Source organism: Salvelinus namaycush, unplaced genomic scaffold, assembly GCF_016432855.1.
Source record: "Salvelinus namaycush isolate Seneca unplaced genomic scaffold, SaNama_1.0 Scaffold267, whole genome shotgun sequence".
Lineage (NCBI taxonomy): Eukaryota > Metazoa > Chordata > Actinopteri > Salmoniformes > Salmonidae > Salvelinus > Salvelinus namaycush.
Window position 1 is genome coordinate 13,567 of NW_024059530.1, and position 71,074 is coordinate 84,640.

At 44.6% G+C, this 71,074-nt stretch overlaps 2 protein-coding genes across 3 annotated transcripts; one reads left to right on the forward strand and one right to left on the reverse strand.

Moving 5' to 3' along the window:
* Positions 1–25,078: 25,078 nt before the first annotated feature.
* Positions 25,079–26,937, reverse strand: LOC120039368 (rho-related GTP-binding protein RhoV-like). The gene is made up of 3 exons (XM_038984796.1): positions 26,760–26,937; positions 26,486–26,544; positions 25,079–26,094 (listed from the first exon to the last, which is right to left on the reverse strand). The coding sequence occupies exons 1-3, from the start codon at positions 26,935–26,937 to the stop codon at positions 25,648–25,650; spliced, it is 684 nt and encodes a 227-aa protein (XP_038840724.1). The 3' UTR covers positions 25,079–25,647.
* A 1,687-nt stretch (positions 26,938–28,624) lies between these two features.
* Positions 28,625–53,387, forward strand: LOC120039370 (vacuolar protein sorting-associated protein 18 homolog). 2 transcript variants are annotated; one of them, XM_038984798.1, is made up of 16 exons: positions 28,625–28,962; positions 29,181–29,322; positions 29,727–29,818; positions 35,036–35,286; positions 35,867–36,046; positions 36,225–36,398; positions 36,832–36,957; positions 39,972–40,078; positions 41,246–41,528; positions 41,759–42,004; positions 48,415–48,549; positions 48,784–49,011; positions 49,288–49,428; positions 51,566–51,775; positions 52,039–52,278; positions 52,650–53,387. In XM_038984798.1, exons 1-16 carry the CDS (start codon positions 28,869–28,871, stop codon positions 52,950–52,952), a joined length of 2,952 nt encoding a protein of 983 aa, XP_038840726.1. In that variant the 5' UTR covers positions 28,625–28,868; the 3' UTR covers positions 52,953–53,387. The 2 variants fall into 2 exon arrangements, with proteins under 2 accessions (XP_038840726.1, XP_038840727.1); XM_038984799.1 differs by having other exon boundaries at positions 52,039–52,282; positions 52,650–52,805.
* The last annotated feature ends 17,687 nt before the right edge of the window (positions 53,388–71,074 follow it).

A 71,074-nucleotide genomic window follows, 5' to 3' on the forward strand; every position in this document is an offset into this window, starting at 1 on the left:
ATACAGTATTTTTATTTACATTTTTTATTTCCCCTTTATTTAACCAGGTAGGTTAGTTGAGAACAAGTTCTCATTTACAACTGCGACCTGGCCAAGATAAAGCAAAGCAGTGCGACACAAAGAACAACAGAGTTACATGGAGTAAACAAGCATACAGTCAATAATACAGTAGAAAAAAAAGAAAGTCTATATATAGTGTGTGCAAATGGCGTGAGGAGGTAAGGCAATAAATAGGCCATAGTAGTGAAATAATTACAATTTAGCAGATTAACACTGGAGTGATAGATGAGCAGATGACGATGAGCAAAGTACGCCCTGATGAGGGCTGCGGCAGCTGAGACCTTGTCTGTGTATTGTGATGCAGGTTCAGCTGAGACCTTGTCTGTGTATTGTGATGCAGGTTCATTGATCACAACACGTAATAGCAGCATATACAACGCCGTGAAAAAGTCCTTTTCTAATTTTCTCTATTTTTGCATATTTTTTTGATACTAAATGTTTTCAGATCTTCAACCAAAAACTAATATTAGATAAAGAGAACCTGAGTGAACAAATAACACAACATTTCGACCTGTGTGAAAAAGTAATTGCCCCGTTACACTCAATAACTGGTTGTGCCAAACTTTAGCTACAATGACTCCAACCAAACACTTCCTGTAGTTGTTGATTAGTCTCTCACATCGCTGTGGAGGAATTCTGGCCCACTCTTCAATGCAGAACTGCTGAAACTCAGCGACATTTGTGGGTTTTCAAGCATGAACTGCTCGTTTCAAGTCCTGCCACAACATCTCGATAGGCCATTCCAAAACCTCAAATGTGTATGCCTTTCTTCATTTCGTTCTTAATTTAATTTATTTCTTTATTCCCTGAACGATGTCTCTCACAGCAGCCTGTCTGATGGTCGAGATAATTTGTGCTGTTTGTGTGATGATTGTGTGTGTGTGTGTGTGTGTGTGTGTGTGTGTGTGTGCGTGTGCGTGTGCGTGTGCGTGTGCGTGTGCGTGCGTGTGCGTGCGTGTGCGTGTGTGCGTGTGTGCGTGTGTGCGTGTGCGTGTGTGTGTGTGTGATGAGTAGTGAAGTGTGTGTGTGTGTGCGTGCGTGCGTGCGTGTGTGTGTGCGTGCGTGCGTGCGTGTGTGTGTGTGTGTGTGATGAGTCGTGAAGTGTGTGTGTGCGTGCGTGCGTGCGTGCGTGCGTGCGTGCGTGCGTGTGTGTGTGTGATGAGTCGTGAAGTGCTGATAACAGCCTGAGTCTGGGGTCAGCGTAATGACTCTCTGATTGGTTGTTTGAAGTGGTAATCAGCTCATCAGTATCTGAGTGTTAAATGTCAAGTAGCCTACTACAGCCTGGCTGGCATACTAATAATTCCACTAGCACAACTCTGTTAAATGGTCATGTATATAGCCTGGGTTGTGTATTTATTTATTTATTTATTTATTTTTATTTTTTTATTTTTTGGGGGGTGGATCAGCTTAATATTGCGGAAAGAATGTTGCTTCCAATGTAATTGTCTGCATCATTTCCAATCCCCCATATTTTTTTGGGTAAATATATATATCCATTCACGTATGCATACATATACACATATATACATACACATACCTACATAGACATACATACTTTTTTAAAGAGTATACCTTTATTATTATTCCCCGCAAACCCTACCACCGATCCCCCAATTGGAGTAAACTGATAAACATTTCTGTTTTTACCTTCAATTTATACATCTTATACACATTTTACAGACACAGTCTACTTTATAATAGTTCTCTCTTGTTTGTTCTTAGTCCTTCCTCTATTTCTGTTGTCCATCCAGTTTGATTTCCACTTGTAACTGTGCTATTTCACAATAGCTCCGCACCTATACACATTTCACAGATCCCGTATGCCCTACATTGTTTATCTTGTTATTAGTCCCACCCTTCAGCTCCACTCAACCTTTCCCATCTATCTTCCAACATCATCCATTTCGGATTTTTATTTGCCATATATTTTTCAACTGTGCTGTGATGCTTCACAAAAGATTTGAATCTTCCTATTCTCATAGCTTCCACGGATTGTAAATTAAAAATAAACATTTTTGCTAAAATAATTATTATATTATTGATTGATTGACTATGGCTTTTCAAATCCCCCAGTATTGCTATCTGTAGCGTTAGTTCTACGCAAATGTTGCAATTCTTCAACCATTCCTGGACCTGTGACCAAAAACGAGCTACATGCGGACAATACCAAAATAAATGGTCTAATGACTCTGCCTCCTCACAGCAGAATCTACAGAGCTGGGAAGATTGTATCCCCCATATATATAACATTCTATTAGTTGCAAGAATTTTGTACAATAATTTAAATTGAAAAATTCGAAGTTTTGAATCCGGCGTTGTTTTGCGTATCAATTCATAAACCATGTGCCATGGAATGGGTACATCGAAAATCTCTTCCCAACTATTTTGCGATTTATATGGCACAGCTGTAAGTTTTTTGGTCCTTAAATGAAATTGGTATATGTTTTTATTTATCACACTTTTCTTTAACCATTTATGTTCTTTAATATAAGGCCGACATACAAGTTCCTTACTTTTATCCCCTTCCACCTGCCTGGGTTGTGTATTACAGTAAAGCACTCTACCATGATGTTGATGGGCAGAGTTTGATGGACAGAGTTTGATGGACAGAGTGCTTGATGGTCATTTCCAAGTGGCTCTATATCTTTCACTATCATTCACTATTCATGTGGGATGACGAAACAGAGAGTAAACACACTACAATTCATGCTTGACTTTTTCCTTTTCCTATTAACCTTGTGTATCACCGTTTCAGAGTTACTGTGTTCGTCATCGATGGGTCGTGTCATGAATATAGCACAAAATTATTACCACACCACCCTCTGTGGAAACTGGGATTCTATCCTTGAGAGAGAGAGAGAGAGAGAGAGAGAGAGAGAGAGAGAGAGAGAGAGAGAGAGAGAGAGAGAGAGAGAGAGAGAGAGAGAGAGAGAGAGAGAGAGAGAGAGAGAGAGAGAGAGAGAGAGAGAGAGAGAGAGAGAGAGAGAGAGAGAGAGAGAGAGAGAGAGAGAGAGAGAGAGAGAGAGAGAGAGAGAGAGAGAGAGAGAGAGAGAGAGAGAGAGAGAGAGAGAGAGAGAGAGAGTAAACTGACGGTTTACTGTTTACAATAGGGAGGATAGGGGTTAAATTTCAACCTGCTAGTACAATAGATACGACTGACAGGTTGGCTTGTTTTGTGGCTTCTTTAGTTTTTTCTTTAGTTAATTGGCAAATTCCTTTTCAATCGCCCAAAAAGGGGTAAAATACCACCAGCCTCCCCTCTCAAAAAGAAACAAACTAGCCTCATATTCCCATTGTCACATAACTCAATTAGAACATCACAGCATCTGTTGGTTCAATGTCTCTCTGTGTATGAGAAAGTGACATTAGGTGACATCAGTGCCAAGTCAAGTCATAACAGTGCCTTGGGGCATAACTGTAACAGTGGATTTGAATGACCAGGAAGTGGATGGGTAATAGGTATTAGCCAATCGTCTGAAGACATTGCTAGATATACCTCTTGTTACACCTGTTGTCTAGCAGGTCCCTGGCAGACGATGACTGGAGTGAAACTGGAGTATCGCAAGCACACATGTACGTACATGCACACACACACACACATGCGCTGGCAAGCACACGAGTGAAACTGGCGCATGGCCAGAGGAGTTGCTTGGGGCGAGGATCCCTGGGAAAAAGAAAGAGGGGGGTGAGTAGTGAGAGGGGTGGCCTTCCTTGTGGGAGAGGAGAAGAACAAAGGGATGACTAACTGTGAGAGATGACTGTGAGAGAGAGAAAGAGAGACGGAGAGGAGAGAGAGTGAGAGAGAGAGAGAGAGAGAGAGAGAAAGAGAGAGAGAGAGAAAGGGAGAGAGAGAGAGAGAAAGAGAGAGGGAGAAAGAGAGAGAGAGAGAGAACTCTAAACTCTACAACATAAACCAATCGTACAGATGGGCTCCAAACAGTGCAGAGAGATTCATTGAAACATTGAACTCAAATTAAATGATGAACTCTATACAGTTTTTCAATAACTCACAATACCAAAACAGTAAAGATGGTGTCAATTCGGCTACTCTAAACATCAACTGCATATTCCAAAAAGCAGCATCGAAAGCAAATTTGAGAAAACCAAAGAAATGCAACATCAGAAACAAAAAACAAAATGTTTCTGACAAATGGTTTGATAATGAATGTAAAACAATTAGAAAACACCTAAGACAAATGTCAAACAAAAAACATAAGCAGCAAAACAACCCAGAGCTACGATATGAATACTTTGAAACTCTGAAACAGTATAAACATACACTGAAACGCAAGAAACTGAATTATACCAACAAGACACTTGATGAAATTGAAAACGCAATTGACCAAAATCAGTTCTGGGACATGTGGAACAATTTAAGCACAACAAAGCCACAAGAATTAGCCATACAAGATGTAGGAATTTGGAAAACTTATTTTGATAATCTATACAAAAACATCCCACAAAAATACTTAAAACAGAACCAATTAGAAATTAAAGAAAAATTGAACATCCTTGAATCAGTCATTAAAAACAACCAAAATCCATTAGATTACCCAATAACCCAACAAGAACTAAATGAAAAGCTCAAATCTATTAAATCAAAGAAGGCTTGTGGTCTAGACAACATCAGAAATGAAATGCTGAAAAACAGCACACCTGAGTTGCAAAATGCTGTGCTTAAATTGTTCAACATGGTTTTAACTTCTGGCTGCTTCCCTGATGTCTGGAACCAGGGGCTCATCTCCCCTATCCACAAAAGTGGAGACAAATCAGACCCCAATAACTACAGGGGAATTTGTGTAAACAGTAACTTGGGAAAGGTTTTCTGTAGCATTTTGAATTCAAGAATTCAAACCTTTCTTCAAGAAAAAAATGTAATAACTAAATGTCAAATTGGCTTTCTCCCTAACCATCGCACTACTGACCATATATACACCTTACACACACTAATTAATAAACACGTCCACCAAAAAAAAGAGGGCAAAATCTTTGCTTGCTTTATTGACTTTAAAAAAGCATTTGATTCTATTTGGCACGAAGGGCTATTCTACAAAATTCTACAAAGTGGGCTTGGTGGTAAGGTGTATGACTTAATAAAATGTATGTACACAGAAAACAAGTGTGCAATAAAAATCAGAAACCAAAGAATATAATTATTTTCACAATGTCGAGGTGTGAGACAAGGCTGTAGTTTGAGTCCAAATCTTTTCAACATTTATATCAATGAATTAGCAGACATGTTGGACCATTCTCCAGCCCCAGGACTCACACTATTTGACACAGAGGTGAAATACCTGCTATATGCTGATGACTTGGTACTTCTATCACCAACCGAAGAAGGTCTTCAACAGAACATTAATATTCTAGAGCAATATTGCCATAATTGGGCCCTGGCAGTAAATTTTCAAAAAACTAAAATCATGATTTTCCAAAAAAAAACAGATGTCAGAAACACAAATATAAATTCACCCTGAACAACACCATAATTGAACACACAAAAAATTACACCTACCTTGGTCTGACCATATCTGCATCGGGAAACTTTAATATGGCAGTGAATGCACTCAAAGAAAAAGCCCGCAGAGCATTGTATGCAATAAAAATTAAATTATTCAAAATCAACATCCCAATTAGAATTTGGACCAAAATATTTGACAGTGTAATCCTACCAATAGCTCTTTACGGAAGTGAGGTTTGGGGACCACTCAATAAACTGGACTTTAAAATGTGGGACAAACATCCAATTGAAGCCCTACATGCAGAATTCTGTCGGAAAATCCTACAAGTCCAGAGAAATACACCAACTAATGCATGTAGGGCAGAATTGGGCCGCTTTCCAGTAATAATGAAAATACAGAAAAGATCATTAAAATTTTGGCTACATCTGAAATCAAGTCCGAATTCGAGTCTGCAATTTAAAGCACTTCAAACCCAAGAGCTGAGCCCAGAAACGAGCCCTCTCAGTCAGCTGGTGTTGGACCTAACCAACCAAGCTGACACCAGCACTGCTTCAAAAGAAAGAATTCCAATTAACAAAATCATGAACCAATCAAAGGACTCATATTTACAACATTGGAAAAACGAAACAAAATCCCAAAGCCGACTAAATTGCTATCTGACCCTGAACAGAGAATATGAATTGGCTGATTATCTCTACTCTGTCAGAGATACGAAGCAGAGACAGATCCTTACCAAGTACAGGCTGAGTGACCACCGATTGGCAATAGAAACCGGCAGACATAAAAAGACATGGCTACCCAAAGAGGAGCGTGTATGTGGTCACTGCACGACAGGGGAGGTAGAAACAGAGATGCACTTTCTCCTTTACTGTGATAAATATTCCTCAGCAAGAGATTCATTATTCACAGAAATGATTACATTTATTCCAAATTTTAACTTATTAAACCCAGAGGAAAAACTAAAAATACTCATGGGCGAAGGAGCAATGGCTCCTCTTGCAGCCAAATATGTATTTGCCTGCCATAGCCTGAGGGACACTGAATAATAACATCTGCATAGTAAGCAGTAACTTACTTATTATGACTGTTTTTGTTATTACTGTTATTGTTATTAGTATTATTATTGTTGTTTATCATTCCAAATAGTAGTGGTATGGGTGGTAATGGTAATGATAGCAGTTTAATGATGGTGGTGGTGGTAGTAGTGATAATGATGATAGTAGTTGTAGTACCGATGTAATGGTGAAGATGACCGTTATTTAGTTATAAGTTAGTTATAGTTTCATTATTTTAATTTAAAAAAAATATTTATTACATTACATTCGATTATTGACTGTTACCATTTATTGTTACTATTTTAATATTTAATTTTGTATTATTATTTACTGCCATTCTATATTATTATTTGTCATTGTTTAGAATTGTATTACAATGTATATTGTATACATTGTTGCTTTGGCAATATCGACACAATGTTTTTCATGCCAATAAAGCAGCTTGAATTTTGAATTTTTGAATTTTGAGAGAGAGAAGGGAAGAGAGAGAGGAAGAGAGAGAGAGAGAGAGAGAAAGAAAGAAAGAGAGTGAGAGAGAGAGAAAGAGAGAGAAAGAGAAAGAGAAAGAGAAAGAGAGAGAGAGAGAGAGAGAGAGAGAGAGAGAGAGAGAGAGAGAGAGAGAGAGAGAGAGAGAGAGAGAGAGAGAGCTCATGGGAACCTAAAACCTGTTCGACTTGGCCTTGATTGCTCAATGCGAGTGTGTGTGGGAATCCCTTTGTATGTGTGTGTGAGAATAATGGTGTCATGGCTGTCAATATTAAATTACATGATTATTGTTATTATTAGTGGCCATATCTTCTTGGTAAAACTGTTAATGTATGTTAGGATAATGTTGCATGTGTGTATACTTGAGCCTTTGCCTACTTGTGGAAGTGCGCCATGTATTAGCTGGGCCTTGCAGGTGTGGTCCACTCTCTCATGGCCTCTGTGAGTCAGGGTTAAGAACCTTTAGAGGTGTCACGTTCTGACTTTAGTTCTTTTTTTATGTCTTTGTGTTAGGTTGGTCAGGGCGTAAGTTGGGGTGGGTAGTCTATGTTCTTTTTTCTATGTTGTTATATTTCTATGTGTTTGGCCTAGTATGGTTCTCAATCAGAGGCAGGTGTCGATCGTTGTCTCTGATTGAGAATCATACTTAGGTAGCCTGTTTTCCCCATTTTGGTTGTGGGTGTTTATTTTCTGTGTAGTGTCTGTTCACCTTGCAGAACTGTTTCGTTTTCTCATCGTTGTTATTTTGTGTAGTGTTCAGTTTTAAATTAAAATATGACGAACACTTACCACGCTGCATTTTGGTCCTCTTCTCCTTCACTAGACGAGAATCGTTACAAGAGGGGTTAAGAACCTTTAGAGGGGTTAAGAACCTTTAGAGGGGTTAAGAACTCCCTCTGACCTGCCCTCGCTCTCTGTAGCCTACATCTCCAGGTGTTTATAATGGGCATATCAAACAGCGTTTTCTATTTTCAATAAAACACTGTGGGCATTTGCCTTTCTAAAGGAAACATGTTGATATGAACCACAGTGAGAGAATAGAATTCCTACATATGTTTGATTCAAACTTGAAGAGTCCTACTAGTGGTGGTCCGCTTTAAGGCTGTCTGCTTTAGGGCTGTCTGCTTTAGGGCTGTCTGCTTTAGGGCAGTCTGCTTTAGGGCTGTCTGCTTTAAGGCTGTCTGCTTTAGGGCTGTCTGCTTTAAGGCTGTCTGCTTTAAGGCTGTCTGCTTTAAGGCTGTCTGCTTTAAGGCTGTCTGCTTTAAGGCTGTCTGCTATAAGGCTGTCTGCTTTAGGGCTGTCTGCTATAAGGCTGTCTGCTTTAAGGCTGTCTGCTTTAGGGCTGTCTGCTTTAGGGCGGTCTGCTTTAAGGCTGTCTGCTTTAAGGCTGTCTGCTTTAGGGCTGTCTGCTTTAGGGCTGTCTGCTATAAGGCTGTCTGCTATAAGGCTGTCTGCTTTAAGGCTGTCTGCTATAAGGCTGTCTGCTATAAGGCTGTCTGCTATAAGGCTGTCTGCTATAAGGCTGTCTGCTTTAGGGCGGTCTGCTTTAGGGCGGTCTGCTTTAGGGCTGTCTGCTTTAGGGCTGTCTGCTTTAAGGCTGTCTGCTATAAGGCTGTCTGCTATAAGGCTGTCTGCTATAAGGCTGTCTGCTATAAGACTGTCTGCTATAAGGCTGTCTGCTATAAGGCTGTCTGCTATAAGGCTGTCTGCTTTAGGGCTGTCTGCTATAAGGCTGTCTGCTTTAAGGCGGTCTGCTATAAGGCTGTCTGCTTTAAGGCTGTCTGCTTTAGGGCTGTCTGCTTTATGGCGGTCTGCTTTAGGGCTGTCTGCTATAAGGCTGTCTGCTTTAAGGCTGTCTGCTTTAGGGATGTCTGCTATAAGGCTGTCTGCTATAAGGCTGTCTGCTTTAAGGCTGTCTGCTTTATGGCGGTCTGCTTTAAGGCGGTCTGCTATAAGGCTGTCTGCTTTAAGGCTGTCTGCTTTAGGGCTGTCTGCTATAAGGCTGTCTGCTATAAGGCTGTCTGCTTTAGGGCTGTCTGCTATAAGGCTGTCTGCTTTAAGGCTGTCTGCTTTAGGGCTGTCTGCTTTAAGGCTGTCTGCTATAAGGCTGTCTGCTATAAGGCTGTCTGCTATAAGGCTGTCTGCTTTAGGGCTGTCTGCTTTAGGGCTGTCTGCTTTAAGGCTGTCTGCTTTAGGGCTGTCTGCTTTAGGGCGGTCTGCTTTAAGGCTGTCTGCTTTAGGGCTGTCTGCTTTAAGGCTGTCTGCTTTAAGGCTGTCTGCTATAAGGCTGTCTGCTTTAAGGCTGTCTGCTATAAGGCTGTCTGCTATAAGGCTGTCTGCTATAAGGCTGTCTGCTTTAAGGCTGTCTGCTATAAGGCTGTCTGCTATAAGACTGTCTGCTTTAAGGCTGTCTGCTTTAGGGCTGTCTGCTTTAGGGCTGTCTGCTATAAGGCTGTCTGCTTTAGGGCTGTCTGCTTTAAGGCTGTCTGCTTTAAGGCTGTCTGCTTTAGGGCTGTCTGCTATAAGGCTGTCTGCTTTAGGGCTGTCTGCTTTAAGGCTGTCTGCTTTAAGGCTGTCTGCTTTAAGGCGGTCTGCTTTAGGGCGGTCTGCTTTAGGGCTGTCTGCTATAAGGCTGTCTGCTTTAAGGCTGTCTGCTTTAAGGCGGTCTGCTTTAGGGCGGTCTGCTTTAGGGCTGTCTGCTTTAGGGCTGTCTGCTTTAAGGCTGTCTGCTATAAGGCTGTCTGCTATAAGGCTGTCTGCTATAAGGCTGTCTGCTTTAGGGCTGTCTGCTTTAAGGCTGTCTGCTATAAGACTGTCTGCTATAAGGCTGTCTGCTATAAGGCTGTCTGCTTTAGGGCTGTCTGCTATAAGGCTGTCTGCTTTAGGGCTGTCTGCTTTATGGCTGTCTGCTTTAAGGCTGTCTGCTTTAGGGCTGTCTGCTATAAGGCTGTCTGCTATAAGGCTGTCTGCTTTAAGGCTGTCTGCTTTAAGGCTGTCTGCTTTAGGGCTGTCTGCTTTAGGGCTGTCTGCTATAAGGCTGTCTGCTATAAGGCTGTCTGCTTTAAGGCTGTCTGCTTTAGGGCTGTCTGCTATAAGGCTGTCTGCTTTCAGGCTGTCTGCTTTAGGGCTGTCTGCTTTAAGGCGGTCTGCTTTAAGGCCGTCTGCTTTAGGGCGGTCTGCTTTAAGGCTATCTGCTTTAAGGCTGTCTGCTTTAAGGCTGTCTGCTATAAGGCTGTCTGCTATAAGGCTGTCTGCTTTAAGGCTGTCTGCTTTAAGGCTGTCTGCTATAAGGCTGTCTGCTATAAGGCTGTCTGCTTTAAGGCTGTCTGCTATAAGGCTGTCTGCTTTAGGGCTGTCTGCTTTAAGGCTGTCTGCTTTAAGGCTGTCTGCTATAAGGCTGTCTGCTTTAAGGCCGTCTGCTTTAGGGCGGTCTGCTTTAAGGCTATCTGCTTTAAGGCTGTCTGCTTTAAGGCTGTCTGCTATAAGGCTGTCTGCTATAAGGCTGTCTGCTTTAAGGCTGTCTGCTTTAAGGCTGTCTGCTATAAGGCTGTCTGCTATAAGGCTGTCTGCTTTAAGGCTGTCTGCTATAAGGCTGTCTGCTTTAGGGCTGTCTGCTTTAAGGCTGTCTGCTTTAAGGCTGTCTGCTATAAGGCTGTCTGCTTTAGGGCGGTCTGCTATAAGGCGGTCTGCTATAAGGCGGTCTGCTATAAGGCTGTCTGCTTTAAGGCTGTCTGCTATAAGGCTGTCTGCTATAAGGCTGTCTGCTTTAAGGCGGTCTGCTTTAAGGCTGTCTGCTATAAGGCTGTCTGCTTTAATGCTGTCTGCTATAAGGCTGTCTGCTTTAAGGCTGTCTGATTTAAGGCTGTCTGCTTTAAGGCTGTCTGCTTTAAGGCTGTCTGCTTTAGGGCTGTCTGCTTTAAGGCTGTCTGCTTTAAGGCTGTCTGTTTTAAGGCTGTCTGCTTTAGGGCTGTCTGCTTTAGGGCTGTCTGCTTGAAGGCTGTCTGCTTGAAGGCTGTCTGCTTTAAGGCTGTCTGCTTTAAGGCTGTCTGCTTTAAGGCTGTCTGCTTTAAGGCTGTCTGCTATAAGGTTGTCTGCTTTAAGGCTGTCTGCTTTAAGGCTGTCTGCTATAAGGCTGTCTGCTTTAAGGCTGTCTGCTTTAGGGCTGTCTGCTTTAGGGCAGTCTGCTTTAGGGCTGTCTGCTTTAGGGCTGTCTGCTTTAGGGCTGTCTGCTTTAAGGCTGTCTGCTTTAAGGCTGTCTGCTTTAAAGCTGTCTGCTTTAAGGCTGTCTGCTTTAAGGCTGTCTGCTATAAGGCTGTCTGCTTTAGGGCTGTCTGCTATAAGGCTGTCTGCTTTAAGGCTGTCTGCTTTAGGGCTGTCTGCTTTAGGGCGGTCTGCTTTAAGGCTGTCTGCTTTAAGGCTGTCTGCTTTAGGGCTGTCTGCTTTAGGGCTGTCTGCTATAAGGCTGTCTGCTATAAGGCTGTCTGCTTTAAGGCTGTCTGCTATAAGGCTGTCTGCTATAAGGCTGTCTGCTATAAGGCTGTCTGCTATAAGGCTGTCTGCTTTAGGGCTGTCTGCTATAAGGCTGTCTGCTTTAAGGCGGTCTGCTATAAGGCTGTCTGCTTTAAGGCTGTCTGCTTTAGGGCTGTCTGCTTTATGGCGGTCTGCTTTAGGGCTGTCTGCTATAAGGCTGTCTGCTTTAAGGCTGTCTGCTTTAGGGATGTCTGCTATAAGGCTGTCTGCTATAAGGCTGTCTGCTTTAAGGCTGTCTGCTTTATGGCGGTCTGCTTTAAGGCGGTCTGCTATAAGGCTGTCTGCTTTAAGGCTGTCTGCTTTAGGGCTGTCTGCTATAAGGCTGTCTGCTATAAGGCTGTCTGCTTTAGGGCTGTCTGCTATAAGGCTGTCTGCTTTAAGGCTGTCTGCTTTAGGGCTGTCTGCTTTAAGGCTGTCTGCTATAAGGCTGTCTGCTATAAGGCTGTCTGCTATAAGGCTGTCTGCTTTAGGGCTGTCTGCTTTAGGGCTGTCTGCTTTAAGGCTGTCTGCTTTAGGGCTGTCTGCTTTAGGGCGGTCTGCTTTAAGGCTGTCTGCTTTAGGGCTGTCTGCTTTAAGGCTGTCTGCTTTAAGGCTGTCTGCTATAAGGCTGTCTGCTTTAAGGCTGTCTGCTATAAGGCTGTCTGCTATAAGGCTGTCTGCTATAAGGCTGTCTGCTTTAAGGCTGTCTGCTATAAGGCTGTCTGCTATAAGACTGTCTGCTTTAAGGCTGTCTGCTTTAGGGCTGTCTGCTTTAGGGCTGTCTGCTATAAGGCTGTCTGCTTTAGGGCTGTCTGCTTTAAGGCTGTCTGCTTTAAGGCTGTCTGCTTTAGGGCTGTCTGCTATAAGGCTGTCTGCTTTAGGGCTGTCTGCTTTAAGGCTGTCTGCTTTAAGGCTGTCTGCTTTAAGGCGGTCTGCTTTAGGGCGGTCTGCTTTAGGGCTGTCTGCTATAAGGCTGTCTGCTTTAAGGCTGTCTGCTTTAAGGCGGTCTGCTTTAGGGCGGTCTGCTTTAGGGCTGTCTGCTTTAGGGCTGTCTGCTTTAAGGCTGTCTGCTATAAGGCTGTCTGCTATAAGGCTGTCTGCTATAAGGCTGTCTGCTTTAGGGCTGTCTGCTTTAAGGCTGTCTGCTATAAGACTGTCTGCTATAAGGCTGTCTGCTATAAGGCTGTCTGCTTTAGGGCTGTCTGCTATAAGGCTGTCTGCTTTAGGGCTGTCTGCTTTATGGCTGTCTGCTTTAAGGCTGTCTGCTTTAGGGCTGTCTGCTATAAGGCTGTCTGCTATAAGGCTGTCTGCTTTAAGGCTGTCTGCTTTAAGGCTGTCTGCTTTAGGGCTGTCTGCTTTAGGGCTGTCTGCTATAAGGCTGTCTGCTATAAGGCTGTCTGCTTTAAGGCTGTCTGCTTTAGGGCTGTCTGCTATAAGGCTGTCTGCTTTCAGGCTGTCTGCTTTAGGGCTGTCTGCTTTAAGGCGGTCTGCTTTAAGGCCGTCTGCTTTAGGGCGGTCTGCTTTAAGGCTATCTGCTTTAAGGCTGTCTGCTTTAAGGCTGTCTGCTATAAGGCTGTCTGCTATAAGGCTGTCTGCTTTAAGGCTGTCTGCTTTAAGGCTGTCTGCTATAAGGCTGTCTGCTATAAGGCTGTCTGCTTTAAGGCTGTCTGCTATAAGGCTGTCTGCTTTAGGGCTGTCTGCTTTAAGGCTGTCTGCTTTAAGGCTGTCTGCTATAAGGCTGTCTGCTTTAGGGCGGTCTGCTATAAGGCGGTCTGCTATAAGGCGGTCTGCTATAAGGCTGTCTGCTTTAAGGCTGTCTGCTATAAGGCTGTCTGCTATAAGGCTGTCTGCTTTAAGGCGGTCTGCTTTAAGGCTGTCTGCTATAAGGCTGTCTGCTTTAATGCTGTCTGCTATAAGGCTGTCTGCTTTAAGGCTGTCTGATTTAAGGCTGTCTGCTTTAAGGCTGTCTGCTTTAAGGCTGTCTGCTTTAGGGCTGTCTGCTTTAGGGCTGTCTGCTATAAGGCTGTCTGCTATAAGGCTGTCTGCTTTAAGGCTGTCTGCTTTAGGGCTGTCTGCTATAAGGCTGTCTGCTTTCAGGCTGTCTGCTTTAGGGCTGTCTGCTTTAAGGCGGTCTGCTTTAAGGCCGTCTGCTTTAGGGCGGTCTGCTTTAAGGCTATCTGCTTTAAGGCTGTCTGCTTTAAGGCTGTCTGCTATAAGGCTGTCTGCTATAAGGCTGTCTGCTTTAAGGCTGTCTGCTTTAAGGCTGTCTGCTATAAGGCTGTCTGCTATAAGGCTGTCTGCTTTAAGGCTGTCTGCTATAAGGCTGTCTGCTTTAGGGCTGTCTGCTTTAAGGCTGTCTGCTTTAAGGCTGTCTGCTATAAGGCTGTCTGCTTTAGGGCGGTCTGCTATAAGGCGGTCTGCTATAAGGCGGTCTGCTATAAGGCTGTCTGCTTTAAGGCTGTCTGCTATAAGGCTGTCTGCTATAAGGCTGTCTGCTTTAAGGCGGTCTGCTTTAAGGCTGTCTGCTATAAGGCTGTCTGCTTTAATGCTGTCTGCTATAAGGCTGTCTGCTTTAAGGCTGTCTGATTTAAGGCTGTCTGCTTTAAGGCTGTCTGCTTTAAGGCTGTCTGCTTTAGGGCTGTCTGCTTTAAGGCTGTCTGCTTTAAGGCTGTCTGTTTTAAGGCTGTCTGCTTTAGGGCTGTCTGCTTTAGGGCTGTCTGCTTGAAGGCTGTCTGCTTGAAGGCTGTCTGCTTGAAGGCTGTCTGCTTTAAGGCTGTCTGCTTTAAGGCTGTCTGCTTTAAGGCTGTCTGCTTTAAGGCTGTCTGCTATAAGGTTGTCTGCTTTAAGGCTGTCTGCTTTAAGGCTGTCTGCTATAAGGCTGTCTGCTTTAAGGCTGTCTGCTTTAGGGCGGTCTGCTTTAAGGCTGTCTGCTTTAAGGCTGTCTGCTTTAGGGCTGTCTGCTTTAAGGCGGTCTGCTTTAGGGCGGTCTGCTTTAGGGCGGTCTGCTTTAGGGCGGTCTGCTTTAGGGCTGTCTGCTTTAAGGCTGTCTGCTTTAAGGCTGTCTGATTTAAGGCTGTCTGCTTTCGGGCGGTCTGCTTTAAGACTGTCTGCTTTAAGGCTGTCTGCTTTAGGGCTGTCTGCTTTAAGGCTGTCTGCTTTAGGGCGGTCTGCTTTAAGGCGGTCTGCTTTAAGGCTGTCTGATTTAAGGCTGTCTGCTTTCGGGCGGTCTGCTTTAAGACTGTCTGCTTTAAGGCTGTCTGCTTTAGGGCTGTCTGCTATAAGGCTGTCTGCTTTAGGGCGGTCTGCTTTAAGGCGGTCTGCTTTAAGGCTGTCTGCTTTAAGGCTGTCTGCTTTAAGGCTGTCTGCTTTAAGGCTGTCTGCTTTAGGGCTGTCTGCTTTAAGGCTGTCTGCTTTAGGGCGGTCTGCTTTAGGGCGGTCTGCTTTAAGGCTGTCTGCTTTAAGGCTGTCTGCTATAAGGCTGTCTGCTTTAAGGCTGTCTGCTTTAGGGCTGTCTGCTTTAAGGCTGTCTGCTATAAGGCTGTCTGCTATAAGGCTGTCTGCTTTAAGGCTGTCTGCTTTAAGGCTGTCTGCTATAAGGCTGTCTGCTATAAGGCTGTCTGCTATAAGGCTGTCTGCTATAAGGCTGTCTGCTTTAGGGCTGTCTGCTTTAAGGCTGTCTGCTATAAGGCTGTCTGCTATAAGGCTGTCTGCTATAAGGCTGTCTGCTTTAAGGCTGTCTGCTATAAGGCTGTCTGCTATAAGGCTGTCTGCTATAAGGCTGTCTGCTATAAGGCTGTCTGCTATAAGGCTGTCTGCTTTAAGGCTGTCTGCTTTAAGGCGGTCTGCTTTAAGGCGGTCTGCTTTAGGGCGGTCTGCTTTAAGGCTGTCTGCTTTGAGGCTGTCTGCTTTAGGGCTGTCTGCTTTAAGGCTGTCTGCTTTAAGGCTGTCTGCATTAGGGCGGTCTGCTTTAGGGCGGTCTGCTTTAAGGCTGTCTGCTTTGAGGCTGTCTGCTTTAGGGCTGTCTGCTTTAAGGCTATCTGCTTGAAGGCTGTCTGCTTGAAGGCTGTCTGCTTTAGGGCTGTCTGCTTTAAGGCTGTCTGCTTTAAGGCTGTCTGCTATAAGGCTGTCTGCTTTAGGGCTGTCTGCTATAAGGCTGTCAGCTATAAGGCTGTCTGCTATAAGGCTGTCTGCTATAAGGCTGTCTGCTTTAAGGCTGTCTGCTATAAGGCTGTCTGCTTTAGGGCTGTCTGCTATAAGGCTGTCTGCTATAAGGCTGTCTGCTATAAGGCTGTCTGCTATAAGGCTGTCTGATATAAGGCTGTCTGCTATAAGGCTGTCTGCTTTAGGGCTGTCTGCTATAAGGCTGTCTGCTATAAGGCTGTCTGCTTTAGGGCTGTCTGCTTTAAGGCTGTCTGCTTTTAGGCTGTCTGCTATAAGGCTGTCTGCTTTAGGGCTGTCTGCTTTAAGGCTGTCTGCTTTCGGGCGGTCTGCTTTAAGACTGTCTGCTTTAAGGCTGTCTGCTTTAGGGCTGTCTGCTTTAAGGCTGTCTGCTTTAGGGCGGTCTGCTTTAAGGCGGTCTGCTTTAAGGCTGTCTGATTTAAGGCTGTCTGCTTTCGGGCGGTCTGCTTTAAGACTGTCTGCTTTAAGGCTGTCTGCTTTAGGGCTGTCTGCTATAAGGCTGTCTGCTTTAGGGCGGTCTGCTTTAAGGCGGTCTGCTTTAAGGCTGTCTGCTTTAAGGCTGTCTGCTTTAAGGCTGTCTGCTTTAAGGCTGTCTGCTTTAGGGCTGTCTGCTTTAAGGCTGTCTGCTTTAGGGCGGTCTGCTTTAGGGCGGTCTGCTTTAAGGCTGTCTGCTTTAAGGCTGTCTGCTATAAGGCTGTCTGCTTTAAGGCTGTCTGCTTTAGGGCTGTCTGCTTTAAGGCTGTCTGCTATAAGGCTGTCTGCTATAAGGCTGTCTGCTTTAAGGCTGTCTGCTTTAAGGCTGTCTGCTATAAGGCTGTCTGCTATAAGGCTGTCTGCTATAAGGCTGTCTGCTATAAGGCTGTCTGCTTTAGGGCTGTCTGCTTTAAGGCTGTCTGCTATAAGGCTGTCTGCTATAAGGCTGTCTGCTATAAGGCTGTCTGCTTTAAGGCTGTCTGCTATAAGGCTGTCTGCTATAAGGCTGTCTGCTATAAGGCTGTCTGCTATAAGGCTGTCTGCTATAAGGCTGTCTGCTTTAAGGCTGTCTGCTTTAAGGCGGTCTGCTTTAAGGCGGTCTGCTTTAGGGCGGTCTGCTTTAAGGCTGTCTGCTTTGAGGCTGTCTGCTTTAGGGCTGTCTGCTTTAAGGCTGTCTGCTTTAAGGCTGTCTGCATTAGGGCGGTCTGCTTTAGGGCGGTCTGCTTTAAGGCTGTCTGCTTTGAGGCTGTCTGCTTTAGGGCTGTCTGCTTTAAGGCTATCTGCTTGAAGGCTGTCTGCTTGAAGGCTGTCTGCTTTAGGGCTGTCTGCTTTAAGGCTGTCTGCTTTAAGGCTGTCTGCTATAAGGCTGTCTGCTTTAGGGCTGTCTGCTATAAGGCTGTCTGCTATAAGGCTGTCTGCTATAAGGCTGTCAGCTATAAGGCTGTCTGCTATAAGGCTGTCTGCTATAAGGCTGTCTGCTTTAAGGCTGTCTGCTATAAGGCTGTCTGCTTTAGGGCTGTCTGCTATAAGGCTGTCTGCTATAAGGCTGTCTGCTATAAGGCTGTCTGCTATAAGGCTGTCTGATATAAGGCTGTCTGCTATAAGGCTGTCTGCTTTAGGGCTGTCTGCTATAAGGCTGTCTGCTATAAGGCTGTCTGCTTTAGGGCTGTCTGCTTTAAGGCTGTCTGCTTTTAGGCTGTCTGCTATAAGGCTGTCTGCTTTAGGGCTGTCTGCTTTAAGGCTGTCTGCTTTCGGGCGGTCTGCTTGAAGGCTGTCTGCTTTAGAGCGGTCTGCTTTAAGGCTGTCTGCTTTAAGGCTGTCTGCATTAGGGCTGTCTGCTTTAAGGCGGTCTGCTTTAGGGCGGTCTGCTTTAGGGCGTTCTGCTTTAGGGCGGTCTGCTTTAGGGCTGTCTGCTTTAAGGCTGTCTGCTTTAAGGCTGTCTGATTTAAGGCTGTCTGCTTTCGGGCGGTCTGCTTTAAGACTGTCTGCTTTAAGGCTGTCTGCTTTAGGGCTGTCTGCTTTAAGGCTGTCTGCTTTAGGGCTGTCTGCTTTAAGGCTGTCTGCTTTAGGGCTCTCTGCTTTAAGGCTGTCTGCTTTAGGGCTGTCTGCTTTAAGGCTGTCTGCTATAAGGCTGTCTGCTTTAGGGCGGTCTGCTTTAAGGCTGTCTGCTTTAGGGCGGTCTGCTTTAGGGCGGTCTGATTTAAGGCTGTCTGCTTTAAGGCTGTCTGCTATAAGGCTGTCTGCTTTAAGGCTGTCTGCTATAAGGTTGTCTGCTTTAAGGCTGTCTGCTTTAAGGCTGTCTGCTTTAAGGCTGTCTGCTATAAGGCTGTCTGCTATAAGGCTGTCTGCTTTAAGGCTGTCTGCTATAAGGCTGTCTGCTATAAGGCTGTCTGCTTTAAGGCTGTCTGCTTTAGGGCTGTCTGCTTTAAGGCTGTCTGCTATAAGGCGGTCTGCTTTAAGGCTGTCTGCTATAAGGCTGTCTGCTATAGGGCTGTCTGCTTTAAGGCTGTCTGCTATAAGGCTGTCTGCTATAGGGCTGTCTGCTTTAAGGCTGTCTGCTTTAAGGCTGTCTGCTTTAAGGCTGTCTGCTATAAGGCTGTCTGCTATAAGGCTGTCTGCTATAGGGCTGTCTGCTATAAGGCTGTCTGCTATAAGGCTGTCTGCTATAAGGCTGTCTGCTATAGGGCTGTCTGCTTTAAGGCTGTCTGCTATAAGGCTGTCTGCTATAAGGCTGTCTGCTTTAAGGCTGTCTGCTTTAAGGCTGTCTGCTTTAGGGCTGTCTGCTTTAAGGCTGTCTGCTTTAGGGCGGTCTGCTTTAAGGCGGTCTGCTTTAAGGCTGTCTGATTTAAGGCTGTCTGCTTTCGGGCGGTCTGCTTTAAGACTGTCTGCTTTAAGGCTGTCTGCTTTAGGGCTGTCTGCTATAAGGCTGTCTGCTTTAGGGCGGTCTGCTTTAAGGCGGTCTGCTTTAAGGCTGTCTGCTTTAAGGCTGTCTGCTTTAAGGCTGTCTGCTTTAAGGCTGTCTGCTTTAGGGCTGTCTGCTTTAAGGCTGTCTGCTTTAGGGCGGTCTGCTTTAAGGCTGTCTGCTTTAAGGCTGTCTGCTTTAAGGCTGTCTGCTATAAGGCTGTCTGCTTTAAGGCTGTCTGCTTTAGGGCTGTCTGCTTTAAGGCTGTCTGCTATAAGGCTGTCTGCTATAAGGCTGTCTGCTTTAAGGCTGTCTGCTTAAAGGCTGTCTGCTATAAGGCTGTCTGCTATAAGGCTGTCTGCTATAAGGCTGTCTGCTTTAGGGCTGTCTGCTTTAAGGCTGTCTGCTATAAGGCTGTCTGCTATAAGGCTGTCTGCTATAAGGCTGTCTGCTTTAAGGCTGTCTGCTATAAGGCTGTCTGCTTTCGGGCGGTCTGCTTGAAGGCTGTCTGCTTTAGAGCGGTCTGCTTTAAGGCTGTCTGCTTTAAGGCTGTCTGCTTTAGGGCTGTCTGCTTTAAGGCGGTCTGCTTTAGGGCGGTCTGCTTTAGGGCGGTCTGCTTTAGGGCGGTCTGCTTTAGGGCTGTCTGCTTTAAGGCTGTCTGCTTTAAGGCTGTCTGATTTAAGGCTGTCTGCTTTCGGGCGGTCTGCTTTAAGACTGTCTGCTTTAAGGCTGTCTGCTTTAGGGCTGTCTGCTTTAAGGCTGTCTGCTTTAGGGCTGTCTGCTTTAAGGCTGTCTGCTTTAGGGCTCTCTGCTTTAAGGCTGTCTGCTTTAGGGCTGTCTGCTTTAAGGCTGTCTGCTATAAGGCTGTCTGCTTTAGGGCGGTCTGCTTTAAGGCTGTCTGCTTTAGGGCGGTCTGCTTTAGGGCGGTCTGCTTTAAGGCTGTCTGCTTTAAGGCTGTCTGCTATAAGGCTGTCTGCTTTAAGGCTGTCTGCTATAAGGTTGTCTGCTTTAAGGCAGTCTGCTTTAAGGCTGTCTGCTTTAGGGCTGTCTGCTTTAAGGCTGTCTGCTTTAAGGCTGTCTGCTATAAGGCTGTCTGCTTTAAGGCTGTCTGCTATAAGGCTGTCTGCTATAAGGCTGTCTGCTTTAAGGCTGTCTGCTTTAGGGCTGTCTGCTTTAAGGCTGTCTGCTATAAGGCGGTCTGCTTTAAGGCTGTCTGCTATAAGGCTGTCTGCTATAGGGCTGTCTGCTTTAAGGCTGTCTGCTATAAGGCTGTCTGCTATAGGGCTGTCTGCTTTAAGGCTGTCTGCTATAAGGCTGTCTGCTATAAGGCTGTCTGCTTTAAGGCTGTCTGCTTTAAGGCTTTCTGCTTTAGGGCTGTCTGCTATAAGGCTGTCTGCTCTAAGGCTTTCTGCTTTAAGGCTGTCTGCTATAAGGCTGTCTGCTTTAAGGCTGTCTGCTTTCGGGTGGTCTGCTATAAGGCTGTCTGCTTTAGGGCGGTCTGCTTTAAGGCTGTCTGCTTTAGGGCGGTCTGCTTTAGGGCGGTCTGCTTTAAGGCTGTCTGCTTTAAGGCTGTCTGCTATAAGGCTGTCTGCTTTAAGGCTGTCTGCTATAAGGTTGTCTGCTTTAAGGCTGTCTGCTTTAAGGCTGTCTGCTTTAGGGCTGTCTGCTTTAAGGCTGTCTGCTATAAGGCTGTCTGCTTTAAGGCTGTCTGCTATAAGGCTGTCTGCTATAAGGCTGTCTGCTTTAAGGCTGTCTGCTTTAGGGCAGTCTGCTTTAAGGCTGTCTGCTATAAGGCGGTCTGCTTTAAGGCTGTCTGCTATAAGGCTGTCTGCTATAGGGCTGTCTGCTTTAAGGCTGTCTGCTATAAGGCTGTCTGCTATAGGGCTGTCTGCTTTAAGGCTGTCTGCTATAAGGCTGTCTGCTATAAGGCTGTCTGCTTTAAGGCTGTCTGCTTTAAGGCTTTCTGCTTTAGGGCTGTCTGCTATAAGGCTGTCTGCTCTAAGGCTTTCTGCTTTAAGGCTGTCTGCTATAAGGCTGTCTGCTTTAAGGCTGTCTGCTTTCGGGTGGTCTGCTTGAAGGCTGTCTGCTTTAGGGCGGTCTGCTTTAAGGCTGTCTGCTTTAGGGCTGTCTGCTTTAAGGCGGTCTGCTTTAGGGCGGTCTGCTTTAGGGCGGTCTGCTTTAGGGCGGTCTGCTTTAAGGCTGTCTGCTTTAAGGCTGTCTGCTTTAGGGCGGTCTGGTTTAGGGCTGTCTGCTTTAGGGCTGTCTGCTTTAGGGCTGTCTGCTTTAGGGCAGTCTGCTTTAGGGCTGTCTGCTTAGGGCTGTCTGCTTTAGGGCTGTCTGCTTTAGGGCTGTCTGCTTTAGGGCTGTCTGCTTTAGGGCGGTCTGCTTTAAGGCTGTCTGCTATAAGGCTGTCTGCTATAAGGCTGTCTGCTTTAGGGCTGTCTGCTTTAGGGCTGTCTGCTTTAGGGCTGTCTGCTTTAGGGCTGTCTGCTTTAAGGCTGTCTGCTATAAGGCTGTCTGCTATAAGGCTGTCTGCTATAAGGCTGTCTGCTTTAAGGCTGTCTGCTTTAAGGCTGTCTGCTATAAGGCTGTCTGCTATAAGGCTGTCTGCTATAAGGCTGTCTGCTATAAGGCTGTCTGCTTTAAGGCTGTCTGCTATAAGGCTGTCTGCTTTAGGGCTGTCTGCTATAAGGCTGTCTGCTATAAGGCTGTCTGCTTTAGGGCTGTCTGCTTTAAGGCTGTCTGCTATAAGGCTGTCTGCTATAAGGCTGTCTACTTTAGGGCTGTCTGCTATAAGGCTGTCTGCTATAAGGCTGTCTGCTTTAAGGCTGTCTGCTTTAGGGCTGTCTGCTATAAGGCTGTCTGCTTTAAGGCTGTCTGCTTTAGGGCGGTCTGCTTTAGGGCGGTCTGCTTTAGGGCTGTCTGTTTTAAGGCTGTCTGCTATAAGGCTGTCTGCTTTAGGGCTGTCTGCTTTAGGGCTGTCTGCTTTAAGGCTGTCTGCTATAAGGCTGTCTGCTTTAGGGCTGTCTGCTATAAGGCTGTCTGCTATAAGGCTGTCTGCTTTAGGGCTGTCTGCTATAAGGCTGTCTGCTTTAGGGCTGTCTGCTATAAGGCTGTCTGCTTTAGGGCTGTCTGCTATAAGGCTGTCTGCTATAAGGCTATCTGCTTTAAGGCTGTCTGCTTTAGGGCTGTCTGCTTTAAGGCTGTCTGCTATAAGGCTGTCTGCTTTAAGGCTGTCTGCTATAAGGCTGTCTGCTATAAGGCTGTCTGCTTTAAGGCTGTCTGCTATAAGGCTGTCTGCTTTAGGGCGGTCTGCTTTAAGGCTGTCTGCTATAAGGCTGTCTGCTATAAGGCTGTCTGCTATAAGGCTGTCTGCTTTAGGGCTGTCTGCTATAAGGCTGTCTGCTATAAGGCTGTCTGCTATAAGGCTGTCTGCTTTAGGGCTGTCTGCTATAAGGCTGTCTGCTATAAGGCTGTCTGCTATAAGGCTGTCTGCTTTAAGGCTGTCTGCTTTAGGGCGGTCTGCTTTAGGTGGGTCAGCTTTAGGGCGGTCTGCTTTAGGTGGGTCAGCTTTAGGGCGGTCTGCTTTAAGGCGGTCTGCTTTATGGCGGTCTGCTTTAGGAAAGTCAGGTAGCTCATCTATCTGTCAACAACTGGTTTGATCTCTAGCCTAGGGTCAAGCCCAGTGCAACATGTTTTCCACTGACCTCTGACCTCTCTCGATTGGCTATCTATTGGCTGTGATCTCTCTCTGTTGGGTATCCTCAGGTCATCAGCGGTCAGAGGAGGTGGAAAGGTCTGCTTTTCCCCATTGATAACTTAGCCTGGGTGCCAGTCTGTTTCTGAGTTGGCAAGAGACCAGAAACAGACTGGCACCCAGGCTACAACGATCCTTTAAACAAAACTGTGACACATTTACACCTGTTGTTCAAGATGGATTTTACACAGAAGACAGTGATGATAGCCAGATTGCAGTGATAATGTATGAGGGGTGGGTGAGTATTTTTCTCCTGTTGTATGACTCATCCCAACAGACCTTGAACCTTACACAAGGTCTGTCACATTAAGATGAATACACACACACACACGCACACGCACGCACACACACACACACACACACACACACACACACACACACACACACACACACACACACACACACACACACACACACACACACACACACACACACACACACACACACACACACACACACACACACACACACACACACACACACACACGCACCCAACCACACACGCCTAACATTTCACCACCTTACTTCTTTGAGTACAAATGCTTAACTCTCTGGACAGGAAATACACAGCAGTGTTCATGGCCATCCATCCATCCATTAACTCATTCATCCATCCATCCATCCCTCCATTAATTAATTAATCCATCCCTCCCTCTCTGCCTCCCTCCTTCCCTACCTACCTCCCTAACTACCTCCCTCCCTCTTAATTGATAAATGAAGTGCCCACATTATCAACACAATCAAATCAGATGACACTACTAAAGTAGTGCATTATATAGGGAATAGGGCTCTGGTCTAAAGTAGTGCATTATATAGGGAATAGGGCTCTGGTCTAAAGTAGTGCACTATATAGGGAATAGGGCTCTGGTCTAAAGTAGTGCATTATATAGGGAATAGGGCTCTGGTCTAAAGTAGTGCATTATATAGGGAATAGGGGTCCATTTGGAATGCATGCTTTATTTATTTTGATGTAACTGCACTCGGTCAAATGTTTATCACTATAAACACTGTGAATCTGCTCTTACCCCTGCTTCCCTCCCTCCCTGCCTCCCTCCCTGCCTCCCTGCCTCCCTGTAATCTTCCCTCAAGAACCTCTCCCAGCATGACATAGCTGTGCTACAATATCCATTCTCCATGTGGATTCCACCCAGCATTTACCCTCTCACCCCCTTCACTCAGCAGACAGTTCCTGTGGACAGCTATTACCACATCCCAAGGTAATGTGATGGTCCAGCTATACGATATAGGGTACCTGGGGAGTTTCTACAGAATACTCAGGACCCCCGTAGAGAACAATACTAAACGCCAATCAGGCTCAAGTAGTGCTCTTCCTAAACAGGCCTTTACATCCTTACAGTCCTCCGACGTGCTAGACACGGTTACGGAAGTCTCCGGAATCACAAAACGGATCATCAATATACATGTGTTATTTTATTCAAATGAAGCAGCAATACATTTTGACAAAAGAACATTACATTGATTTTTTTTTTCTTCTCCAGAATTTATTTCCATCACTTCATTCAAACACAGCATGAAAAAACGTAGACGCTAGTGACAGAGGTTTTGGTTGGAGATTTTAGTGACAAAAAATATACAATTTCACAAAAAAATTAACTTTTTCACAGATCTGTAAAATTGCAGACAAAAAAAAAAGTTGAATGAACTGTTTTAAACAAACAGAAATAGATTTCAAATTTACATTCACTCTTCCACAAGAAGTATAAAAAGCATATAGCCTGGGTACCAACCCTCATCTAGCCTGGGTACCAACCCTCATCTAGCCTGGGTACCAACCCTCATCTAGCCTGTGTGCCAACCCTCATCTAGCCTGGGTACCAAACCCTCATCTAGCCTGGGTACCAACCCTCATCTAGCCTGGGTACCAACCCTCATATCTATAAACCAGCTAGGACTGACTGCCACCAACCATCGGTCTGGCAATAACATCACTTTACAAAACAACACAGAACCAGACGGGCAAGCTATTTAAAGTGAGCGTTAACATTCAAGCAGGCGCTACTTAGCCTCCTATAATGTACACATTGTATCCTGTAGATTGGGCAGGCTGATTCGTCTGGAGATAGACACGATAGTGTGGTCAGCGTCAACTAACAGAGAATCAGAGACAGACAGGAGTGTTTCATTCACTGGAGGGTGGCTGGGCTGGGCTTTTTTGTTTTACTGGCTGGGGTGTCTAGTGTAAACAAACGAATAAAGAAGCAAATGAGGTCCCAGAGACAGGAGTGTCAATCCCTGGGGTGGCTGGGCTGGGTTTCTGCTGGGGGCTGGGGCCTGGGGCAGGGTAAGTCTCCTTACTACTCTACACCTTGTCACAGGCTAGTGTTGATACTGACCGCTCATTACATCAAAGCCTAATACTATAATCAACACATAGGCCTGTGAGTCATTCCCAGTTCACACACAGGTAAGACGTTAGCACCTACTTCAGCCTACATACAGTGTTGCATATGAATAGGTCTGTGTGGCTCGGCAGCACAGAACACAAAGGAGAAAAGGCTAACAACCATGGTTTTTTTCTCCCTCTCTCTCTCACAACCCACTCATGTTCTGACTATTTTAGTCGTTTAGCAGACACTCTTATCCAGAGTATTCCCCCCCCCCCATACTGGTCCCCCGTGGGAATCGAACCCACAACCCTGGCAGTACAAGCGCCACGCTCTACCAACGGAGCTACACGGTACTACCACACAGAGTCGATGCAGTAAAATCTCAGGTTGGAACGGGCACCAATCCAGACCATGCAAATTAGTTCAGAACATTTACATGACGGCCTTGTCCCACTGACAGGATGCTTGTGATGTACATGGTTTTAATATTCTCTCTATTCTTTCGCTTCTTACTTGGTTACCTAAACCTTGTAGGCCTACTTGACAGATACTGTACTTTTGGATAGTGACAATCTGTCAACCTGAACAATCAGGCATGCTAATGTGCCCTGTTTTTGTTGTAATCAATGTAAATCACTAATCAAAGCAACTCAATCCACAGAGAAAGAGATAAGGAGAGAGAGAGAGAGAGCCTGCTCAGAGCAGCCTAGACACCCAACCACAGACTTTTGGCTAAGTGAGCCTCAGTATCTATACCACCATCTCCAGACCAGGAGAGAACTAAGCACTTCTATAGGTCCATAGAGCTCAGTCCATTCACCACCGCTGGTTTATTCTAAAGTTACATCGTTCTTACAAAGTCTTCATAAGTTAATAAATAATAGTCTTTCTGTCCATGACCAATGGGGTCTGTATCTCAGATAAAACAGAAGAACTTCTTCCAGCTGCATTTAGAGAAGGCCTTGCTGCGCCTTTCTGACAACCGTCTCTTCTTCTCCTTCCTGACCTTGTGTTTGATGGCAGCAAAGATGGCCGCGTCGAACGCCTCTTTTAAGTTCTTCTGCGTCAACGAAGAACACTCGACATAGTCCACCGCTCTGATCTTATCCGCCATGCTCTGTGCTCGAGTGGTCAGCACCGGTTTGACCCCGCAGTGGTCCAGGTTGATCAGGACGTTGACGTCCAGCAGGAGGTCGGACTGGGTGCCCACGAGGACGATGGGAGCTGAGGGGTTGCAGGCTCGGATCTCTGGGATCCACTTGTTGGTGACATTGCGGAAGGAGGTGGGGTTGACCACACTGAAGCAGAGCAGGAAGACGTCCGTGTGGGAGTAGGAGAGGGAGCGGAAATCATCAAACACCTCCTGGAAATGTCAAGAGAGAGAGAGAGAGAGGGGTCAGGTTAGCTGATTCAGCAGAGTGTGAATACTGTCTGGGAGTCTGAACAACAACAATGGACGCCGTGACAGAGAGAGACGATGACACACACGGTATGACATGTATTGGCCTTTAGAATTTAACACTCCAATTCTACTGCTGCTACATTGTAGATGACTGATCGTTTCCTGTCACTAAATCTGTTTGTCACATTTGTGACTGATTCTACAAAGCACACTGGATGTTCCATTCCAACATGTTTCAAACCGTTGTCATTAAAAATCGGACTAATGAGATACAAGAATAACCTATTCATTACGGATGATATAATTTTCTTATTAAAAAAAAAGTTTTAAAAAAATAGTCTGATATTTTTACCTGTCCAGCTGTGTCCAATAGTTGTATTCTGACTGGGGCTCCTTCTACTTGGACTTGACCTGTTGAGGAAAACAGAAGAATACAATTATTTTTTAACTCAAGTTTGTACATAGTTTGGGTATTTCCATAAACAATTATAATTTACAGTGCAATAACCTAGTAGCCAGCAATACATTCAGTTATTCAATTGTTATAAATTATGCTAATATAAGTTTATAAACTTAGACTACAACGGTTTATATTTTTTATTTTGGGTCATTTAAAAGGTACTCACCAGAAAAGACATCAAAGCCGGTCTGTTTGTATTCCGTGGGGTATCCATTTGTGGTGTAACTGACTATCATGCTTGTCTTGCCCACAGCCCCGTCCCCCACCAGCATACAGCTGATAGCCGCTGGCTCCCTCTCCAACCCGGGCGCTGGCTCCCTCTCCAACCCGGCCTCTTGGCTCATCAGTCCGCATGAAGAGGGAACGCGGGATTCTTCACAATAATAATCCATTTGAGGTGGCATGTCCAACAACTCAAATTGAAGAATAGTAACTTCCCAGTGCAGAAGTGATCAGTCTTATTTCGATGTGCGATTCTCTAGAACAGTTTTGGTTTCTGTATGATCCTGGACCGGAACGTCTCCTCTATCGTTACTTTGATGGTTTGTGAATGACGGTGTGATGGGACTTGGTTTTGAGGGGACTTTTCCGCTCAGACAGGTTGTGATTTGCATAGCCCCGCCCCCGCTAAAAGCAGATCAAGACAGGTGTGAACTGACGCCAAGCTGAGATGAAACAATGACCATCTGACTCCCCAGCCAGCGCATTTGGTTCCTTGGAAATTGTGAGATGGTTGGCAAAGAATATATATTATTTTTTTGTGGCCCCCAACCCCATCAAAGTTGCCCATCCCTGATACCGTCTGACAAAGAACGTTGGGTGGTTGGTTGAGTTCTTATATTGCATGCTATTTTGAGATGGGGCTACTGCACAAATATTTGATGTGATATTTTTTTTGAAAGAATTAAGATAATAATGCAAAGATAAGGAAATTACAAGAATAAAGTTTACAGGGAAATCTATTGTGCAATGAATCAAAAGTACAATAAATTATTTGCAGTTGTGTATTTTCAAAACTTACTATTGTTATCCCTTTATTTTTTATTTGTTATAAAAATATATATATATATATTTTTTAAAAACGGACAATTGGTATCCTCTTCTTGAAAAACTTTTGGGAAAAATTATTTCACCTTAAATTCCTATTGATAACAACTAGTTATGTTTTACTTGATAACAGGCGGTTGAGAAGTCAAAAGAGGGTCATACCAGCAATGCCATATTAGAATGGCAATTTGTATAGCATTTTTACTCATTTCAACAAATGTACAAAAAGTACTTGGGTCATGAAATGTGTTTTAACCAATTTATGTTGTCTAATATAGTGTGTCAAAAATTCTATCATATTTTTAATCCAAATATGTATTAGATAATAAAGAAAAATGACATACCCTAGTCTGAGTCCACCATACTTTTTTGTTGTCGTTCATATTAACTGCCTGGTTGAGCACAGTTCTCCAAAACCTTTGCTTTTTAGCCTTTTTTTGCATTTTAACTATTTATTTTCATATTCCTACTCTTTACAGTCTCTAGTAACACAAATGGTGCAATATGTATCCCTCACAAACGGAATTCCTGTCTTTAATCCCATATTTTTGGTGACTGATTTGGAGTTTCTTACAGCCCTCTAAATGGGTAAAGTGCCACAACATCTAACTGCAGCAACCTAAAATGATAGAAATAATGTAAATTGATGCAGGAGGGATGGGGGAGTTGACCAATCAAGTACAAATGAATATTCTGTTCATATCCACTTCAAAATCCATTGTCAAAACATGCTCTACCAGCCGGTTGAGAATTGGGTTAAAGGGTTATGAAGTACAATAACGTATTCATTTTTTTTCTTATATGATTTTGCAGGGAATTCAATTTATAATCACCACAAATAGACAGTAGACCTTTTTGAATATTGGACAACGTGCGCATCCTAGTGTCAGACGTCGGAACTACAAGTGTCCTGAGCACATAATGATATCCGTGGATCACCTGACCCAAAACTGTCCCTCCCTTATTGTGCATTTGTATATTTTCAGGAAGCTTCACCAAATAACCATGTTTCGATAGTTTTTAAATGGATGAGATTATACAGTTGTCTTTCTTTTTTGGGCTACTCTTCTATTCTGAAACATTTCTCACGAGACGCAGGCAACCGGATCTGTTTTGTGCAGATTGTAAAATAGCTAGCTAGCACAGTCATGTCATCGCATGATCTGACATTGTAGAAGTTAGCTATTAGTTAGGTTTTCTCTGCTTTAGACCACCCCTACATTTTGCAATGTCTTCTATCCTGGATGAATACGAGGACTCGCTGAACAGCAGGCAACACAGTAGCCGCCTGTCTGCTGCCAACATCGGCATAACACACTCCGGTACTGGGGAAAGGCTACGGGCCTCTCAATTGGGTTTTGATTATGATAAGGCTAGTTGGGACCATCTATATGGTTGAATCTGTGCACCAAATTACTTTCACCTAGCTAATATAATCATTATCTGTATAATGTTTAGCTAGCTTGATACCGATTTGATCAAATAGGATACGATTATGTTGGCAATGATGATGATGATTGACATACGTGATTCGTCGTAGGGTTCGTGAATGTGAGACTGGAGGAAGAGAAGCCGATATTCAACAAACAGAGGATTGATTTCTCACCCCCAGAGAAGATCAACCACTTTGCTGTCTGCAACAATCAGCTATGCATGACTTTAGGAAAGGACACTCTTCTGAGGTAGGGGACTCTCTTTTAAAAAAATCTGCAACACCCCCTAGTGATCCAGCGTTATCATGTTCTTGTGAATAGCCCCGTCACCCATGCCTGCCCATTCCACTCTGTGTAAAACCAGCAGAATGCGTGAAGGGTGCAGTTTGTATCTTGATGTGATTGCTAAATGATGGGATTAAAAGCTAAATGATGGATTAAGAGTTGATAATGTCAGTCATTCAGGGTGATTATGTGTAATTGTGGATTGGTGTAATGATGATGATATTTCATGTGTTGTTGCACAACTTTCAAATATCTTCTGAAATAGCTGTGTGTCTTTTCACATAAGATTGTATACCATATTGGTATCTAAGATAAGGGAATTTGACTTTTATAAAGGTGTTTAAGTTTTCCTCTGTATGTTGTTCCAGGATTGACCTTGCCAAGCCGGACCGGCCCAACCAGGTAGAGCTGGGGAGGAAGGAGGACAGCAGAGTACACAAGCTCTTCCTGGACCCCACAGGTGAGAACCAGAGAGCTCTTCATGGACCCCACAGGTGAGAACCAGAGAGCTCTTCATGGACCCCACAGGTGAGAACGAGGGAGCTCTTCCTGGACCCCACAGGTGAGAACCTGCACAGTATTCCCAGGCAGTAGCAACAGCGCGACTTTAGATCAGTAGAAAGCATTTGCCAAAAGCCACAAAATACACCTGAATGGATTTCTGCAAATACTGTATGTAAATATCAAGGGAGTCCTCTTACATTTGTGAACTTTACTTTCCTATTGATCAAACAACCATGAACAGGTAGTCTCTCTCTCTCTCTCTCTCTCTCTCTCTCTCTCTCTCTCTCTCTCTCTCTCTCTCTCTCTCTCTCTGTCTCTCTCTGTCTCTCTCTGTCTCTCTCTGTCTCTCTCTGTCTCTCTCTGTCTCTCTCTGTCTCTCTCTGTCTCTCTCGGTCTCTCTCTGTCTCCCTGTCTCTCTCTGTCTCCCTGTCTCTCTCTGACTCTGTCTCCCTCTCTCTGTCTCTCTCTCTCTCCCTCTCTCTGTCTCTCCCTCTCTCTGTCTCTCTCTGTCTCTCCCTCTGTCTCTCTCTGTCTCTCCCTCTGTCTCTCTCTCTCTCTCTGTTGCTTATGCACATCAACAAGATCAACAAATGTTAGCCAGAGTGAGATGAGCTAAAATCTAACCAGGGAACAGTAGATAAACCCTCTCAAACCTTTTTTGTTGTTGCTTGTAGTTGGCCGTCAAAATTTTGCTGATAAAGATTGCCTGCATGCTTGTCCCAACCCACGTTTTGACAACTGAATGGGAAATTGCCTGCCCTCCCATTTGATCAATGCTAAATGCATTTGGTTTACAACTAAGAGCTATGCTAACTTTGGATAACAGTCGTCCAAGTTCAGCATAGCTAGCTAGCGAAGTGATATAAACTCAGCAAAAAAAGAAACGTCCTCTCACTGTCAACTGCGTTTATTTTCAGCAAACTTAACATGTGTAAATATTTGTATGAACATAACAAGATTCAACAACTGAGACATAAACTGAACAAGTTCCACAGACATGTGACTAACAGAAATGGAATAATGTGTCCCTGAACAAAGTGGGGGGGGGTCAAAAGTAAAAGTCAGTATCTGGTGTGGCCACCAGCTGCATTAAGTACTGCAGTGCATCTCCTCCTCATGGACTGCACCAGATTTGCCAGTTCTTGCTGTGAGATGTTACCCCACTTTTCCACCAAGGCACCTGCAAGTTCCTGGACATTTCTGGGGGGAATGGCCCTCACCCTCCGATCCAACAGGTCCCAGACGTGCTCAATGGGATTGAGATCCGGGATCTTTGCTGGCCATGGCAGAACACTGACATTCCTGTCTTACAGGAAATCACGCACAGAACGAGCAGTATGGCTGGTGGCATTGTCATGCTGAAGGGTCATGTCAGGATGAGCCTGCAGGAAAGGGTACCACATGAGGGAGGAGGATGTCTTCCCTGTAACGCACAGCGTTGAGATTGCCTGCAATGACAACAAGCGCAGTCCGATGATGCTGTGACACACCGCCCCAGACCATGATGGACCCTCCACTTCCAAATCGATCTCGCACCAGAGTACAGGCCTCGGTAACACTCATTCCTTCGACGATAAACGCGAATCCGACCATCACCACTGGTGAGACAAAACCGTGACTCGTCAGTGAAGAGCACTTTTTGCCAGTCCTGTCTGGTCCGGCAACGTTGGGTTTGTGCCCATAGGTGACGTTGTTGCCGGTGATGTCTGGTGAGGACCTGCCTTACAACAGGCCTACAAGCCCTCAGTCCAGCATCTCAGCCTATTGTGGACAGTCTGAGCACTGATGGAGGGATTGTGCGTTCCTGGTGTAACTCGGACAGTTGTTGTTGCCATCCTGTACCTGTCCCACAAGTGTGATGTTCGGATGTACCGATCCTGTGCAGGTGTTGTAACACGTGGTCTGCCACTGCGGGGATGATCAGCTGTCCATCCTGTCTCCCATGTAGCCCTGTTTTAGGCGTCTCACAGTACGGGCATTGCAATTTATTGCCCTGGCCACATCTGCAGTCCTCATGCCTCCTTGCAGCATGCCTAAGGCACGTTCATGCAGATGAGCAGGGACCCTGGGCATCTTTCTTTTGGTGTTTTTCAGTCAGTAAAAATTCCTCTTTCTAGTGTCCTAAGTTTTCATAACTGTGACCTTAATTGCCTACCGTCTGTAAGCTGTTAGTGTCTTAACGACCGTTCCACAGGTGCATCTTCATTAATTATGTATGGTTCATTGAACAAGCATGGGAAACAGTGTTTAAACCCTTTACAATGAAGATCTGTAAAGTTGTGGGTTTTTATGAGTTATCTTTGAAAGACAGGGTCCTGAAAAAGAGACGTTTCTTTTTTTGCTGAGTTTACATAGCTTGCTAGCTAACCAAATGACACTTGCATCTCTAGCTGTGTAGCCACTGGAAAAACAGTATAGGGAGGAGGAGTCGGTCACTCATCCACTGGTCCAATGACATGACATCCTCCCAGCAGCTAGCTAGCTAGCTAGCTAACGTTAGGCTCTGTGGTTTTATCTTGCTACATAAATAGATACGCTAGCCTTTTAGTCACTGTATGACTGACTTGTGGTCATTGCCCTTGATTTTTTGATTGTATTGACATTCTCAGCCTTAGTTACATTCGTCTGTTTTTGTCCAGATTATTGAGTCATTGAAACTGGAACAGTGCATCCCGAAGGGCTGGAGTACCAGGCCAGGTTTGATTTACAACCTGATGGCAATATTTGTTGCACCACCAAGAAATGTATTCGTGAACACATATACACACACACACATACATACAGTACAGTTGAAGTCAGAAGATTACATACACCTTGGCCAAATACATTTAAACTCAATTCCTGACATTTAAACCTAGTAAAAATTCCCTGTCTTAGGCCAGTTAGGATCACCACTTTTATTTTAAGAATGTGAAATGTCTGAATAATAGTAGAGTGATTTATTTCAGCTTTTATTTATTTCATCACATTCCCAGTGGGTCAGAAGTTTACACACTCAATTAGTATTTGGCAGCATTGCCTTTAAATTGTTTAACTTGGGTCAAACGTTCCAGGAAGCCTTCCACAAGCTTCCCACAATACATTGGGTGAATTTTGGCCCATTCCTCCTGACAGAGCTGGTGTAACTGAGTCAGGTTTGTAGGCCTCCTTGCTCGCACACACTTTTTCAGTTCTGCCCACAAATTTTCTATAGGATTGAGGTCAGGGCTTTGTCATGGCCACTCCAATACCTTGACTTTCTTGTCCTTAAGCCATTTTGCCACAACATTGGAAGTATGCTTGGGGTCATTGTCCATTTGAAAGACACATTTGCGATCAAGCTTTAACTTCCTGACTGATATCTTGAGATGTTGCTTCAATATATCCACAATTTTCCTTCCTCATGATGTCAGCTATTTTGTGAAGTGCACCAGTCCCTCCTGCAACAAAGCACCCCCACAACATGATGCTGCCACCCACGTGCTTCACAGTTGGGATGGTGTTCTTCGGCTTGAAAGCCTCCCCCTTTTTCCTCCAAACATAACGATGGTCATTTTGGCCAACAGTTCTATTTTTGTTTCATCAGACCAGAGGACATTTCTCCAAAAAGTACAATCTTTGTCCCATGTGCAGTTGCAAACCGTAGTCTGGCTATTTTATGGCGGTTTTGGAGCAGTGGCTTCTTCCTTGCTGAGCGGCCTTTCAGGTTATGTCGATATAGGACTCGTTTTACTGTGGATATAGATACTTTTGTACCTGTTTCCTCCAGCATCTTCACAAGGTCCTTTGCTGTTGTTCTGGGATTGATTTGCACTTTTCGCACCAAAGTATGTTCATCTCTAGGAGACAGCGCGTCTCCTTCCTGAACGGTATGATGGCTGTGTGGTCCCATGATGTTTATACTTGCGTACTATTGTTTGTACAGATGAACGTGGTATCTTCAGGCGTTTGGAAATTGCTCCCAAGGATGAACCAGACTTGTGGAGCTCTACAATTTTTTTTTTCTGAGGTCTTGGCTGATTTCTTTTGATTTTCCCATGATGTCAAGCAAAGAGGCACTGAGTTTGAAGGTAGGCCTTGAAATACATCCACAGGTACACCTCTAATTAACTCAAATGATGTCATAATTTTCTGGAATTTTCCAAGCTGTTTAAAGGCACAGTCAACTTAATGCATGTAAACTTCTGACCCACTTGAATTGTGATACAGTGAAATAATCTGTCTGTAAACAATTGTTGGAAAAATGACTTGTGTCATGCACAAAGTAGATGTCCTAACCGACTTTCCAAAACTATAGAAATTTGTGGAGTGGTTGAAAAACGATTTTCAATTACTCCAACCTAAATGTATGTAAACTTCCGACTTCAACTGTATATATCAATATATTGAACTACATCCATCTATTCTGCCAACTATTCCTTACTCTACATCATGGGATTTTGAGTAACAAATGACCTCTTTTTAAAGCCCATGAAGTTGCTTTTGTATCATTAACTGGCGATTTGATATTTTTGACTGATATTAGGATTTTCTGTCTGTTTCATAACTGCAAAGTAGTTAAAATGCTGCCAGTTCCACTTTAAATTGACAGTCTGTTGCCTATCAAGGGTTTTCATAGAGGTATTTCTCAGGTAAATTTATCACCAAGCTGTTTTTTTAATTATTTCTAATTGATGTGAGTAAACATACTAAAGAAGTCATGGTTTTTCATCTAAGAACCACAAATGAAGTACAGAAACATCTGGACCTGGTGATTTCTCTCAGTACCAGTTGTAACTCTGGTCTCCCCTCTCCTTCCCTGCAGGGTCTCACCTGGTGATTTCTCTCAGTACCAGTTGTAACTCTGGTCTCCCCTCTCCTTCCCTGCAGGGTCTCACCTGGTGATTTCTCTCAGTACCAGTTATAACTCTGGTCTCCCCTCTCCTTCCCTGCAGGGTCCCACCTGGTGATTTCTCTCAGTACCAGTTATAACTCTGGTCTCCCCTCTCCTTCCCTGCAGGGTCTCACCTGGTGATTTCTCTCAGTACCAGTTATAACTCTGGTCTCCCCTCTCCTTCCCTGCAGGGTCCCACCTGGTGATTTCTCTCAGTACCAGTTATAACTCTGGTCTCCCCTCTCCTTCCCTGCAGGGTCTCACCTGGTGATTTCTCTCAGTACCAGTTGTAACTCTGGTCTCCCCTCTCCTTCCCTGCAGGGTCTCACCTGGTGATTTCTCTCAGTACCAGTGAGTGTCTGTATCTGAACAGGAACACCCAGAAGGTGAGGTCTCTGTCCCGCTGGAGAGGACACCTCATAGAGAGTGTAGGCTGGAACAAGCTACTGAGGACAGAGACCAACACTGGGCCCATCCTAGTGGGAACCAGCCAGGGAATCATCTTCGAGGCTGAGATCTCTGCTTCAGAGGGAAGCTTGTTTAACACCAACCCCGACCACTACTTCAAACAGGTCAGTGGTAGGATCTGACTATAAACTAATGACATTATACTGTATATCTTCATGTACACTACCAGTCAAAAGTTTGGACACGCCTACTCATTCCAGGGTTTTTCTTTATTTTTTACTATTTTCTACATTGTAGAATAATAGTGAAGACATCAAAACTATGAATAAAGAAAAACCCTGGAATGAGTAGGCGTGTCCAAACTTTATTCCATATGTGTTATTTCATAGTTTTGATGTCTTCACTATTATTCTACAATGTAGAAAAACCCTTGCATATGTAGGTGTATCCAAACATTTGACTGGTACTGTATTCAGAAATTATACAACATAGCCAAAACAAATGCTGTTAATCCTGTATTCTTTTTTTGTTGTTGATTGAATTTGAACCAGTGGAAAGCTCTGCTAATCAAACCTATTGAAATTCAAAACGAATCAATCCGTGCTGAGATGGTTACACTCCTTCGTGTGAACTTATCCGCAGGCTGAAAGCTTTTGTTAACAGCTTTCGCTATCGTGTTTTGAAAGTACGTTTGCAAAACGAATCCTTTTATTATGCCGAGTAATGTATGTAACTGAAACACAGGTCCATTCCCTGGAGGAGGATGGGAGCCCTGCTCCAGTATGCTGTATAGAGGTGGAACGAGGTCCGGAGTCTAAAGTCGTCATCATCGCCACCACCAGGAAGCGTCTGTTCCAGTTCGTAGGTCGTGTGGCGGAGGGGTCCGAGCAGCAAGGCTTCAGCTCCATATTCTCCCAGAACCAGGTCTGTTCAAACAGCCTTTTAAAACAACATGGCCGTGTTGGAAATTGGACTCTATTCCCTATATAGTCCACTACTTTTGGTCAGAGCCTATGAGGTACTTTATAACTTGTTATAACCGTATATGAACCTTTTATGTCTTGTGACAAGGCTTATAATGTGCTATGTCTGCTACTACTAGGAGCTTCTGCCCAGCTTCCAGGAGTTTCCGTTTAATATGGGCTACAGTGAGATCACCTTCTACACCCCCAAGCTCAGGTCGTGCCCCAAGGCCTTCGCATGGATGATGGGTAACGGAGTTCTCTATGGTCAGCTGGACTACATCAAGCTGGACTCGCTGCTCAGTGATGTGCAGGTACTGTTTTTCTAATATATTTAGGCTAGTATACTTTAAGGTTTGATGTGTTGTATTTGGTCATGTGCTGTAGTGGTGAGCTCCCCACAGGTGATATGGGTGGGCTGAAGGTCTATTTGTTACTGGGCTTTCAGAATAATTCTATTGTATTCTAGAAATTAATATTTCTGCTGCACTTATCTCTGTCTCTCTGTCTCTCTGTCTCTCTGTCTCTGTCTCTCTGTCTCTCTGTCTCTCTGTCTCTCTGTCTCTCTCTCTGTCTCTCTCTCTCTCTGTCTCTCTGTCTCTCTCTCTCTGTCTCTCTCTCTCTCTGTCTCTCTCTCTCTCTGTCTCTCTCTCTCTCTCTCTCTCTCTCTCTCTCTCTCTCTCTCTCTCTCTCTCTCTCTCTCTGTCTCTCTCTCTCTCTCTCTATTTATTTCACCCCCCCCATCAGGTGTGGGATTACACCCCAGACATAGACTTCAGTTTCAACAAGCCCATCTCCATCGTGTTGACTCAGTTCCACATTCTACTCCTCCTCCCTGACCGCGTCAAAGCCATCTGCACCCTCAACGGACAGGTGGGCGCGCACACACACACACACACACACACACACAGACGGAACTCTGCCTTTGCTGCTGCTTGCTCTGTGGGGTCCAGGCCGGGCTACTGTGGGGTCCAGGCCGGGCTACTGTGTGGTCCGGGCTACTGTGGGGTCCAGGCCGGGTTACTGTGGGGTCCAGGCCGGGTTACTGTGGGGTCCAGGCCGGGTTACTGTGGGGTCCAGTCCGGGCTACTGTGGGGTCCAGTCCGGGCTACTGTGGGGTCCAGTCCGGGCTACTGTGGGGTCCAGGCTGGGTTACTGTGGGGTCCAGGCTGGGTTACTGTGGGGTCCAGGCCGGGTTACTGTGGGGTCCAGGCCGGGTTACTGTGGGGTCCAGGCCGGGTTACTGTGGGGTCCAGGCCGGGCTACTGTGGGGTCCAGGCCGGGTTACTGTGGGGTCCAGGCCGGGTTACTATAAAAGCACTTAACCTGCGTTCACACAGGTGGCCCAATTCTGATATTTTTCCCATTTAATTGGTATTTTTGACCAATCACAACGCATTACTTTATTGGGGACAATAAAGTAACTGTATTACTTGATTGCATTATACTGTATTTATATGGACTGGAATTACGCACGTCTTTCAAACCATGAGGCAGAAGAGAACATGTGATTCTGGTGCATCGCATGCAGCCTACAAAGTTCCAAGTATTGGCAAGCGGATTTGATTTACACTTTTTAAATATATAATAGGGACTGTTTTTGTAAAATTAGTAGGTTGACGCATATTTACCTTTTCATAATGTTATTATCCTGCCTCCTTTTCTCTCTCTCTCTCTCTAGTGTTGCTTCATTCCTTCCTCGCTTTCAACAAATGTAAATCTGTTTTGTTGTCCTTCTCGTCATCATTCTAATGACATCCTTGAATAATATAAGACGAGAATTAGATGCGGAAGGTTTTCACTTCTCCTTCAGGAAGTAGCCTGCCGCCATCTTGCGTTCGTTCTTCTTTCAAACTACCCGTCAGTACTATTAGGCTGCTCTATTTAACATTCAGAAAACAAGAGATTGCGTCCCTCTTTGTATAGTCTATTGGTGTAAGAAATGACAACAAAAAATAAGGAAATTAACTATGTCCAGTAATCTATTCTAGTCTAGCGTTTGGGACTCGCAAGAGCCTTTTTTTAAGGAGGGGCCCCAGCGGAGCACAGGCACTTTGCGTATTGCCAGAGGCTATCAGTTAGAAGCACATTATACATAACTCCTCATTAATTAGCTAAATATAAGGCTAATACTGCATTGAATGTATTACCTGAAAGAGGTAGGCTAGGACATCTAAATATATATCTCTATCTCAGTCTAGAACAGGATGATCTATTTTAGTTGCCATTTTGAATGGAGTTGATGGAGAGAGAAACTGCGAGAGGTGCACTGATTTAAAAGTAACGATATTTGACTTATTGGCTGTTTTTTAATTTAAAAAATATATAATCTTTACAATTATAAAAACAAGGTGATCACCAAAATCCTGATGTAGATGGGTAAATTAGACGTGCGTTTGGTCTCTATATTATTCTAGCGTAGGCTATGCTGCAGAAAATGTAGACCTACCTGTCACAAGACAAAAAGTTACCATGATGAAATGACAGTGCATACTGAGATGGGCTGTCTGTCCCCCCACCCTGAGATGGGCTGTCTGTCCCCCCCACCCTGAGATGGGCTGTCTGTCCCCCCCCACCCTGAGATGGGCTGTCTGTCCCCCCCCACCCTGAGATGGACTGTCTGTCCCCCCCCACCCTGAGATGGGCTGTCTGTCCCCCCCCCACCCTGAGATGGGCTGTCTGTCCCCCCCCACCCTGAGATGGGCTGTCTGTCCCCCCCCCACCCTGAGATGGGCTGTCTGTCCCCCCCCCACCCTGAGATGGGCTGTCTGTCCCCCCCCCACCCTGAGATGGGCTGTCTGTCCCCCCCCCACCCTGAGATGGGCTGTCTGTCCCCCCCCCCACCCTGAGATGGGCTGTCTGTCCCCCCCCCCCACCCTGAGATGGGCTGTCTGTCCCCCCCCCCACCCTGAGATGGGCTGTCTGTCCCCCCCCCCACCCTGAGATGGGCTGTCTGTCCCCCCCCCCACCCTGAGATGGGCTGTCTGTCCCCCCCCCCACCCTGAGATGGGCTGTCTGTCCCCCCCCCCCACCCTGAGATGGGCTGTCTGTCTGTCCCCCCCCCCACCCTGAGATGGTCTGTCTGTCTGTCCCCCCCCCACCCTGAGATGGTCTGTCTGTCTGTCCCCACCCTGAGATGGTCTGTCTGTCTGTCCCCACCCTGAGATGGGCTGTCTGTCTGTCCCCACCCCCACCCTGAGATGGTCTGACTGTCTGTCCCCCCCCCACCCTGAGATGGGCTGTCTGTCCCCCCCCCCCCCCCCACCCTGAGATGGGCTGTCTGTCTGTCCCCCCCACCCTGAGATGGGCTGTCTGTCCCCCCCCACCCTGAGTGTTGATTCATCATGGAGAGGCCGTAGAGAAGCTAGATTTGGACACATCATATAATTGAACAGTTCCATTTCACGCCATGCTGTTCATATAAATACTTTTTATTTATTTACCAGTTTCTCGCAGTTATTTAACCCCTGGAAAAAGGAGTGGTTTCGGGCGGTAAATTCTGGTACATTTCGTTAAGCGGGTTTCCGCCATTCAACCCTAGTCTAAACACAGTCTTAGTGACAGCTGCTGATTTTGGATTCGTCCAAAATGACACCCTATTTCCTATGTAGTGCACTTCTTTTGACTAGGCCCCTTTATGAATACATTCATTTGATTGATGTATGTATATATTGATTGATTGTATGTATGTATGTATGTATGTATGTATGTATGTATGTCTGTATTTATTGATGTATGTATTGATTTATGTATGTATTGATTGATGTATGTATGTATTGATTGATGGATTGATGGATTGATTTGATTGATGTATGTCTGTATTGATTCTGATTGATTGTATTGATTGATGTATGTCTGTATTGATTGAGGTATGCATTGATTGACAGGTGGTGTACGAGGACGTGTTCCCTGATAAGTTCGGCACTCTGAAGAAGATGATTAAGGACCCAGCAGGAGGCCTGGTGTGGATCTACACTGAGAAGGCCGTCTTTAGGTTTGTTTTTACATTTTATTATTTCGTTTTTTTAGTCAACTTAGCAGATGCTCAGAGAGACTTACAATCAGTGCAGTCAACTAGGATCAGTAGAACAACCAAGTCACAGCCGTTATCTGTGGAATCAGACTAGATCAGCCGTTATCTGTGGAATCAGACTAGATCAGCCGGCTGATCTAGTCTGATTCCACAGATAACGGCTGATCTAGTCTGATTCCACAGATAACGGCTGATCTAGTCTGATTCCACAGATAACGGCTGATCTAGTCTGATTCCACAGATATCTGTGGAATCAGACTAGAACTTCCGTTGCTAGTTAAACCCTGTTCAGCCACTATCTGTGGAATCAGACTAGATCTGCCGTTGCTAATTAAACCGTGTTCAGCCGCTATCTGTGGAATCAGACTAGATCTGCCGTTGCTAGTTAAACCTTGTTCAGCTGTTCTGTGGAATCAGACTAGATCTGCCGTTGCTAGTTAAACCCTGTTCAGCCGCTATCTGTGGAATCAGACTAGATCTGCCGTTGCTAGTTAAACCTTGTTCAGCTGTTATCTGTGGAATCAGACTAGATCTGCCGTTGCTAGTTAAACCCTGTTCAGCTGTTATCTGTGGAATCAGACTAGATCTGCCGTTGCTCGTTAAACCCTGTTCAGCCGTTATCTGTGGAATCAGACTAGATCTGCCGTTGCTAGTTTAACCTTGTTCAGCCGCTATCTGTGGAATCAGACTAGATCTGCCGTTGCTAATTAAACCGTGTTCAGCTGTTATCAGACTAGATCTGCCGTTGCTAGTTAAACCCTGTTCAGCTGTTATCTGTGGAATCAGACTAGATCTGCCGTTGCTAGTTAAACCCTGTTCAGCTGTTATCTGTGGAATCAGACTAGATCTGCCGTTGCTAGTTAAACCTTGTTCAGCTGTTATCTGTGGAATCAGACTAGATCTGCCGTTGCTAGTTAAACCTTGTTCAGCCGTTATCTGTGGAATCAGACTAGATCTGCCATTGCTAGTTAAACCTTGTTCAGCTGTTATCTGTGGAATCAGACTAGATCTGCCGTTGCTAGTTAAACCTTGTTCAGCTGTTATCTGTGGAATCAGTGCTAGAAAGAAAAGACAGGCGAGAGTGTGAAAGACAATTACAACAGTCAGGTTTTTCCTCTCTCAATCCAGATACCACATCCAGAGAGAAGCCAGGGATGTGTGGCAGATGTACATGAGTATGAACAAGTTTGACCTGGCTAAGGAGTACTGCCGGGACCGGCCAGAGTGCATGGACATAGTCCTGGCTAAGGAGGCAGAACACTGCTTCCAGGACAAACGTTACCTGGAGAGTGCTAAGTGTTACGCCCTGACCCAGAACTACTTTGAGGAGATTGCGTTGAAGTTCATCGAGGCGAAACAGGAAGAAGCTCTGAAAGAGTTCCTTCTGAAGAAACTCAACAACCTGAAGCAGGTAGGATGTTTTTGGTGACTTAGTAGGTCCAAAATGGCACCCTCTGGGTCCTGGTCAAAAGTAGTGCACTATATAGAGAATAGGCTCCCATTTGGGGCAAAGATGTATTTTGTTGTGTGATCTGAGGTAACTTGTAAGTAAACTCTTTTGTATAATTAGTTTTTAACTATTTTGTAGGGACTGTATTTTTGATCATGTTACCCCTAAGTTTGATTGATAAATTGAAACAGAGTGAGAAGACCCAGATCACCTTACTGGTCACCTGGCTGACGGAGCTCTACCTGAATCGCCTGGGGCTTCTACAATCAGATGAGGGGAAACATGAGGTGTTCCAGGAGACGCGTGATGAGTTCCGGAAGTTCCTCAGTAGTTCCAAACACAAGGAGTGTCTCTATAACAACCGTACGACCATCTATGACCTGCTGGCTAGCCACGGCAACGTGGACGACATGGTCTACTTCTCTGTCGTCATGCAGGTATCTTATGATGCTATTTATCCAGGGTTAGGCACAATTCTATTTCAATTCAGAAAGTGAACCAAATATCTCGCTATCTCTCGCTCGCTATCTCTCGCTCACTATCTCTCGCTCGCTATCTCGCTCGCGCTCTCTCTATAATATTATTTAAACACAATACAACCACATGTGGATAATGCATTTAAAATCGAGGATGACCAAAAAAAGTTTGAAAACTTATTTCCATTGGGGTCCTCTTAAATAAATGTCTCTAATCGTTAACACACAATAGTATATAGCAGGCTGAAACAGTGTCAGTGGGCTTGGGATGAGGTTGAGCCAGTTTGGGCGGGAAAGGCCGTGTAGGTTCCACGAAGACAGTCTGAAAACGAAGAGCTCTTCAACACCTGCTTCTCTGAATGTCCAGTCACTCCATTGGATCCACTTCTCTGGTTCTGGTCCTTCATTTCCAGGAGTGTAGCGCCCACCTGGGTGATGCCACGGCTGCTGAAAAGTGCAACGAAAAGCCGCCACATCTTGTCAGTGGTTAGGAGCATTCCCTGAACAGTCCCTGACCTTCCTCTGCTACCTCTGGACAAATAATGCAGTCCTTGGTGTAATACTTCCAAACAGATTAAACAAAAAGCCACATTATTTGAATCCGAAGAGCCAGCTAGCTAGCTAACAAGTCTAAATACTGTTCATCATGAATCAGCAACTCTGAGAGTCAATACCATAGGATATGGTGATCTAACCCTAGAGCAGCCAAAATCACCCAAAAAGTATTACAAAATGCAACAAAAAACACTTTAAAAAAGATGTGAACAATATTTACAAAGCTCACCTAGGCTACCTTACGGTGCCATGGCAACCACGGAACCAAATTCCCAATTCCACATTTTTCTAATTGAAGAGAATTGGAATTTCATTGTATTTCCTGAATTAACTGGAATTGATATAGAATTGACCCCTAACCTGCTATTCATTCATGGTATTGTATTGTGGTACTTATTGCTGCTCTCTTTTGGTTGTCCCTAACAGTGTTCATTTTGTCAATAACTATGATGATAAATACTCAGCAGCGACCTATTTTTTCCTGACTAAAACTATGGCGAAAACGAGTCAATGCTCCGCTGGAAAAAAACGATTAACTACTACAAATGGCTTTTCATTTTAGTCTACAAAAATTTGACAAGATGAAAATTCCACATGAGACTAATGGACTTTTAATTTGACATGAAGCTCCTTTTCATGCATGCAGAATATTGGCTTTCTTTCAGTTGCGCCGTCTGAGCTGATCTGCCGGCTCTCCCACACAGCTCCCAGGAGATCACTTCAGTCACTCTCCCACACAGCTCCCAGGAGATCACTTCAGTCACTCTCCCACACAGCTCCCAGGAGATCACTTCAGTCACTCTCCCACACAGCTCCCAGGAGATCACTTCAGTCACTCTCCCACACAGCTCCCAGGAGATCACTTCAGTCACTCTCCCACACAGCTCCCAGGAGATCACTTCAGTCACTCTCCCACACAGCTCCCAGGAGGTCACTTCAGTCACTCTCCCACACAGCTCCCAGGCGGTCACTTCAGTCACTCTCCCACACAGCTCCCAGGTGGTCACTTCAGTCACTCTCCCACACAGCTCCCAGGCGGTCACTTCAGTCACTCTCCCACACAGCTCCCAGGCGGTCACTTCAGTCACTCTCCCACACAGCTCCCAGGAGATCACTTCAGTCACTCTCCCACACAGCTCCCAGACGCGGTCACTTCAGTCACTCTCCCACACAGCTCCCAGGCGCGGTCACTTCAGTCACTCTCCCACACAGCTCCCAGGCGCGGTCACTTCAGTCACTCTCCCACACAGCTCCCAGGCGCGGTCACTTCAGTCACTCGTCAATCTTTGGAACTGATTTGAATCCAGGACACCGGACTTGTCACTGCCTTCAACTAGAAACAATGTTTACTCTCTCTTTCATGTAGGCTATTTTTGATTTGATCACAAAAAAAACTATATTTTCCCATGTGCACTGTAATTCATTAATCTGTGTTCAAATTGTATTGATCACATGCACCGAATACAACTGGTGTAGACTTTACAGTGAAATGCTGGCTTATGAAAAATAAAATAGTAACTAACACGAGGAATAAAATAAAATGCACAAGAATGGAGCTATATACAGGAAGTACCAGATCAATGTGGAGCTATATACAGGGAGTACCAGATCAATGTGGAGCTATATACAGGAAGTACCAGTACCAGATCAATGTGGAGCTATATACAGGGAGTACCAGATCAATGTGGAGCTATATACAGGGAGTACCAGATCAATGTGGAGCTATATACAGGAAGTACCAGTACCAGATCAATGTGGAGCTATATACAGGAAGTACCAGTATCAGATCAATGTGGAGCTATATACAGGAAGTACCAGTACCAGATCAATGTGGAGCTATATACAGGAAGTACCAGATCAATGTGGAGCTATATACAGGGAGTACCAATACCAGATCAATGTGGATCTATATACAGTGAGTACCAGTACCAGATAAATGTGGAGCTATATACAGGAAGTACCGGTATCAGATAAATGTGGAGCTATATACAGGAAGTACCAGTACCAGATCAATGTGGATCTATATACAGGGAGTACCAGATCAATGTGGAGCTATATACAGGGAATACCAGTACCAGATCAATGTTGAGCTATATACAGGAAGTACCAGATCAATGTGGATCTATATACAGGAAGAACCAGATCAATGTGGAGCTATATACAGGAAGTACCAGATCAATGTGGAGCTATATACAGGGAGTACCAGATCAATGTGGAGCTATATACAGGGAGTACCAGATCAATGTGGAGCTATATACAGGGAGTACCAGATCAATGTGGAGCTATATACAGGGAGTACCAGATCAATGTGGAGCTATATACAGGAAGTACCAGATCAATGTGTAGCTATATACAGGAAGTACCAGATCAATGTGGAGCTATATACAGGGAGTACCAGATCAATGTGTAGCTATATACAGGGAGTACCAGATCAATGTGTAGCTATATACAGGAAGTACCAGATCAATGTGGAGCTATATACAGGAAGTACCAGATCAATGTGGAGCTATATACAGGAAGTACCAGATCAATGTGGAGCTATATACAGGAAGAACCAGATCAATGTGGAGCTATATACAGGGAGTACCAGTACCAGATCAATGTGGAGCTATATACAGGAAGTACCAGTACCAGATCAATGTGGAGCTATATACAGGGAGTACCAGTACCAGATCAATGTGGAGCTATATACAGGGAGTACCAGATCAATGTGGAGCTATATACAGGGAGTACCAGATCAATGTGGAGCTATATACAGGATGTACCAGATCAATGTGGAGCTATATACAGGAAGTACCAGTACCAGATCAATGTGGAGCTATATACAGGGAGTACCAGATCAATGTGGAGCTATATACAGGGAGTACCAGATCAATGTGGAGCTATATACAGGGAGTACCAGATCAATGTGGAGCTATATACAGGAAGTACCAGATCAATGTGGAGCTATATACAGGAAGAACCAGATCAATGTGGAGCTATATACAGGGAGTACCAGATCAATGTGGAGCTATATACAGGGAGTACCAGATCAATGTGGAGCTATATACAGGGAATACCAGTACCAGATCTATGTGGAGCTATATACAGGAAGTACCAGTACCAGATCTATGTGGAGCTATATACAGGAAGTACCAGTACCAGATCTATGTGGAGCTATATACAGGAAGTACTGGTATCAGATCAATGTGGAGCTATATACAGGGGGGGCAGGTACCAGATCAATGTGGAGCTATATACAGGAAGTACCAGGTCAATGTGTAGAGAGAGGTACGATGTATTTTAGTTGTATATACACTACATTAGCAAAAGTATGTGGACACCTGCTCGTCTAACATCTCATTCCAAAATCATGGGCGTTAATATGGAGTTGGTCCCCCCTTTGCTGCTATAACTGCCTCCACTCTTCTGGGAAGGCTTTCCATTAGATGTTGGAACATTGCTGTGGGGACTTGCTTACATTCAGCCACAAGAGCATTAGTGAGGTTGAGCACCGATGTTGTGCAATTAGGCCTGGCTCGCAGTCGGCGTTCCAATTCATCCCAAAGGTGTTCGATAGGGTTGAGGTCAGGGCTCTGTGCAGGTCAGTGAAGTTCTTCCACACCAATCTCGACAAACCATTTCTGTATGGACCTCGCTTTGTGCATGGGGGCACTGTCATGCTGAAATAGGAAAGGGCCTTCCCCAAACTGTTGCCACAAAGTTGGAAGCACATAATCATCTAGAATGTCATTGTATGCTGTAGCATTAAGATTTCCCTTCACTGGAACTAAGTGGCCGAGCCCAAACCATGAAAAACAGCCTCAGACCAGTATTCCTCCTCCACTGAACTTTACAGTTGGCCTTCGCCCAATCCAGATTTGTCCGTTGGACTGCCCGATGGTGAAGCGTGATTCATCACTCTAGAGAACGCGTTTCCACTGCTCCCGAGTCCAATGGTGGCGAGCTTTACACCACTCTAGCCGACGCTTGGCATTGATCATGGTGATCTTAGGCTTGTGTGCAGCTTTTGGCTTTTTTTACCTTTTTACTGAGGAGTGGCTTCCTTCTGGCCACTCTACCATAAAGGCCTGATTGGTGGAGTGCTGCAGAGATGGTTGTTCTTCTGGAAGGTTCTCCCATCTCCACAAAGGAACTCTTGAGCTCTGTCAGTGACCATTTGGGTTCTTAGTCACTTCCCTGACCAAGGCCCTTCTCCCCCGATTGCTCAGTTTGGCCGGGTTGCCAGTTGTAGGAAGAGTCTTGGTGTTTCCAAACTTCTTCCATTTAAAATTGATGGGGGCCACTATGTTCTTGGGGACCATCAATGCTGTAGACATGTTTTGGTACCCTTCCCCAGATCTGTGCCTCGACACAATCCTGTCTCGGCGCTCTACTGACAATTCCTTTGACATGGCTTGGTTTTAGCTCTGACATGCACTGTCAACCTTTATATAGACATGTGTGTGCCTTTCCAAATCATGTCCAATCAATTGAATTTACTCCAAGTTGTAGAAACATCTCAAGGATGAAGGATGGAAACAGGATGCACCTGAGCTCCGTTTAGTCTCATAGCAAAAGGTCTTTTCTTTTTTAATAAATGTGCAAAGATTTGTGTGTAGATTGAGGAATTTTGTTTATTTAATCCATTTTATAATGTTGTAACGTAACAAAATGTGGAGAAAGACCAGGGGGTTTTCTTTCCGAAAGCACTCTGTACGTGTGTTGTCACTCTTGCGCCGCGGAGCGCAAATGTGAGTTGTGGTTGCTATTTTCCTTTGGATGAAATGAATGTTATTTATTTTTATTTTTATTATTTTATTTTTTAAATTTTTTATCCCCTTTTCTTCCCAATTTTCGTGGTATCCAATCGCTAGTAATTACTATCTTGTCTCATCGCTACAACTCCCGTACGGGCTCGGGAGAGACGAAGGTCGAAAGCCATGCGTCCTCCGAAGCACAACCCAACCAAGCCGCACTGCTTCTTAACACAGCGCGCCTCCAACCCGGAAGCCAGCCGCACCAATGTGTCGGAGGAAACACCGTGCACCCGCCCCCCTCGGTTAGCGCGCACTGCGCCCGGCCCGCCACAGGAGTCGCTGGAGCGCGATGAGACAAGGATATCCCTACCGGCCAAACCCTCCCTAACCCGGACGACGCTAAGCCAATTGTGCGTCGCCCCATGGACCTCCCGGTCGCGGCCGGCTGCGACAGAGCCTGGGCGCGAACCCAGAAAATGAATGTTATTTGTTGAATATTAGGAGTATAGTAATATTTCTGGCATTTTTGTCCAGCTCAAATTCTCATTTTTTTCAAGGAAGTCGCTGTTCTATTTCCTCCTTGACGGTTCTGACGGGGAGAAAATCAGAGGTGTAACATTTTGAACCTGTAGCCAAAGCTTTATAGCCTATATGGTTAATTATGCCTGGCATTGGTTACAATCTGCCACGATATCATTGTTACCAGCTAAGGGATAGTAGGCCTAGTTGGACAAGGCTATCTGAATGTGCACATGATGGAAGTTAGAGGTAGCCTCAATTTTCATTATTAGGTCACTAATACGGCTGTGACTAAAACTAGACAAATTATCCATAGTTTTATGTCCACTGATAATAACTAAAACTAACAAAGGATGAAATTACTAAAATTTGACCTAAAAACTACAAAAGTTATTTTAAGACTAAGACTAAACTAGGTGCTCAAATGAACACCCGCCTCCTAATGTTACGGACATTTTATGTCACTTTTATTTTCTGTTTTGTATAAAGTATGTCTTTTATCTGTTGCTGTTTTGACATTTTCTGGGATTTAAGAAAGAATCTATCTTCTCTCTCTAGGACTATGAGAGGGTGATCTCCCACCACTGTCAGCATGATGACTATAGCGCCGCCCTGGAGGTGCTCTCTAAGCACTGCGATGAGAAGCTGTTCTATAAATTCTCCCCAATCCTCATGCAACACATACCTAAGAAGGTGATACAATGATTTTTAACCGGTTGCAATGAAATGTTTTGTTATTATTTTTGTCTTTGTGTATTCAAGTACAATGCAATTCAGTTTGACATGCTGTACAATACCATACTTTATCTTCAATTTTCATGGAAAATCATGGCACGTAAAAGTGCAGATTTGTTTATCCGTGAATAATTAATTGAAATTGAATGAATTAATCAACAATAAATATAGCTTTTTTAATAACCGTAAAAGGTGGTGGATGCCTGGATCCAGATGGGTAGCAGGCTGGAGCCTAAGAAGCTGATCCCAGCCCTGGTCAACTACAGTCAGATGGGTTCGACACAACAGATCAACGAGACCATCCGTTACATGGAGTTCTGTGTCTACCAGCTCACTGTGACCGAAGAGGCCATACACAACTACCTGCTGTCCCTCTACGCCAAGTACAAACCTGATAGTCTCTTGTGGTACCTGGAACAGGTAGGTTCAAGGCTGTGACCATCCCAAATGGCACCTTGTTCCCTATATAGCACCTTACTTTTCACCAAGGACACGCAGACTAAATGTCTTGATAATTGTGGAATTGACTTTTTTTTCATAATGACGTGTTTATATTTTATTCTAGTTTACTCTTAAGTGTCCTTGGGTATCTTGAAAGTAAATCAAATATAATATTACAATGTATTATTATTATTATTTTTATTAATACACAAATATATATTATTAATAAATCAAATGTGGTGTTATTATTGACAGGCTGGGACCCACTTGTCAGACATCCACTATGATTTAAAGTACGCCCTGAGGCTGTGTGCTGAACACGGTTACCTCCAGGCCTGTGTCCTGGTCTATAAGATCCTGGAGCTGTATGAGGAAGCTGTCGATCTGGCCCTACAAGTGAGTGTCTTGGCTAGTTTTGATGAATTTGTGGCTAACTGTTCATCGTTTGATATTAACAGGATATTGCAAGAATAAGAATGTGCAAATAGTGGGCTACACCATCAATATATACAGACATTATCTCAATATATATATATACAGACATTATCTCAATATATATATATATATATACACTGCTCAAAAAAATAAAGGGAACACTTAAACAACACAATGTAACTCCAAGTCAATCACACTTCTGTGAAATCAAACTGTCCACTTAGGAAGCAACACTGATTGACAATACATTTCACATGCTGTTGTGCAAATGGAATAGACAAAAGGTGGAAATTATAGGCAATTAGCAAGACACCCCCAATAAAGGAGTGATTCTGCAGGTGGTGACCACAGACCACTTCTCAGTTCCTATGCTTCCTGGCTGATGTTTTGGTCACTTTTGAATGCTGGCAGTGCTCTCACTCTGGTGGTAGCATGAGACGGAGTCTACAACCCACACAAGTGGCTCAGGTAGTGCAGCTCATCCAGGATGGCACATCAATGCGAGCTGTGGCAAGAAGGTTTGCTGTGTCTGTCAGCGTAGTGTCCAGAGCATGGAGGCGCTACCAGGAGACAGGCCAGTACATCAGGAGACGTGGAGGAGGCCGTAGGAGGGCAACAACCCAGCAGCAGGACCGCTACCTCCGCCTTTGTGCAAGGAGGAGCACTGCCAGAGCCCTGCAAAATGACCTCCAGCAGGCCACACCGTTTTTCCTAGCCACTTTTTCCTACAGCACTTTGAGATATCAGCTGATTGTAAGAAGGGCTATATAAATACATTTGATTTGATTCACGACTGTGCTGGTGTGTGTGGACCATGATAGATCCTGAGTGATGTGGACACCGAGGAACTTGAAGCTCTCGATCCACTCCACTACAGCCCCGTCGACGTGAATGGGGGTGTGTCTCTGCCCTCCGTTTCCTGTAGTCCACGGTCAGCTCCTTTGTCTTACTGACGTTGAGGGAGAGGTTGTTGTTGTCCTGGCACCACACTGCTAGGTATCTGACCACCTCCCTATAGGCTGTCTCATCATCGTCGGTCTCATCATCGTCGGTCATCAGGCCTACCACCGCCATGTCGTCAGCAAACTTAATGATGGTGTTGGAGTTGTGCTTGGCCATGCAGTCGTGGGTGAACAGGGAGTACAGGAGGTGACTAAGCACACACCCCTGAGGGGCCCCAGTGTTGAGGACCAGCGTGGCAGATGTGTTGCTACCTACCCTTACCACCTATTGGTGGCCCGTCAGGAAGTCCAGATTCCAGTTGCAGAGGGAGGTGTTTAGTCCCAGGGTCCTTAGCTTAGCGATGAGCTTCGTGGGCACTATGGTGTTGAACGCTGAGCTGTAGTCAATGAACAGCATTGTCACAAAGGTGTTGCTCTTGTTCAGGTGGGAAAGTGCAGTGTGGATCTGTTGGGGCGGTGAATTGGACTGTGTCTGGGATGATGGTGTTGATGTGAGCCATGACCAGCCTTACAAAGCATTCCATTGCTACAGATCTGAGTGCTACAGGGTGATAGTCATTTAGACAGGTTACCTTGGCGTTCTTGGGGACAGGTACTATGGTGGTCTGCTTGAAACATATAGGATTTACAGACAGGGTCAGGGAGAGATTGAAAACATCAGTGAAGACACGTTCCAGCTGGTCAGCTCATGCTCTGAGAATGTGTCCTGGTAATCTGTCTGGCCCCGCGGCCTTGTGAATGTTAACCTGTTGAAAGGTCTTACTCAGATCTGCTACAGAGAGTGTGATCACACAGTCGTCTGGAACAGCTGGTGCTCTCATGCATGGTTCAGTGTTGCTTGCCTCGAAGCCAGCATAGAAGGCATTTTGCTCATCTGGTAGGCTCGCTTCACTGGGCAGCTCGTGGCTGGGTTTCCCTTTTGTGATCCGTGATAGTATGCAAGCCCTGCCACATCCAACGACCGCCAGAGCCGGTGTAGTAGGATTCGATCTGAGTTCTCGATTCAAGCTTTGCCTGTTTGATGGTTTGTCGTAGAGCATAGCGGGATTTCTTGTAAGCATCTGGATTAGTGTCCCGCTCCTTGAAAACCATTCCTCAAGCGGCTGGTGCTTCTCCTGTGCTGTTTGTCCTTCCAGGTGGATGTGGACCTGGCCAAGACGTGCGCTGACCTGCCTGAGGAGGATGAGGAGTTGAGGAAGAAGTTGTGGCTGAAGATCGCCCGTCACGTGGTGCAAGAGGAGAAGGATGTGAAGAAGGCCATGAACTGTCTGTCCAGCTGTAACCTGCTCAAGATCGAAGACATACTGCCCTTCTTCCCAGACTTCGTCACCATAGACCACTTTAAGGTAATACTGTCATCAAATATTTAGGATCTAAACAAACAAACAAACAAACACACAAACATACGAGACAGTATTTGAGGTGCACTTAATTTACCTTGGAGCTTGCACTTTTGGGGACTATTCTATTGTTTCCATTGTACTTACAAACATTTGGTTTAGCTGGTATGTAATCTTGGCACCCAAACCAAATCTCAGCTTCTAGTAAGTCATTTGACATGTGTTTTTATGTCCCTCCACACCATCCTCCCCCTCCCCTCTCCCTGCAGGAAGCTATCTGCAGCTCTTTAGAGGAATACAACCAGCATATAGACGAGCTGAAGCAGGAGATGGAGGAGGCGACGGAGAGCGCCAAGCGGATCAGAGAGGACATCCAGGAGATGAGGAACAAGTACGGGGTGGTGGAGAGTCAGGAGAAATGTGCTGCCTGCGACTTCCCCCTCCTCAACAGACCCTTCTATCTGTTCCTCTGTGGACACATGTTCCACTACGACTGCCTTTTCCAGGAGGTCGGTATGCAAACCAATTTAATTTGACCTTTGACCCGATTTCAAGAACAGTTAGCTTACGATATATATATATACCAGTAGGTCAGTAGCACATCCTTCTTTTCTCTTGAACTTTGACCCGATTCAAAGAAGAGTTAGCCAACAATCTATTGCAGAAAACAGAGGGTCATTGGGTCATTACTGTGTATATATTTGTAAATGATGTACGCTACATACACAATGAAAAAGGCTTGGAGGAGGATATCCCCAAAAATGTATCACAACTAATGTCTTCTTCCCCCAGGAGATTCAGTAGTTCAATAGCGTTTTTTAAAAATTCACTAGTTATCTTGTATGGAGCTCACATACTGTAACAGTGGGTCTTTCCTTAGGTGAGCCCTCACCTGTCCACCTACAAGCAGAGTAAACTAGATGAGCTGCAGAAGAAGCTGGCTGCAGCCACTCAGACCTCCAAGTCCCGCCAGCGCCCCGCCACGAAGGAGAAGGAGGAGGGGGGCGACACCGCCAGCCTGGGGAAAGGAAGCACCGGGGTCAGCCGCGAGCAGATCAAGTCCGACATCGATGACATCATCGCCTGCGAGTGTGTGTACTGCGGGGAGCTGATGATCAAGTCGATCGACAAGCCGTTTATTGATCCACAGAAGTTCGAGGAGGAAAAGTCCAGCTGGCTCTGAAATGGATGGTTGGACCTGCCTGAAACTGGACGGGTTTGACATGGCGGACTTGAGGTGGCTGTCTGAATGGAACGGGTCTGAAGTGGACTTGAGCTGCCATTCTGAAAATGACAAGTGAAATGAAGTGGGACTGGAACTGGTCTGAAATGAGCTGTCTGAACTCTTGAGTGAAATAGACTTGTTTATTTCAGAAATGTCTGAAATGATGACTGAAATGGACAACTTATGCTGTCTGAAATGGAATGGAATATCTCTCTGTGATAATGGGAAGTATAGCCACCACTGCCTGGTGATGGATAGACACAGGAAAGGGGAAGGAATGCAGGATCTCCTTTGTAACCTCTTATCAAATCAAATGTTATTTGTCACATGCGCCGAATACAACAGGTGTAAACCTTACAGTGAAATGCTGAATACAACAGGTGTAGTAGACCTTACAGTGAAATGCTGAATACAACAGGTGTAAACCTTACAGTGAAATGCTGAATACAACAGGTGTAAACCTTACAGTGAAATGCTGAATACAACAGGTATAGTAGACCTTACAGTGAAATGCTGAATACAACAGGTGTAGTAGACCTTACAGTGAAATGCTGAATACAACAGGTGTAGTAGACCTTACAGTGAAATGCTGAATACAACAGGTGTAAACCTTACAGTGAAATGCTGAATACAACAGGTGTAGACCTTACAGTGAAATGCTGAATACAACAGGTGTAAACCTTACAGTGAAATGCTGAATACAACAGGTGTAAACCTTACAGTGAAATGCTGAATACAACAGGTGTAAACCTTACAGTGAAATGCTGAATACAACAGGTATAGTAGACCTTACAGTGAAATGCTGAATACAACAGGTGTAGTAGACCTTACAGTGAAATGCTGAATACAACAGGTGTAAACCTTACAGTGAAATGCTGAATACAACAGGTGTAGACCTTACAGTGAAATGCTGAATACAACAGGTGTAAACCTTACAGTGAAATGCTGAATACAACAGGTGTAAACCTTACAGTGAAATGCTGAATACAACAGGTGTAAACCTTACAGTGAAATGCTGAATACAACAGGTGTAGACCTCACAGTGAAATGCTGAATACAACAGGTGTAGTAGACCTTACAGTGAAATGCTGAATACAACAGGTGTAGACCTCACAGTGAAATGCTGAATACAACAGGTGTAGTAGACCTTACAGTGAAATGCTGAATACAACAGGTGTAGTAGACCTTACAGTGAAATGCTGAATACAACAGGTGTAGTAGACCTTACAGTGAAATGCTGAATACAACAGGTGTAAACCTTACAGTGAAATGCTGAATACAACAGGTGTAAACCTTACAGTGAAATGCTGAATACAACAGGTGTAAACCTTACAGTGAAATGCTGAATACAACAGGTATAGTAGACCTTACAGTGAAATGCTGAATACAACAGGTGTAGTAGACCTTACAGTGAAATGCTGAATACAACAGGTGTAAACCTTACAGTGAAATGCTAAATACAACAGGTGTAGACCTTACAGTGAAATGCTGAATACAACAGGTGTAAACCTTACAGTGAAATGCTGAATACAACAGGTGTAAACCTTACAGTGAAATGCTGAATACAACAGGTGTAAACCTTACAGTGAAATGCTGAATACAACAGGTGTAGACCTCACAGTGAAATGCTGAATACAACAGGTGTAGTAGACCTTACAGTGAAATGCTGAATACAACAGGTGTAGTAGACCTTACAGTGAAATGCTGAATACAACAGGTGTAGTAGACCTTACAGTGAAATGCTGAATACAACAGGTGTAGTAGACCTTACAGTGAAATGCTGAATACAACAGGTGTAGTAGACCTTACAGTGAAATGCTGAATACAACAGGTGTAGTAGACCTTACAGTGAAATGCTGAATACAACAGGTATAGTAGACCTTACAGTGAAATGCTGAATACAACAGGTGTAGTAAACCTCACAGTGAAATGCTGAATACAACAGGTATAGTAGACCTTACAGTGAAATGCTGAATACAACAGGTGTAGTAAACCTCAGTGAAATGCTGAATACAACAGGTGTAGTAGACCTTACAGTGAAATGCTGAATACAACAGGTATAGTAGACCTTACAGTGAAATGATGAATACAACAGGTGTAGTAGACCTCACAGTGAAATGCTGAATACAACAGGTGTAGTAGACCTCACAGTGAAATGCTGAATACAACAGGTGTAGTAGACCTTACAGTGAAATGCTGAATACAACAGGTGTAAACCTTACAGTGAAATGCTGAATACAACAGGTGTAGTAGACCTTACAGTGAAATGCTGAATACAACAGGTGTAAACCTTACAGTGAAATGCTGAATACAACAGGTGTAGTAGACCTTACAGTGAAATGCTGAATACAACAGGTGTAGTAGACCTTACAGTGAAATGCTGAATACAACAGGTGTAGTAGACCTTACAGTGAAATGCTGAATACAACAGGTGTAAACCTTACAGTGAAATGCTGAATACAACAGGTGTAGTAGACCTTACAGTGAAATGCTGAATACAACAGGTGTAAACCTTACAGTGAAATGCTGAATACAACAGGTGTAGTAGACCTTACAGTGAAATGCTGAATACCACAGGTGTGGTGTAAACCTTACAGTGAAATGCTGAATACCACAGGTGTGGTGTAAACCTTACAGTGAAATGCTGAATACCACAGGTGTGGTGTAGACCTTACAGTGAAATGCTGAATACCACAGGTGTGGTGTAGACCTTACAGTGAAATGCTGAATACCACAGGTGTAGACCTTACAGTGAAATGCTGAATACAACAGGTTGTAGACCTTACAGTGAAATGCTGAATACAACAGGTGTAGTAGACCTGACAGTGAAATGCTGAATACAACAGGTGTAGTAGACCTCACAGTGAAATGCTGAATACAACAGGTATAGTAGACCTTACAGTGAAATGCTGAATACAACAGGTGTAGTAGACCTTACAGTGAAATGCTGAATACAACAGGTGTAAACCTTACAGTGAAATGCTGAATACAACAGGTGTAGTAGACCTTACAGTGAAATGCTGAATACAACAGGTGTAAACCTTACAGTTAAATGGTTACTTACAAGCCCTCAACCAACAATGCAGTTTTAAGAAAATACCAACAAAAACAAGTAAGAGATAAGAATAACAAATAATTAAAGAGCAGCAGCAGTAAAATAACAATAGCAAGACTATATACAGGGGGTACCGGTACAATGTGGAGGCTATATACAGGGGGTACCGGTACAGAGACAATGTGGAGGCTATATACAGGGGGTACCGGTACAATGTGGATGCTATATACAGGGGGTACCGGTACAATGTGGAGGCTATATACAGGGGGTACCGGTACAATGTGGATGCTATATACAGGGGGTACCGGTACAATGTGGAGGCTATATACAGGGGGTACCGGTACAGAGACAATGTGGAGGCTATATACAGGAGGTACCGGTACAGAGTCAATGTGGAGGCTATATACAGGGGGTACCGGTACAGAGTCAATGTGGAGGCTATATACAGGGGGTACCGGTACAATGTGGATGCTATATACAGGGGGTACCAGTACAATGTGGAGGCTATATACAGGGGGTACCGGTACAATGTGGATGCTATATACAGGGGGTACCGGTACAATGTGGAGGCTATATACAGGGGGTACCAGTACAATGTGGAGGCTATATACAGGGGGTACCGGTACAATGTGGAGGCTATATACAGGGGGTACCGGTACAATGTGGATGCTATATACAGGGGGTACCGGTACAATGTGGAGGCTATATACAGGGGGTACCGGTACAATGTGGAGGCTATATACAGGGGGTACCGGTACAATGTGGAGGCTATATACAGGGGGTACCGGTACAATGTGGAGGCTATATACAGGGGGTACCGGTACAATGTGGATGCTATATACAGGGGGTACCGGTACAATGTGGAGGCTATATACAGGGGGTACCGGTACAATGTGGAGGCTATATACAGGGGGTACCGGTACAGAGTCAATGTGGAGGCTATATACAGGGGGGTACTGGTACAGAGTCAATGTGGAGGCTATATACAGGGGGGTACCGGTACAGAGTCAATGTGGAGGCTATATACAGGGGGTACAGGTAGAGTCAATGTGGAGGCTATATACAGGGGGTACCGGTACAGAGTCAATGTGGAGGCTATATACAGGGGGTACCGGTACAGAGACAATGTGGAGACTATATACAGTGGGTACCGGTACAGAGTCAATGTGGAGGCTATATACAGGGGGTACCGGTACAGAGTCAATGTGGAGACTATATACAGGGGGTACCGGTACAGAGTCAATGTGGAGACTGTACCGGTACCCACTGTATATAGAGTCAATGTGGAGGCTATATACAGGGTGTTACGGTACAGAGCCAATGTGCGGGGGAACCGGTTCGTCGAGGTAATATGTACATGTACGTAGAGTTATTAAAGTGACTATGCATAGATAATAACAGAGAGTAGCAGCAGTATAAAAGGGGGTAGGGCAATGCAAATAGTCTGGGTAGCCATTTGATTGGCTCCTCTGTGTCTCTGTAATATCATATATTCTAGTCTCTTTCTCTCATTTTTCTGCTAATCTTCAGACTGTACTGAGGCTGTCAGTCTCTTACAGTCTCTCTGATGAAGCATTGCTTCATCAGACGTTACTAAAGTAGATCAGTTTACCGTCTTTACACTCAAATCTGTCTGAATTAACAAAACAACTCTGAAATTGTCTCTGAAATGTAGATTTTATAAATTCAGATTGATTAATCTCAACTGGTATTAGTTAATTCCACTGGCTAGAGACATGAATAGTACTATAGAATGAATGTGCTGAATTACTCATGTTATGTGTCACTTCCTTCACCCCTGTTTCATTGACTGACGGTGTTTTCTGTTGTGACTCTGAGATCAGGTCAGTGTAACCACACTTTGCTATGGTTTGCTAAAAATGCACTTGTGAAAATTAAACAAATGTTTAAATCAGTCTCTTTTGAATTGTTTTATTTCAAGTGTTTGAGCGTAATGAATTCCTCGGATGGAGTGAGAGAGCTTCTATCTGAAAGTCGAAAATATTCACATTTTTAAATTAGGATTTTATTCTCGGGGATTGGGTGAGACGCCTTCCTCTCATGAATATGCAGCAACGGACAGGGAAGTGGCCTAGTACTTCAGTTCAGTGTTTACATTGTCATAAATGTACAAGCATTTTCTCTGCACTGTTGCACCTCTTTAAAAAGTGAGTGTGAAGGTTGTAAAATATATAAAAAATATATTATATGAATCAGGTACATATTGATGTTAAGACATGGCAACATGTCTTTTGTGCAATTTATAGCTCATATCAAATCAGTCATAAAATCGCCCCCAAAAAATAACAATAGTAACCATCTCGCGATACTTTCCTTTGAGGGATGGAACATGTAGCTCGGTAAACTTCAGGAGTAGTAGGCTCAGAAACGATAATGTTGTATAAATCACCTCCTAATGGGACATTTTTTGACACAACTGACTAGGAAATACACGTTAAAATGTTTCTGTTGATACATTTCCGCTGCAAATTCCCTTGAAGAGCAGATGAGAGCAGGTTCTGACGAGGCAAACACAAGAACCTCTTCCTTTCTAGCCCGTTGTTGTTGAGATAATTGTCTCTCTCTCTCTTCCATTTCTCTCCCCTCCCATTTCTCTCTCTCCCCTCCCATTTCTCTCTCTCCCTATCTCTCTGCCTCCTCTCTCTCCTCCCATTTCTCTCTCTCCTCCCATTTCTCTCTCCCTGTCTCTCTCTCTCTCTCCCCTCCCATTTCTCTCTCTCCTCTCTCTCTCTCTCCCCTCCCATTTCTCTCTCTCCCTATCCCACTCCTTTTCTCTCCAACTATCTATCTTTTTACCCTCTCAATCTCCCTTCCTCAGTGAGTGTACCTGCCCAGTAGGCCCTACAGATCTCAGTCCTCCATGGCGTCTGGGGTTGGGCAGGCGGAGGAGGACAATGTGGCAGCAGGGACTTCATCAGGCCTGGCCAAGCCACTTCACCTCCAGCACCTGGAGAGATCCCTACGCCTCGACGCCTTCCTCTGTCAGACTGCCTCAGTCTTCCGCAGAGCCCTATCTAGGAAAAGTACAGTTATTTACAATGCATTACAACAGAACAGCGATTATATTTAGGTACTATACAATATGAATTACAACAACACATTACAAAAGAACAGAGATTATATTTAGGTACTATACAATATGAATTACAACAACACATTACAACAGAACAGAGACATATGTTGGCACAATAACATTTCATGTGACCTGCACCTGTTCTATGTGAGGTTAGATTTAAGGGCCCGTGATGTTGATTTTGGGGCCTTTGCACTCCGCTGGGAAAATATTCAAGTGGAAACTCTTAACCAGTGTTGTAAATCCTCTTTGTGGCTAGATGGCGCTATACTTTAGTTTTCTTCTTCTAGCATGACCAGAAGGTCAACAACAGAGTCAGCACTGGGGATTTCTCTGCAGCCTGGAATTAATGCTAAATGCCCTTTATTGATGTGACTGGGATGACTCTGGACTTATGTGTATATGGTTTTCATATCACAGCGATGATGGTGGACTGAGGGAGGGGCCTTCTCTGGGGCTGATCAATCAGCGCGTGGCGCTGATTAAAGGATGGGTCCTGTGACCCGAAGGAGGAGGGGCTTGTTACCGAGGGAAACACCCTCAATGGAGCTCTACTACAAGGTGAATATGAGCTTAGTGAGAGTTCACCTGGAAGGTTCAATTAGTTAACCTGGAAGGTTCAATTAGTTCACCTGGAAGGTTCAATTAGTTCACCTGGAAGGGTCAATTAGTTCACCTGGAAGGGTCAATTAGTTCACCTGGAATGTTCAAATAGTTCACCTGGAAGGTTCAATTAGTTCAGCTGGAAGGATCAAATAGTTCAGCTGGAAGGTTACATTAGTTCACCTGGAAGGGTCAATTAGTTCACCTGGAAGGGTCAATTAGTTCACCTGGAAGGTTCAATTAGTTCACCTGGAAGGTTCAATTAGTTCAGCTGGAAGGATCAAATAGTTCAGCTGGAAGGTTACATTAGTTCACCTGGAAGGTTCCATTAGTTCACCTGGAAGGTTCAAACAGTTGCATGCACCTTAAAGCTGCAATGTGTAGCATTTTGGGCGTCCCGACTAAAGGTGTCATTCTCATTGAAAGCAAGTCTAAGAAGCGGTAGATCTGTTCTGTGTGCTCTACTTCTATGCTTCCTGTTCTTATATTTCGTTTTTGCATCTTTTACTTTCAGTTTTGTACACCAGCTGAAAATACAATATGTTTGGTTATGGAAAATATATTTCACAGCGGTTTAGATGGTACAATGATTCTCTACACTACACTATCTTATTTTGTCACATAAACTGAAATTAGGAGAATATTAAGAATTTTATCAACCAGGAAATGGTGGAGTGATTTCTGCATAGTGTACCTTTAAAAGAGTCCACTCCCTACCAGCTGTTGTATCGTGTATATGATCGTACTGTTACAGGATATGCTTTAGAAGGAATTTGGATTCCAAGGTGTAATCTCAGATTAATTGTAAACATTGACTCCATACAAGTGCAATATCCTGTATCAATATCCAATCTCACACAGACCTTTATTCACTGCCATTGATTCTCTCTTTCACACGTCCCCCTCCTGCTCTCATTCTCTCTCCACAGAACACAAGGCAGACAAAGCCAGGCTATACAACATATCCAAGCTGAAGAAGAGCAGGAAATGGCTCAAGCTATTTTGCATGGCTTTATGATTGAGTGTCTAATATTAAGTTTCCCAAATAAAAAAAAGTTGTTGTTGTGAACTGTCGGTGGTGGAAAAAAGTACTCAATTCGCATACTTGAGTAAAAGTAAAGATACCTTAATAGAAAATGCCTCAAGTAAAAGTGAAAGTCACCCAGTAAAATAGTACTTGAGTAAAAGTCAAAGTACAGTATATGGTTTTAAATATACTTAAGCATCAAAAGTAAAAGTATAATGGCACGATTATCTATTTTTTTTATGTACTGATGGCCAGGGGCACACTCCAACACTCAGATATCATTTACAAACTAAGTATTTGTGTTTAGTGAGTCTACCAGATCAGAGACAGTAGATGACCAGGGATGTTCTCTTGATAAGTGGGTGATTTGGACCATTTTCCTGTCCTGCTAAGCATTAGAAATGTAACTAGTACTTTTGGGTGTCAGGGAAAATGTATGGAGTAAAAAGTACATTATTTTATTTAGGAATGTAGTGAAGTAAAAGTTGTTAAAAACATAAATAAACTCAGCAAAAAAAGAAACGTCCTCTCACTGTCAACTGCGTTTATTTTCAGCAAACTTAACATGTGTAAATATTTGTATGAACATTACAAGGTTCAACAACTGAGACATAAACTGAACAAGTTGCACAGACATGTGACTAACAAAAAGTAACAGTCAGTATCTGGTGATGAGCAGGGACCCTGGGCATCTTTCTTTTGGTGTTTTTCAGAGTCAGTAGAAAGGCCTCTTTAGTGTCCTAAGTTCTCACAACTGTGACCTTAATTGCCTACCATCTGTAAGGCACTGGAGGCACGGTAGTGACTGGAGGCATGGTAGTGACTGGAGGCACGGTAGTGACTGGAGGCACGGTAGTGACTGGACTGGAGGCACGGTAGTGACTGGAGGAACGGTAGTGACTGGACTGGAGACACGGTAGTGACTGGAGGCACGGTAGTGACTGGAGACACGGTAGTGACTGGAGGAACGGTAGTGACTGGACTGGAGACACGGTAGTGACTGGAGACACGGTAGTGACTGGAGACACGGTAGTGACTGGAGGCACGGTAGTGACTGGAGGCACGGTAGTGACTGGACTGGAGGCACGGTAGTGACTGGAGGCACGGTAGTGACTGGACTGGAGACACGGTAGTGACTGGAGGCACGGTAGTGACTGGAGGCACGGTAGTGACTACCGTCCCTTGTTTGAATCCAGGCTGCATCACCTCCGGCCGTGATTGGGAGTCCCATAGTGCGGCGCACAGTTGGCCCAGCGTCGTCCGGGTTTGGCCGGGGTAGGCGTCATTGTAAATAGGAATTTGTTCTTAACTGAATTGCCTAGTTAAATAAAAAATATAAAAAAATATAATGAGAGAGGTGAGACTGGGGGAGCACAACCTGCTATACAAACAATAGTTCTACTGACTTCTATATGTCACACAGCGTTTACTCAGTGAGCTCCTCAACCGGAAGTACTCCAGTACAATAACTTCTACTTCATCACAATCCCGGATCCGGGAGCACCCCCATCAGTAAAAAAGCTGACTAGCATAGCCTAGCATAGCGTCACAAGTAAATACTAGCATCTAAATATCATTAAATCACAAGTCCAAGACACCAGATGAAAGATACACATCTTGTGAATCCAGCCATCATTTCTGATTTTTAAAATGTTTTACAGGGAAGACACAATATGTAAATCTATTAGCTAACCACGATAGCAAAAGACACAACTTTTTTTTTCCACCATTTTTTTCCTGCATAGGTAGCTATCACAATTTCGACCAAATAAAGATATAAATAGCCACTAACCAAGAAACAACTTCATCAGATGACAGTCTGATAACATATTTATTGTATAGCATATGTTTTGTTAGAAAAATGTGCATATTTCAGGTATAAATCATAGCTTACCATCACAACTCTCACCAAAGCAACTAGAATAACTACAGAGACCATTGTGTATTACCTAAATACTCATCATAAAACATTTCTGAAAAATACACAGCGTACAGCAAATGAAAGACAAAGATCTTGTGAATCCAGCCAATATTTCAGATTTTTTAAGTGTTTTACAGCGAAACCACAATATAGCATTATATTAGCTTACTACAATAGCCAACCACACAACAGCATTGATTCAGGCCAACAATAGCGATAACGAATAAACCAGCAAAAGATATTAATTTTTTCACTAACCTTCTCAAACTTCTTCAGATGACAGTCCTATAACATCATATTACACAATACATATAGAGTTTGTTCGAAAATGTGCATATTTAGCGGCACAAATCGTGGTTATACAATGAGAAAAGTAGCCAAGCTGCCAACAATATGTCGGGAGAAATCTTGGGAGAGGCACCTAATCTAATCAGTAACTAATCCTAAACTTGACTAAAAAATACAGGTTGGACAGCAAATGAAAGATACATTAGTTCTTAATGCAATCGCTGTGTTAGATTTTTAAAATTAACGTTACTACGACATACAGCGTGCGTTAAAGCGAGACCGCACCGAGATTAATGGCGGAATATGAGTTTAACATTTTTCAACAGAACAACGAATTAACATCATAAATAGTTCTTACTATTTGATGAGCTTCCATCAGAATCTTGGGCAAGTTGTCCTTTTTCCAAAAGAATCGTTGCTCGGTTGTAGATTGTCGCCTTCAACGTTGGAATTAGCAGTAAACATTAGCCATGTGGCAAAGACGTGTCCAACTCACTAAAACGCAGCACTAATAAATATCCGAAAATCGCAATATACTGATATAAACTGATATAACTCGGTTTAAAATAACAACATTATGATGTCTTTAACACCTATATCGAATAAAAACAGAGCCGGATATATCTAAGGGCTATAACGGGAGCTTTCTAGAACGACATCCAGAGGTCCTTTTTGCGTCATGGCGAAGAGAAGAAAGGACGGACCCCACGTTGCCAGCCCATTTATAAGCTCTCAGATCTGCCTAGCAACACCATTTCAATTCTCACTATTCGCTGACATCCAGGGGAAGGCGTATGCAGTGCATCTCAACCAATAGAAGACAGGCAAATTTATAAACGGATCTCAGAACAGCCTGCAGATTTCAGCATTCTCACATCCTCATAGGAAAATTGCTCTACCTCCAGTTCTGTTTTACTCACAGATATAATTCAAACGGTTTTAGAAACTAGAGAGTGTTTTCTATCCAATAGTAATAATAATATGCATATTGTACGAGCAAGAATTGAGTACGAGGCAGTTTAATTTGGGAACGAAATTATTACAAAGTGCCAACAGCACCCCCTATTGAGAAAAGGATAACTGACGTGGCCTGTAAAACAACTGGCCTGTAAAACAACTGGGCTGTAAACAACTGGCCTGTAAAACAACTGGCCTGTAAAACAACTGGCCTGTAAAACAACTGGGCTATAAAATGTAAAATGAGTGTTTGCTTAATTCCATAATACATCATAAAACTTACCTCATTATCCCAGGACAACCCTCATATCTCCAGTTGTCTCCTTCCAGGTGAAACGTCAGCTGTGTAAACTGAACTTCCTGATCACCCAGACGGAACTACTGTACGGGGGGGGCAAGGGTCCTGGGGCGGAGGGAGAGGAGGAGGAGGGGGGACAGGAGGACATTCTCAACAAGCTGGATGATACCTCCTCTCACAGCCAGATGGACATTGGTCGAGGGGTGATGTTCAGCGTTGGACAGGAGGACTAGAGTAATGATTGCTACTTTAACATTCTAAATAACACAGTCAGGTTAATTAATAGTCAAATCCAATCATAATTGATTGATTACTTGGATCTCAAGTGGAGTCTTCTTGTGTGCTTGACCGTGAAGAGGTACATTACACTTTTTGTGAAATGAAGTTCAGTTGTCATTGTGTTGAATTGTTGTCCGTCTCAGATAGTGAATACTACAAGTCTCAGGCCTTGAGGAACGCTAAAGAAGCCTACGAGATGCACCAGGCCAGAGTAAGTACCGGTATTACCTCCAACACCCCATCATCATGAGGTCCATAATGATGACCCACGTACACCAGAGGAGGCTGGTGGGAAGAGATATGTGAGGACAGGCTCATTGTAATGACCGGAATGGAATTAATTTAACATTATTAAACATACCCCGTTCCATTTATTCCATCCCGTCCATTAGAATGAGCCCACCCTCCTATAGCTCCTCCCACCAGCCACCGCTGACAGACATGAAAACTGGCCAGCATTTTCAAAGCAGACTTAAGTCCTCTAGATGCGTCTCTTTGACAAGGAGGCTAAGGACAGTCGCTGTGCCTCCCTTCACCAGGCCAGTGGGAGGTCAGGGTTCGGGGAGAGCTACAAGCCTGTCTAACCCTTCTATCCAGGCCGGAGTGGACATCCCCCATTCAACCATCTTCAAAGGGAAACTGAAGGGCTATCAGCTCAAAGGCATGAACTGGCTGGCTAACCTCTACGAACAGGTGCGTAAGAGAAGCTTCAAAAGATAAACTTCTCTTTCTCTGTGTCTCTCTCTCTCTCGTTCTCTCTCTCTCTATCTCTGTCTCTCTCTCTCTCTCTCTCTCTCTCTCTCTCTCTCTCTCTGTCTCTCTCTATCTCTGTGTCTCTCTCTGTCTCTCTCTCTGTCTCTCTCTCTCTCCTTTCTCTCATATCTCTCATATCTCTCATATCTCTCTCTCTCTCTCTCTCTCTCATATCTCTTACATTTTTCATGTAGGGTATTAATGGTATCCTAGCAGATGAGCTGGGTCTGGGGAAGACTGTTCAGAGCACCGCCCTGCTGGGGCCCCTGGCTGAGGTAAGCTCTCACACCTAGCTCAAATACAAACTCTATGTCAAATACTGTTTGCCTGGTGAAATGGAACATGACGTACAAATGAACAAACCAAACATTGGATGAACTCAAAAGTACTCTCTATTGTGTTTGCACTTTGGATGCAAAAGCTGCAATGTCTCATTGTTGAGAAAGAACGAGTGAAAAAAAACGTGTCATTCTTTTTTTATGGACAATTGTTGATGAATGGGACCATTCCAGCTGCATCCATGACATAATTGCACGAGTCTCTCTGAACCTAAGTTGCTTATAAATGCAAGGGGAAGTAGAGGGACATTTGGAGAATGTCAGTCTACTGTTTCGAGCCCTTGTCCCGTAGGAAGACAACTGTGCCTTGTCGCCAAGTGTTTTCTGTTTTTAATACACACACACACACACACACACACACACACACACACACACACACACACACACACACACACACACACACACACACACACACACACACACACACACACACACACACACACACACACACACCTGTTGTGGTGACTGACTGAGTGTGGTCCTACCGACCTGTACAGCGTGACAACATCTGGGGTCCGTTCCTCATCATCTCTCCTGCCTCCACACTGAATAACTGGCACCAGGAGTTTACACTGCTAACCTGACACCAACTGCACCTTAGGAGACATATGGATACAGCAGGGAAATGTTCCCCTCTTTCATTCTCTGTCTTCTCCTGTCCTCGGCTGTTTTCTTACTTTGTTCCCCCCCCCCCCCATCCCACCGATCCTCTCTTTCTCTCAGTTCATTCACTGTGTTGTAGATGTGAGGGGTTAATTCACTGTGTTGTAGATGTGAGGGGTTAATTCACTGTGTTGTAGATGTGAGGGGTTAATTGACTGTGTTGTAGATGTGAGGGGTTAATTCACTGTGTTGTAGATGTGAGGGGTTAATTCACTGTGTTGTAGATGTGAGGGGTTAATTCACTGTGTTGTAGATGTGAGGGGTTAATTCACTGTGTTGTAGATGTGAGGGGTTAATTGACTGTGTTGTAGATGTGAGGGGTTAATTCACTGTGTTGTAGATGTGAGGGGTTAATTCACTGTGTTGTAGATGTGAGGGGGGTGCGGCATGTCAACCAGCTTGTATCAAAGGCCTGGCATCTTGCCACACACCCTCCTCTTCCTCCTCTCTCCTCCTTCTCCACACCCTCCTCTTCCTCCTCTCTTCTCCTCTGTCACTGTTGGCTGTTTCTCAGAAGATAGTAAATCAAAAGTTTCCCCATGGTAACGAGGTGTTAACAAATGTCAGATGAATATCAGTTAGTTCCTGGGGAACGAGACGGGCATAGAAACTGACCCAACAACAATGGAAACACACACACAATGGAGCCTCAGCCGGTACGCCTGATTCATTAAGTCTCACATCAACAATCTCCAGTCAGAGTTCACATGTTTTCTGGCCAAACAAGAAGGAGATTTTGTAAAAGGACATTGTATGAAAACTAAAAAAGTTCTCTTTTATATTGAAACAAGTATTGTTGCAGCTTGTACATTTAAAAACACTGTTGTGATAAGACAAATGTTTTATTTATTTTTTACACAGGAGAACTCCTTTTAAATATTTAAATAAATGTAGTCAATAGTTACTATAGAAACATTGAGAGCACCTTCCTAATATTGAGTTGCACTCCTTTTTGCCCTCAGAACAGCCTCAATTCGTCGGGGCATCGACTCTACAAGATGTCTGGCCCATGTTGACTCCAATGCTTCCTACAGTTGTGTCAAGTTGGCTGGATGTCCTTTGGGTGTTGGACCATTCTTGATACACACGGGAAACTGTAGAGTGTGGAAACAATCAGCAGCGTTGCAGTTCTTGACACAAACCGGTGTGCCTGGCACCTACTACCATACAGGGTTCAAATGCACTTAAATATTTTGTCTTACCCATTCACCCTCTGAATGATACACATACACAATCCATCTCTCAATTGTGTCAAGGCGTAAAAATCCTTCTTTAACCCGTCTCCTCCCCTTCATCTACACTGATTGAAGTGGATTTAACAAGTGGATTCACCTGGTCAGTCTATGTCATGGACAGAGCAGGTGTTCTTCAGTTTTGTAAACTCTGTGTGCTTACCTTGTGTAATGTTTGTCCTTCAGGTGTTGCCATACTAGGGGAACCCTCACGACAGGAAGGTGATCAGGAAGTTCTGGAGCCCGGAGAGCCAATGGCACATTCACTATGTGTTTTACAATAAGTGACGATGCAATATTCTAAGAGCCGAGAAGGCTGAGTTGGTAACTGGATCTAAACTAAGTCATCCTACTGAACAACCTATGCCCTTGTAACAGTATAACTTTATGGCGTCCCCTCGCTCCGGGCGCGAACCAGGGACCCTCTGCACACATCAACAACAGTTACCCACGAAGCGTCGTTACCCATCGCTCCACAAAGGCCGCGGCTTCAAGGTTTCAGAGCAAGTGACGTCACAGACTGAAAGGCTGCTAGCGCGCACCACCGCTACCTAGCTAGCCATTTCACATCGGTTACACCCTCGTCTCCCCCTGTAGAAAACCCTGTACACCCAGAATTATACCGTGTTCACACTATAGCTTGGGTATTTAACAACTATTGTTCTTTTCTGGTTGTAAAAACTCCAGTGGAACGTAACTTAAGTCAGGGAAATAAAGTCTTAGCTTGGCTCACTGTGAATCAAGTCAACCCAAAGAGCCATGTCTATACCCTGAAAACTTATCTAGACTGTATGGAACAAAAGTGTCTGTCTGGTTTGTCTGGTCTGTCTGGTTTGTCTGGTTTGTCTGGTTTGTCTGGTCTGTCTGGTTTGTCTGGTCTGTCTGTCTGGTTTGTCTGGTCTGTCTGGTTTGTCTGGTCTGTCTGGTCTGTCTGGTCTGTCTGGTTTGTCTGGTTTGTCTGTCTGGTTTGTCTGGTTTGTCTGGTCTGTCTGGTCTGTCTGGTCTGTCTGGTCTGGTTTGTCTGGTCTGTCTGGTCTGTCTGGTCTGTCTGGTCTGGTCTGGTCTGTCTGGTCTGGTTTGTCTGGTCTGTCTGGTCTGTCTGGTCTGTCTGTCTGGTCTGTCTGGTCTGTCTGGTCTGTGGTCTGTCTGGTCTGTCTGGTTTGTCTGGTTTGTCTGGTCTGTCTGGTCTGGTCTGGTCTGTCTGTCTGTCTGTCTGTCTGTCTGTCTGTCTGTCTGTCTGTCTGTCTGTCTGTCAGGTTTGTCTGGTCTGTCTGGTCTGTCTGTCTGTCTGTCTGGTTTGTCTGGTTTGTCTGGTTTGTCTGGTCTGTCTGGTTTGTCTGGTCTGTCTGGTCTGTCTGGTTTGTCTGGTCTGTCTGGTCTGTCTGGTCTGTCTGGTCTGGTCTGTCTGGTCTGTCTGGTCTGTCTGGTCTGGTCTGGTCTGTCTGGTCTGGTTTGTCTGGTCTGTCTGGTTTGTCTGGTCTGTCTGGTCTGTCTGGTTTGTCTGGTTTGTCTGGTTTGTCTGTCTGGTCTGTCTGGTCTGTTTGGTCTGTCTGTCTGGTCTGTCTGGTCTGTCTGGTCTGTCTGGTTTGTCTGGTCTGTCTGGTCTGTCTGGTCTGGTCTGTCTGGTCTGTCTGGTCTGGTCTGTCTGTCTGTCTGTCTGTCTGTCTGTCTGTCTGTCTGTCTGTCTGTCTGTCTGTCTGTCTGTCTGTCTGTCTGTCTGTCTGTCTGGTTTGTCTGGTCTGTCTGTCTGTCTGTCTGTCTGTCTGTCTGTCTGTCTGTCTGTCTGTCTGTCTGTCTGTCTGTCTGTCTGTCTGTCTGTCTGTCTGTCTGTCTGTCACACACACACACACTCTCTCTCTCCTACCCTCTCTCTCCAGTTTCTCAATTTAAGGGCTTTATTGGCATGGGAAACATATGTTAACATTGCCAAAGCAAGTGAAGTAGATAATAAACAATAAAAATGAACAGTAAATATTACACTCACAAAAGTTCCAAAAGAATAAAGACATTTCAAATGTCATATTATGTCTATATACAGTGTTGTAATGATGTGCAAATAGTTAAAGGGAATATAAATAAACATAAATATGGGTTGTATTTACAATGGTGTTTGTTCTTCACTGATTGACCTTTTCTTGTGGCAACAGGTCACAAGTCTTGCTGCTGTGATGTCACACTGTGATATTTCACCCAGTAGATATGTGAGTTTATCAAAATCAGGTTCGTTTTCTAATTCTTTGGGTCTTTGTAATCTGAGGGAAATATGTGTCTCTAATATGGTCATATATTTGGCAGGTTAGGAAATACAGCTCAGTTTCCACCTCATTTTGTTGGCAGTGTGCACATAGCCTGTCTTCTCTTGAGAGCCAGGTCTGCCTACTGCGGCCTTTCTCAATAGCAAGGCTATGCTCTCTGAGTCTGTACTTTCCTTACGTTTGTGTCAGTCACAGTGGTCAGTTATTCTGCCAGTTATTCTACTCTTAACAAAACGGATCAAACTAGCATTCTAGATGGCTCAGTTTTGTTCATTCTTTCCAATGTGTCAAGTAAATATATTTTTGTTATCTCATGATTTGGTTGGGTCTAATTGTGTTGCTGTCTATCCCACTGTAACAGACCCCCCCCAACTGTAACAGATCCCCCCCCCCCCCCACTGTAACAGATCTCTTCCACCCACTGTAACAGATCTCTTCCCCCCACTGTAACAGATCTCTCTCCCCCACTGTAACAGATCTCCCCCCCCCACTGTAACAGATCTCTGTCCCCCACTGTAACAGATCTCTCCACCCCACTGTAACAGATCTCCCCCCCCCACTGTAACAGATCTCTCTCCCCCACTGTAACAGATCTCTCTCCCCACTGTAACAGATCTCTCACCCCCACTGTAACAGATCTCTCTCCCCCACTGTAACAGATCTCTCCCCCCCCCCACTGTAACAGATCTCTCCCCCCCCCCACTGTAACAGATATCTCCCCCCCACTGTAACAGATCTCCCCCCCCCCCACTGTAACAGATCCCCCCCACTGTAACAGACCCCCCCTCCCACTGTAACAGATCTCCCCCCCCCCCACTGTAACAGATCTCTCTCCCCCACTGTAACAGATCTCTGTCCCCCACTGTAACAGATCTCTGTTCCCCACTGTAACAGATCTCTCCCCCCCACTGTAACAGATCTCTCCCCCCCACTGTAACAGATCTCTCCCCCCCACTGTAACAGATCTCTCCCCCCCACTGTAACAGATCTCTCCCCCCGACTGTAACAGATCTCTCTCCCCCACTGTAACAGATCTCTCTCCCCCACTGTAACAGATCTCTCCCCCCCACTGTAACAGATCTCTCCCCCCACTGTAACAGATCTCTCCCCCCACTGTAACAGATCTCTCCCCCCACTGTAACAGATCTCTCCCCCCACTGTAACAGATCTCCCCCCCCCCCACTGTAACAGATCTCTCCCCCCCACTGTAACAGATCTCCCCCCCCCACTGTAACAGATCTCTCCCCCCCACTGTAACAGATCTCTCCCTCCCACTGTAACAGATCTCTCCCCCCCACTGTAACAGATCTCTCCCTC

Bases quoted from the DNA above. Each gene is read 5' to 3' on its own strand.
- LOC120039370 (XM_038984798.1), top strand. From the start codon at position 28,869: ATGTCTTCTATCCTGGATGAATACGAGGACTCGCTGAACAGCAGGCAA. The intron at 28,963-29,180 runs GTACTGGGGAAA...GATTCGTCGTAG, and splicing joins CATCGGCATAACACACTCCG to GGTTCGTGAATGTGAGACTG. The intron at 36,958-39,971 runs GTGGGCGCGCAC...ATTGATTGACAG, and splicing joins TCTGCACCCTCAACGGACAG to GTGGTGTACGAGGACGTGTT.
- LOC120039368 (XM_038984796.1), bottom strand. From the start codon at position 26,937: ATGAGCCAAGAGGCCGGGTTGGAGAGGGAGCCAGCGCCCGGGTTGGAG. The intron at 26,545-26,759 runs GTGAGTACCTTT...TTTCCTCAACAG, and splicing joins CGGCTTTGATGTCTTTTCTG to GTCAAGTCCAAGTAGAAGGA. The intron at 26,095-26,485 runs GTAAAAATATCA...TGACATTTCCAG, and splicing joins TATTGGACACAGCTGGACAG to GAGGTGTTTGATGATTTCCG.